The 72,089-nt window shown below is 34.8% G+C and overlaps 1 protein-coding gene across 2 annotated transcripts; it reads right to left on the bottom strand.

The window, feature by feature from the left end:
* Nucleotides 1–31,286: 31,286 nt before the first annotated feature.
* MED13L (Mediator of RNA polymerase II transcription subunit 13-like) lies at nt 31,287–61,336 on the bottom strand (the record flags this gene model as incomplete). Of its 2 annotated transcripts, XM_012938255.3 has the most annotated exons (21): nt 31,287–32,791; nt 33,685–34,161; nt 35,652–36,172; nt 38,603–39,008; nt 42,296–42,583; nt 43,983–44,440; nt 45,148–45,445; nt 45,866–46,078; nt 47,412–47,623; nt 48,799–49,804; nt 50,385–50,747; nt 51,794–51,966; nt 52,040–52,167; nt 53,254–53,612; nt 54,812–55,187; nt 55,718–56,270; nt 58,199–58,495; nt 60,006–60,151; nt 60,187–60,264; nt 60,299–60,648; nt 60,728–60,802. In XM_012938255.3, 21 exons carry the CDS (start codon nt 60,800–60,802, stop codon nt 32,369–32,371), a joined length of 7,200 nt encoding a protein of 2,399 aa, XP_012793709.2. In that variant the 3' UTR covers nt 31,287–32,368. The 2 variants fall into 2 exon arrangements, with proteins under 2 accessions (XP_012793709.2, XP_051068255.1); XM_051215071.1 differs by having other exon boundaries at nt 33,685–36,172; nt 38,603–42,583; nt 51,794–53,612; nt 55,718–58,495; nt 60,728–61,336.
* Between the last annotated feature and the right edge of the window lie 10,753 nt (nt 61,337–72,089).

Here is a 72,089-nt window from a genome sequence, read left to right as displayed (position 1 = left end):
TCTCGCCGCCTTGTAGAATTATGAATTTCACTCATTATTTAAAAACGTACCAAGTTATGAAATACGATGGGACCAATAAAAGATATGTAATATGTAAATTTACAAACTACACTGGAGCATTACTTCGAATTTGGGTGTTTATTTTGAGTAATATGGGACAATACAAAGGAATTCACAACACAAAATATTCAAAGTAGTGTTTTGCTTATTAGAAAAAAGGCTGTAATGTCATTGAGAGCATTTTTAGCTATACACTCTCAAACACAGAAATTGACTGAATAGATTTATGAAGATATATTTTTAAAGTATGATACATCATTCACTGTAAGATAAAATACGTGACTTTTTAGCCATACCAAGTGATTATATCTCTCCTAAATATATTGAAATGACCAGATTCTTTGGTGTTAATTATTGAAACAATCATGTTACAACAAATTATGACCTTTAAGTTCTTCTAAACCAATTTAAGACTACTAATTAGTGAATAGTGAAATACATTTAATATTTTCCTGACTAAGTAACAAATGACCTTGAGGTAATTAACACCGAAATAAGATATTTATGTATTCGGAGATCAACAAGAATCCCTTTTAAATATTCATCCTGTTTTAGTAAAACAGTTTGTTTCACCACGCTTCAATCTAGGATGACCATCAACAGTTGCTTACTTCGATCAACTATATTTGTACTTTTATTCCAACTTTCCTATACCAATGTGGTTCGGAAGAAATGTATACAATTCATTTTGTTTTGAAAAATTTCACGAGATAGTAAGTTTTCAATGTAGTTACAAATCTACATATTTCTAAAAGAAATAAAGATCGCAGACATGCAAGATTCCTATATGTCTAGTAAGCTACTAATTTTGATAAATAAGTAGTATAAATCTAATTTGTAAAATATGTTTCGTGCAGTGAGAAGTTTATCAAATTATGTGATTTACAAGAGTAACACACTGAGAACAGTCGGACTAAAAATGAAGGCGCTTAGATATACTTATTAAGAACGAAAACTTCATACACATAGCCCCATTTATCATTGTCCGCTTTTCAAAAATAAAGACGTCAAATTAAATAAATAGGGGAATAGGAAAAGGAATTACAGTGATACTAAGAAAAAGCATCAATAATTTTCCCCTTGAAATTAAAACTAGAAAATAATATTTAAGAGTAGGCTTCGTATAAATAAAATCCATTTTGGATAAACGAAGATATCTGTCTACGTTTGGTCAGTGTTGCATGAGATATAATTTCCTTTTCTAGACCTCGTTCATGTGACTAAAAAAAGTATTTTTTTAAAGACCAATCCTAGGTTCGCTTTCAATACTGTTTAGCAATGAATATGTGTAAACTTGTTTTCATAATCATGTAAATACATTCCTGATCTCTCTTAATAGGGTTAAACAATCATTTACTTGCTACTTGTGTTCTTTAATGAGACATAAACTTTGTTTTGTCAAGAATTATCGCCACATTTACCCAATAAGTTCTTTGTTTTCATACATGACTATCCAACTCAAATTTCAATGCCAGAGTGATATATACACATGTTTTGTCTCCAAAACATGCTCTAGTTAGATATCTTTTAGCGAAGTTCTTCTTTGCTATGTAAGGTTGCTAATGGTACACCCAATTCTTTTTCTTTATCTCGGGTTTGAACCTGTGATAGACATAGGGAGGTTGGATAAACGGAAGGTACAAAAATATTGTTTGTTTCAATGCACTACATCCTTAAGTATTCTAGCATACATTCATTCTATATCAGTATCAGGTTTAACACCTTCATTACATATTTAGTAGCATTTCTTGTTCAAATACTAATGGATAGCCTCTTTATGAAACATAACACAACTGTTAAAAATGAGACACGGTTTTTTCCACGTGGTAGATAAGCAGTTTAATCGAATCATCTTCACTTAAACTAATAAAAGTATCTTCAAAAAAATCCGGTTATTATATTTCGTTTCATGTTGTGAAGCGTTTTACATCTCTCTCTCTCTAGTAGGCAATTGACATCACATGTTACTGATAAACATTATTTTCTTATGACACTACTTAAATTTATTAAACAAATGAATGTTTCAAATTTCTTTCAGATAATTTCCTACTTTATCGAATTTATCTAAGATAATTAGCTAATTACAGGACATAACAGCATGGCTATATTCTCTCCTTCCCCCCCCCCGCAAAAAGAACACATACCTATTGACAATATGTACAATGAATAATTATCTGTACTAAAGTTCCCGCCTAGAATTACACGATTACCCATGAAAATTAACAGAATAAATAATTAGTTATATTGGGTGGAAAGAGATACAACTGATTTTGGTGCCTCATATTCATAGGTAGACAAGTTTGTGTTTTTTTAATTGTAAATAAATACAAATAATAAGAAAATTGTCTATAAATAGACTAATATTTTAACCAAAAATTTAGTTTAAAGGTTTTACTTAAATGATAAGCAATTATTATATGATATAAGTTTGTTGAGTATTGAGTACTCAGATATTATTACCACTTTAATATTTATTTCTATGTTGATTAGAATACGTAAGAAAAGTTGATGTGTTTTAAATGTACAAAGTATTATTGAACAGCTTCCAAAAATTTCATTATTAAATAGACATTTATATATTCTTTCAAACAGAAGGAAGTATAAGCAGATTTGAAAATATTCATCATCACGAATCAATAAAAGTATAAGGTTGTGAAGATTATTAAGTTTTTGATTGAGATCACGAACCGATTTATCTTAGTCCATCATTAAAAACCTGGAAGCACTGGATAGCAGTTTAGTCCTATTGTGGGACTCGTCAGCAGTGCTCATCCACGATCCCGTTCGCGAGATTCTAACCCAGGGCTTCCCGTCTCGCGCGCGAATGCTCAACCTCTAGACCACTGAGCCAGAATCCAATCATCGGTTCATGATCTCAATCAAAAACCTAGTAGTCTCCACAACCCTATACTGATAATTACCACATGCTCACTAGTGACTAGCTTCGTGAGGGAATTCTCAGAGTTCTAGTGAGAAGCCATGACCAGTGGAGCTAATCCGTGTCAGGTGGAGACAGGTATCTACCTCAGTACAATGAAAAACTGTCGCACAATTTCGTGGATTGGTTGAGGTTAGACATTAATAGCGTTGGATGCCGGCCCAGTGATCTAGAGGTCAAGAGTTCGTGCGCGAGAGTGAAAACCATGGGTTCGAATCCCGCCAGCAAGATCATGAATGAGCACTGCTGGCGAGTCTCACAATAGGAAAAAATGGCCGTCCAGTGCTTCCAGGTTTTCAATGGTGATCTAACATCAATCGGTTCATGATTTCAATGAAGAATCAATAAAAGGTCTCTTTTTTTAGCTCTCTTGATTTCTTGATAGAATCCTTTAGCTAGTTAAATATTTGCTCTACACTACAAAATATCAAAAAGCAACAAAAGATGAAATCATTAAGATAGTTTTTAAAGTTAAATTATATGAAATCGAAATGCCAGAACTTTTGACTTTTTAGTTTATTTATCATTTCTACAACAATCTGAAGAATTCTAAGGTTGTCATGGAAGTGGGCAATTCAAAATCATTTTTCTTTCAATCTAAAAGTATCTTTTACACTGTAATAACAACGAGGAAAATTAAATTATGATTTCTTTACTACATTCACCCTGTCAATAAATACTGAGTTTTGTAAAATTTTAAATTCCATAGTTTTTTTGTCAAAGACTGATTTTAGTTTGAGAACAACTGAAAACCAAGAAGTCTTAGGTCATTAAGCTTAAGATGAGTTGCTTACCTTAAGATGTGAATGTTGTGTATTCGATCTCTGGTGAGCTAGTGAATGGGCATTGCTAAAGAGTTACTGAACCATAACGAAACAGCTACCTAGCGTTTCCTGGTTTTCACTCTTTGTCTAATTAAGATAAGTCAGTGATGCAAACCATAAAAAACTAAGTTTACTCAATATTCTAGTCTTATTCGATCAGCATTTACATTTAGTCTTTTTTTCCATTTTCATCATAAACTGACGGGATAATTTTAGATACTTACTTCTAAATAACAAAGGTGTGAAATGGAGTCATGGTTTATAATAGAGTTGTCAAATGGAGCACTTAGCCCCTTTTATAAATTTCGATAGAACAATGAGAAGACGGAGTTTATCTGACAAATGTGAGATATTTGCACTACACATTTCGAACAATCTGGTCACACATATACTTGTCGAGGCATTTTTATATGAAAATTAATTAAGGTCAATTAAATAAAAGTTCAAGTAAAATAACAAAGGGGGGAGAAAGAATAAGAAATTGTATCGTTATCCTAGGCCATAGAATGACTTAAGGATTACCAAGGTAAATTCAAGGTTACGACAAATTGTTTTTGTACACAAAAGAGGGGTTTAAAATTACGAATAGCCAAGGCTTCAATAAACTTAAGAATTCGTCCTTGACAATTTCTATACAACGTTCTAAAAGCTGTATTAATGTCAATTTTGTGCCCCGTTTCAATTATATGTTTCGCTATCGATGAACCTGGTTTTCTACCTCCCACATTGATCGGATCATTTGACACACATTGATGTTGAAGCCATCTAGGCACATGTTCATTGACCCTTGATTGTATTGTTCGATTACTCCTCCCTATGTATGTGTGTCCACACAAACATGTAAATTGGTAAATACAATGGGATGTGACGTAATAATTAGTGCATTGTTTGGGTCTATTAGGAATCATGGGCTTAGACTTTTCAATCACAACCAACTGAGCAGCATAATAGGTATTCTCGATGGCTGCTTTCAATATTTGTCTTAAAACTATGCTGTTGGTTAATTGATATAAACTTTTTTCTTTGCAGCTAAATAAACAAGAGGTCTTGGCATTAACTGACTTTTGCACCTATTAATAAACTTTATTGGATAACCATTTGGTATTAATGTGTCAGTCAGTATCTTTTCATCTTTTCCTAACGTGTCAAATGTACAAATTCTTTGAGTCCTCTTAAAGATACACTTAACCAGGCCTCGCTTGTATTGCAATGCACAAAAACTATGGTAATTTAAGTATTGTCCCGTCCAAGCTGGTTTCTTATTCTTTCTTCCCCCTTTGTTATTTTACTTGAACTTTTATTTAAATTGACCTTTCTTAATTTTCATATAAAAATGCCTTGACATGTATATGTGTGACCAGATTGTTCGAAATGTATAGCTCAAATACATCACATTTGTCAGATAAACTCCGTCTTCTCATTGTTCTATCGTAAATACTTTTGTTTGAAATAAAATTCTGTTGATTAGGTGATAAGTTCTAGAAGATAAAAGTATAAGAGTATGTTGTAAGTAGCTGACGAGAACCAACGAAATAAAAATGAATTCATGCTATTCTGCTAGAATGTTTTTTCTTGCTCTTTTCAAAATGATAAAGGGAACTATGTGTATGAAATTTCTTAAGGGTTTTTCTAGCTAAGTTTTCTTCTGAGGGATGCGGTAGCTAACTGCATATAAGAGTAAGAGTTGGTTGACAGTTTAATAAATAATCAGAATGCACTTGTATTATACTACTACTACTACTACTACTACTACTACTACTACTACTACTACTACTACTACTACTACTACTACTACTACTACTACTACTACTACTACTACTACTACTACTACTACTACTACTACTACTACTACTACTACTACTACTACTACTACTACTACTACTACTACTACTACTACTACTACTACTACTACTACTACTACTACTACTACTACTACTACTACTACTACTACTACTACTAATAATAATAATAATAATAATAATAATAATAATAATAATATACTTATCAGTTAAATAACCTAAAATAATAATCCTGGGGTAATTTAGTTTCATGGTATCAGCCAAATGAAATAAATGAATTTGTCTATCTCTTGTATAAGTTGGTTGTAAAGATTTCATGTTAGTTGAGATGATTGATGTTCATTCTGGGATTCAAACACCTGTACCTTGATGTTGTAATCAGAGACGTTCTCATTGGACTATTCAAGTTACAAATAATCTGTTGAAGAACTGAAGCATTTTAATTGGCTAATCATTGAATAAAGACAAATATCATACATTCTAGTCATTTATATTTATTACGTCCTTTCCATAAAGTTATCATGTAACTATAAGCATTAAAAACTCGATATTGTGGTTGACTTTGTTTGTGAAGTAAGTAATTTGTGACAAAATATTTAATAAGTCACTTCAGATTAGAAAAATCTAAAAAGTCAGTTTCCTTTCAAGCCTACAATCGATAACCATACTATGTAAAGTTTTAGAAGTTTGTCTTCCTGAATATTTCTGCATTTGAATACTGTGTAACTAGGCAACATTTAATTACTTGTCATAAGTATAAAACTTGTATATTTTTAGGTCATCGAGAATGAGGAAGTTAAGATAAATTTCCCATGACATTGCTTATTGTTGCATTAATGAAAGTAGTCATCATATCAAGGCATTGGGCTTTGTTTATTAATCCTTCATATCATGAACACTGTCGTGGTAGTAAGACATAGTGATCCATCAAGGATGGATTTCAAATAAGAAATACCTTGGTTATTGACATTCGACAAAATGTATCAACTTGTACGTATTGTTAGCCTACATGATCTTTGTTACCAGTTTATATTACCGGTAGTACATAGTAGTTTCATCAAGTGGAATTATGACTATATAAAAAGAAGTCAAGTATTTTTAAATATCGGATATCATATAAGTTCAATATTCAATAGTAACTATCATTTGATAGTTAAATTACATCGATAATCATCATAACTCCATGATAAAAATTAGGTACCGATGTCGCATATTCATTCATTATACTATAATTAACTTAAGATTTTATTTATCTAATCTCTTAGTTTCATTATATTTTATTTCTAATCAGTATTTCACCACTGAAAAACTTTTCTGAAACTGAAAAAAATACATAATTGACGGCTAATATCACAAGGTCTCTCTCTCTCCATATATATATATATACGGATTAACTTGATAATACCAGTTCGTGTGTCATTTCTAAGGGTTTAATGTAAGTGAAATCTAAAAGTAAATTACACCATGAATTGAATTTAACTAGATAACTATTAAAATCCAAAAAGTGCTTGACGATGTCTTTTTTTATGCGGTAAAAATATGTAATGTATATCTACAACTTCTTTAGTGATAAAACTTCGAACCTTGAAATTATGTGGGATACGCTTAACCTTTAAAGAGTTGAGTTGGCTTCGAAAGGTTTACATTTCTATATATTGTATGATTACTATCCATTGTTATAAGTAGTAACTTCTCTTTTACGACATGTTTGAGCTTCACTAGTCATGACTCCTTACTAGGACTTCGGGAATGCTTCTTGAGATTAATCAATAGAAAGGATAAAATTACTGTTTATTCAGTTGTTCATGTAGACCATTTCAACACTCATGTCATAAGTATGCATCGATGACTCCTCTTAAACTATAACAAAGAAAGTGTAAAGTTCACTCTATTACTATGGTCAGTTTGTGCTGTAAACTACCTCTAAATTTAATATTCATTATACATTTGTCATCTTAAAATTAGATCGAGTCGTTTCTTAATGTTACTCAACACTGACTAGTTAATGAGTAATAAACAATTTCATTTTACTTAGCCTATATCATTGATTGTAACCAGCTGTTAAAATTGTTAACATTGTTAGTTATGAAGGGTTGTATAATCAAATAGTGCCATTTTAGTTTGTTAAAACACAGTGCGATTATCCAAGCTGTGAATATGAATGATTGAAATCGCTTATAAAAAACTCTAATTAACATCATTTTGGTGGTCGTTCGAACATGGAAGCTTACTTGTCCATGAAGTTATTCATCAGATTTTGCCTGTTTAAAACTGTTAAACTGTTAAAGCAATTCACTTGTTATATTTTACTTGAATCTTCCCATTGATGTTCAGGACTGTGTTCAAGTCCCAGAGTGAAAATCAACTCTGAGATGCAAATGTATCTAGCCGACGGGTCCTCTGCTAGCCACTATCCATCTTTGGTTATAGTGTTAAAACAATATTTCTTAGAAGGTGATCAGTATTATGAATTGAACTATTTGGATGTTAATTCAGTTCTTTACAATGCATGAAGCTGCTACGTTCTATCACTGACTATTTCATGAATGCACATTGCTAAGACGTTCTATATCAGGATAAAATAACTATCTTCAAGAATCAGTGTATCTTTGCTTCTGAATGTTAGATATTTTAGGCAACAAATTTGTATGAAAACATTTTATCAGTTTACTAAAACGTTATTTCCAGTTTGAATAATGGGATTGAAATAAACTGATGTAAGTCAGAAATAGATGTTTATTTTATGAAACAATTGTGGAGAAGATTTATAGCTCAGGTGAATGATTTTGGTGGAGTTTTGTTCTCTGAGCTGGATGGTTTGATCGTGGAGCTTTCATCGTTCTTCTGAACGACATCATCGGCACAAACTTCAGATAGAAGTGAAGTGTTCGAATTTCTCCGTATGCATTTCACAGCTTGTTCTATACATAACTGTGAAATGCATATGGAGAAATTCGAACACTTCACTTCTATCTGAAGTTTGTGCCGATGATGTCGTTCAGAAGAACTATGAAAGCTCCACGATCAAACTATCCAACTCAGAGGACAAAACTCCATCAAAATGAAATAATTGTATTTTGTTTATCATTAAATGATAAAAACGACCTCTACCCCTTACCATCAGTTAATGTTTTACGTTTACACTGAAAGAATAAGATGAGATAGAACTCTTTATAATAAATTGTATACTATTTATTTAAATTATTCACGGTTTTAAAATTATTATTAGTAATAATCGATTCAATTCCTCTCTTTACACTAAAAATATATTTGAGTGTACAAAATGATTTAAAGTTTTGTAAGACTCCAAAAGGAATCAAATAGTTTATTTATTTATTTATTTATTTATTTATTTATTTATTTATTTTTCATTACCAATTACATAATAATAATAAAAATCTAGAGATATGGGAAAGAGATGAAATTGAACATTGACTTCAAATTAGATCAATTATTGCCAAGTTAATTATCATGCACGAAATATGTGCGCATATACACTATGTGAGATAATGATAATAATAATAATGATTATTATTATCATATGATATGATTGCCTTAAATGCCTGATAGAATGAATTTCCATTTATCTATTATAGTTCAAATGAGTAATTAGTTAATAGATATTGACTAAGTATATCACAATACTATTTACCATTAGATTGCGTTATTAATGTAAGGAATTTGAGATAATAGTTTAAGTTAAAATCAATCCGTTATAAAAAGTTAACTTCAAGTGTATTAGCCTCGAAAAAAAACAGTTTAACTTAAAGCTAATTCCGTGAAAAAATTTTTTCTCTTAGACGATATTATTTATTTAAGTTGTACAATTGTATTTCTAGTTATGTTGCTAAGATATGCAGTCTTGTACAGACGTTCTATTGTTCGTGGATATGTCAAAGATAACTTGTCGCACTAGATTACATCAACATGTATTTATAAGTTTACTTTCTCATGTTGAGCAGGTTACATTGTAGGCGCAAAGTGAAGGCTTTCTATACTCATTTCTGAACACTATCTTCCTAGGCTTTCGAAAAGCGTATGTAAAACGACCGACAGCTCACTACTGGAATGTCTTGTTAATCCTAGTCACACAGTCACATCACATGTATACTTGAAAACCAACCATACAGTCTGACGATTCAGTTTGACAGGAACATAAATCAATGTTTAGTGCACTGCATAGGAATTGACTAAGGAGGTTCGTTATGAATACAGTGGTCTTGAGTGCTGTTAGAAGTATGAGGGCGATTATCACTTCCCGGTTGCCCACACCACGGAAGGGTTCTTCTGGAGGTACCTCAAAAGAAAATAGATTAGGGGTGGTCTTAGTGACCTGAGAGCGTGACCGCAGTGCCCATTGGACAACTGCTTGAGGTCGGTCACACACGAACTTTTTGTGAGTAATTTTCGTGTTAGCTCCATACTTGTTGAGACTTTACCGCCAGAGACGGATATCCATGGAATAAGGCGAGGTGTGCATTTTTAGGGTCGACCTTTTCCAGCCCCACCCCTCCTTATGGGCAGACAGCATCGCTGTTATGCTGATTGTTTGAAGGAAACACCTTACTGCTGTCACATTTCTGTACAGTCAGCCGTTCGAATTCACCCTCAGACCTTGGGTTTGCTGCTTTTAGTTTTACTGTTCTTCAACTGACCTGTCTGACATGGTAGAACCTTGAGGCACGATTGTTCCAGCCAGTATGGCTCGTCTGTTACATCACGATAGGCAAGCCTGACCACCACGTCAAGGTAGCAACAAAGGTCGGGACTATTGAAGTAGGCCTCCTGACTCTATCTGAAGTTCAAAAGGCTATAGTTAATCTGAAACGAGGAAGAGCAGCTGGTCCAGATAGATTGGCTCTAGAGGTCTTCAAGGATGGTGGTTCAATTTTAGCGATTAGGTTGACCAATATTTTAGCTAAAATATAAGAGTTGGACAAAACCCCATCTGACTGGTCACAATCACTGACCGTCTCAATATATAAGTGAGAGTCAAAATCATCTTGTGACAACCATAGAGGGACTAGTTTGACCAACATAGCATCTAAAATACTACCCTCAATAATTATAGGGCACCTAACTAAGACTCGTGATCTGAAAACATGAGAAAATCAGGCTGGCTTCAGACCTGGTCGTGGATGCGTTGACCACATATCCACCATTCGTCAGGTTCTAAATCACAGGCATATCTATCGACATCCTACAATGGTAGTCTTTCTTGACTTAGAGGCAGCATTTGACTCTGTAGACCGCGAGATTCTGCGGCAGTGTCGTCATTGAAAGGCGTGCCTCAGAAGTACATAAACCCTGTGAGGGCTCTTTACTCGAACACTACCAGTCGAGTGAGAGGTTATGGCGAACTGTCATCTGCTTTTGCAACTTCAAATGCTGTCCATCAAGGCTGTCCACTTTCTCCATTTTTGTTTAACTTCATCATAGACCTACTGATGGAAATAACGTTCTAGTCGACTGAATTCTCGGGTATTGAGCTCCTTCCAGGGGGTCCACTTATCGACTTAGAATACGCACACGACATAGTCCTGTTTGATGAAGACGCTGATAAAATGCAGAGTCTTTTGGTAGCAGTGAGCAATAATGCCAGAATGTTTGGAATGCAGTTCTCTCCTTCTAAATGCAAGTTATTGCTCCAGGACTGGCCTGAACCAAGGACAGGGAGTAAAGTAGTCGAACGCGTTGACTTCATTTATCGTGGAAGTCTGATCAACCCTAATGGGTTGGTGTCTGACGAAATCTCAACACGGATTCGGAAAGTTCGTTCGGCTTTTACCAACTTGCGTCACCTATGGCGCAGGCGATATATCCGTCTATCAATTAGGGGACGAGAATACTGCGCAGCAGTTCGTTCTGTCCTAATTGAAGGCTGCGAAACGTGGCCATTAAGAGTAGAAGATACTCGTAAATTGCTAGTATTTGACCACAGATGTCTTAGAAATATTGCTCGCATCTGCTGGGATCACCGGGCAACTAATAGCGAGGTTAGACGTAGGGTACTGGGGAATGATGGTAAATCAGTTGATGAGGTCGTGAATCTTCATCGACTGAGATGCCTGAACACCGATTACACAACGCACGGTGCTGATTAGTGTTGGGAACGGTTGGAAGAAAGTTAGGGGAGGCCAAACCAAAACGTGGTATCAGTACTTGAAGACATTAGCTTCTAGTCTGAGCCATGTTGGGAGATGCAGACTACTTGGCTGGGGTCCTCGTGACTATCGTAACCAATGGTTGGAGACTCTGAGTGACATGGCTCAGAATCGATCACAACGGCGTCAGTGTATACACTCTCTGTCTTCCCTTAAACTAAGAGATTAAACTTGCTTCATATCTTTATTTCTACGAACTAATTTCTTCTTCCTGTAATTTATATTGTAAACTTTTATCAAGTACTAATCATTCAGTATTTGGTGCCACTATGTTTTGTCTGTTTACTGAATAATGGTCAACAAACATTTCTCCAAATAACATTATACATTGAGATTAATGTGTAAAGAGATACTTTTCCAAACTTTGAGTACTAGTCCACCTGAAAAATATATAAAAACCTAATAAAAGACAAGAATAAATATGGCCTAAATCACAGATTAGTATTTTCTGAAGGATTAGTTTAGTACTTCTCAGTAATCCATACCCAAAACCTCAACAAGATTCGAGTTCAGGAGTTCAGGCCTCATAGCAAAATAAGTTACATTGACAACATTAAGTTGACATCCAATGATCCTTATTTCTGAACTCAACCAGTTTTCTTTCATACAAACGTCCCAACTTATTGATCTATATAATTTTTTAATTCTATTAAAAAACAGAAAAAAATTGGTAAATGCCAACTTAGTAATCTGATAACCATGCAAAGCTGTGTGGTCTGAAAATTCTGGGATGGATCATCAGGGAATTTTTGATTACACATAGACGAAGCTGTATAGTGCTTCTTGGTTTGCAATGGTTCTTTATCTGAAGTTGTTCTATGAGATGAATAAAAAAGAAACGAATAGTCATTATGAAATGATAAAGAGAAACATATCACAAATATATTGGATATACACATTTCTATCAGCAACTTTTAAATTAATAACCAAATAGTCTGTAAAGAAAACATGAAATCAATAGTCAGAATTAGTTGTCATAAGTCATTCTGTATTGTCTAATCAACAATCTTAAAAATTAAAAATATTTCTTCAACTGGTACATGGTTCAGTGTTTGTAAGTGTGTGTGTGTGTGTCTCTATATATATGATACATACCACTTTCTGTGTAAGTTTTGAAAAGGTAATATATTTGTCCACTGATAAATTACACAAGTAAAGTATAAATATAAGATGCATATACAAATATAAATACCAGTTCTTGTAATGAGAACATCAACAATGTTAATAAAAGCACGACATAAAGTCACTGTCTGGCAATCATATGATTAATGTAATTGATACATATTTGTTCTTCATATTATTATTATTATTATTACTATTACTTTGATGGAATAATTATTAATTTCATTATATACACATATATATATTCATATACACGTATTAATATCTATGTTTTCTTTTTCCAACAAACAGCTTTGTCTAGACTATTAAACTATTAGAAACTATAAGCTATTTACAATGTTTAATGACAGAAGATGGATACTAACGAGGAAGAATGTAGCTGTAAAGTCTCAGTGAATGAATTTTGAAGTAAATCCAACGTTTCGCCTAGCAATCCAGTCCAAGCATTTTCAATGAAACTATTCGATCAAATTTAGACGAAAGAAGATAGATATACTTATCAATGTATATATATATATATATATATATATATATATATATATATATATATATCAATTAACTTTAGAGAATTTGCCAGTTATATAATATTTGAATTGTTGGATTCAGTATTACCATTTCTAATATTGTTATTATTGAATCTATTTAATAATATTTATAGATTATTTCCAAATATTTTTAAGCAAAAATAGTTAGCACCTAACAGTGAAATCCAGGACGCGTGTTTCGTCCTATTTGAGACTCGTCAGCTGGATGTACCTGCATCCCAGAGTTGATGTTCACTCCGGGACTCGAACCCAATACCGTTCGCTTCAAACTCTATCTCGTTCCTTACGAAACGCGCATCCTGGATTCCCCTGCTAACCCCTAATCAACTTTGCTTAAAACGTTTGTGACTTAAGGCTATATTGAGGCAATCCGCACAGGATGCACATATGCCAACATGAGACCGATCAATTATAGTTCTAAATAACAATGGGAAGATACAAGTAAAACAATACCAAGTGAATTTATTTCCAAATACATATTCAATTTTAGTACTGATCAAAATCCATTGGACTAATGTGTTGTCAATGATAATATATAGTATTGATTTGAAGGATGAAATAGCTTCTTAACAGTTGAATTTTAGGAGTTGATCTAATCTGAAGAGTTGCTCATGATCATGGATCGATTGAAGTTAAACAGTTGGATACTGGCTCAATGGACTAGAGGTAAAGCACTTGAAGGTCCTGGGTTCCAATCATGCGAATGTAATTGTAGATGCGCACAGACAAGGAATTCTATACTAGGAATAAATGGCCGTCCAGTGCTTCTAGCTTCTCAATAGTAGTCTAGCTTAGATCGACTAATGAATTCAGTTTATCAAAATTACCAAATTCCTATTCTGAAAATAACTTTTGTTTTGTTTCTTTGTTGAAAATGTAAAGCTTTTCAGAAATAGATCTTGGAACCAAACAATATTTTTAAAAAATAACTTGTTATTTAAAATTGAAACACGAAGTTTAGCGAAGGGATCTCTTTTCAACGAATTTATTATCAAGCTGTACAATCGTATATATATGAAACTTTTTTGTTTTTTGTAAATGTACTAATTCCGTGAGGACATATCTATCACCCCCTACCAACTTAGATGAAAAGAACTTATCTAAATTCTTAATTAAAATTTAAATGTATGACTAGGTAACACATCTGTATGAAATATGTTTTAAAGCCATTATCAAAATGACAAACTCTTATTTTAAATTACAATTTACATATGATTAAATTGTGTGCTACTGGTGTCGATAGACATAAGTAGTATGTATCATTAGTCGAAAGTGAAATACCTGACGGCAGAAAATTGAAGAAAAGGAGAACGAGAACAGAAAATAATTGATGTGGAAACAAAAAAAACATTCAACTTTGAGACGATCGATCGACATTTTACAAACGAAGTACTTACTGTGTAATTCTCAGATTTTATTAAGATGTTCTGTAATTTTGTGTTCAATTACATTCGATTGTCCCTACTTGTATTCTTGTTCACTACACTATCATTAATGATCCAATTCATTTCATATTGTTATATTGATAATTTTTGAATTAGAAAATATGACGATATATAAACAGTACAAGCGACCTTTAAACAAATTACTATAAACATAGTTTATGTGAATTTATTTTCGTACAGAAAAATGATCTGTGCAGAAAAAGATGATTAAATATATATCATGATTATAATTATTGACAGCTAATTTAATAGCTGTATCCATGATTCGATTAAAGCTAGACTCGCATGGAAAACCTGGAAGTACTGGACGGTCGTTACGTTCTAGTATGAGATTTTAAACAGTGTTTCCAGGTTGTTCATGGTGGTCTACCTTCAATTGACTCATGATCCGAACTATTAGAAAAAAAAGAGATAAAACATTTTCAGATAATCATTTAAAATTGAAATATCTTTGATTTTAACACGATAAGATATTATTTAAAAATAATTGCTATGTAAAACAGAGACTAGTCACTAGCTGTGATTATCTGCATTCATATCTCATCAACAGATGTCATAATAACTTTGAAAACTTTCAGGATTGATGATAAGAAAACAATCACTGGAACAATGGTTTATAAAGAAATAGACTCAATTTCTTAAACTTTCATCAATACAGTAAAATTTTACTTCAGCGTTAAAAGTTAATATTTCTCATAATGTTCCATTAAAGCCCAAAAACATTCATATTTTCAGGGTCTGATGACAAGTTAGTGGATATATATTCAGTTTGTTAATGTCTATTAACCAATTTAATTGACTAACAATTTTGCAGTGAAAACTGGGCCAGGAATATCCAGAGATCTATAAATAACTAAGTACCCTAATTCATAGTGTTGAACTACTCAGATCTTGATAATTTTGTTTTCCTTAGCTCATATTTATGGAAATTATCTTCAAAATTTAGTAGCTAAAATCTAAAGTGTTTTGGATATGGAAAATTTCAGTTGATCTCAATATTTTTCTTATTACAAGCTAGGATCGATTCCGAGATTACTATGACAACAACACAGGATGGAATTTTGTCACGAATCATTTTAACGTTTTTAAATCCTTGACCTAAAGATGTATCGATCCAAAGACCGTTAAACTTTTCATTGATGAATTAATCATCTAATCACTAGGTCACATAGATTAAACTTCTGTCATAAAAAAAAAGATTTACATCATTTCGTGAGGCAAGAACTCATGAAAACAAAACGGTTCAATAAATTGTAACACTGTACTTATTAACGAATTGATTCATATTCAATGATGAGGTCCCATACTAGGAAACTAGATGAAGATTATTTAAATCCCTCAGAGAATATCAGTCTCTTCAAAATTCCAGGTATGAGTTTCTAATGAATATCTGTTATCACACAACATAAATCTAATGTCCTACCTACAACCTTCAAACAATTAACAATGAATGAAACTAAATGGCTACTATTGACTATCTAAGTTAGTTGCTCACTACCACAAGTTGATTTTAAGCAAATAATGTTAATCACTGAGATTAGATTTAAATACAATTTAACATTTCAGAAATGTAGAACTAAAACGATATCCCAGTCAAGTTTTTCCTATGTTTTATTAGTTCTCTAACTGATGTCAGACCTTGATGGAAAGAATCATATATATATCATTGTATCATCATCTAATCACTTATTCACATTACCATACTAAATTATTTGTCTCTTATGCTTAATATATAAATATAAACAAACACAAATTAAAACATATTCTGATTTGATATTACTATTATTTATCGATAATTTTACAACATTAACCAAACTGACTTTATAGTAATACGACGCCATTCCTGTTGATTCCCTATTGGTCATTTTCTAGGTCAATAATATATATACCTTACAATTACATGGAACACATTGTGACCAAAGGCATAAAGGCAATACTAGTTATTAGGATAAATTTCAGGGTTTTTTTTAGAGCGATAACTTAGTAAATAACTCATTACTGAAACTTATTGTTAAAGTTGATGACGTTGGAAGTAAACTAAATAGTAAGTGAAAATGAATGTAGGTAAAAAAGATAAAAGGTTTGGGAATAATAAATAATTTGAATTATGTCCTTTGATAGAAATCCAATACTTAATGAAAAATGTAAAAGAAATAATAAGTAACATTTAGATAATCGACATTTCAGTTGCATAGATAATGTAGAACATTGATTGAAATAAACTGCGATCCTATATAAAGCATCAATCCGATTAAGATTGTAGATGTCTTGCTGACATGTGACACATAGAAAAACGCTTGAGTCTAGGGTTCCTTCTGACCACTTCCAACCAACTAATATTAATTGAAATCTTCATTTTCATACTTCTAATCACATTCAATGAATCCGGTTATGTAGTTTGTTATTTCATAACATGATAATTACTGCTCATATTCAAACATGGTGAAATACAGAATAGTTAACATACGCTATTGTTATTAATGTTGTAACGGGTGTGACTGCAGGTTTTAGATAAGCAGCGCATTTTATCGATCGATTACAGTGGACAGTGACACGAAAACATGTACGGACGACCCAGTGCCCTGATTGGCCCTGCTTCGCTGTCTGTCCTAGCCAGTTGAGTCAAGAACACAAATCACAGCCTCTGAGTTATGAATCATTATATTTCAAACATACTTTGTTTATATACCAATCAAGCATACCACATCGTACCATAAAAATAGAAAAACAACATTTTGTACAATATTCAACAAGTGAACAGATATCGACCAATAGGAAATGTCCATTTAAAGTCCAAGGACACCATTGGACTTAACATCATAATTATTGGTCTATTTTTCCGACTACCTAACAATTAACAAAAGCAAGGTTTAGTTCGGATCAAATTGATTAGAAAAATTGGGCGATTTAAGATAATTTATATGATTTTCTAATATCTATTATCTATTGCATATTAAAAAATATGTACAATATGAAATGTTGAGTGGTCGTAATTGCCTTGTAAAAAAACTTTGAAATGATTCGTCTCAAACTTTACCATCAATATGTATTGATCTATGCTACTGTGATATTTTAGAAATAATGTGAAGTAATTATTTACTTTGTAAATAGCTAATGTATAATACACTTCCTTGTCATGAGGGAACATCAAGATATTTATGTATATGAACCGACGTCCTTTAGGGGACATTATCTCTAATGATGTATGTTACTGCTACATGTACTCAGCTGTTAAATACATAACATCCTCTACGCCTTTTTCTTTCATACAAGTAATCATCATCAATCATTATCGAACCGCTTTTATTATCCAAAGGATCATTTGGAATGTTGTTTAAAACTTATGAATTCATATTATCATGTTTAGATACTGACGAAAATGTTATGTATAAATTGCAATTCTGATGTTAAACATTCTTCAATAACTGTGAAAATCAAATATTTAAATTAGTTTAGATACAGCTATGTGGATAGGCGTTTTGATACTATTTAGAATTATAAAAGAAACAATTCTGCATAACGACACGAGGAACGATAAATACGCAACGGTAACTAAATGATGATGATGATGACAAAGCTTCAGATCACCACCTGATTATGGCCAACATGAAATCGGAGCTAAAGAAGCACTGGACAACTGGGAAAACAGCAGTACAAAGGTTCAATACAACCTGTCTACGAAATACTAACAAACTCAACGAATTCAAGATAATTCTCAACAACAAGTTCCAAGCCCTGCAAGATCTACTAAAATATGAAGAAGCTACTATGAAGGACAATTGGATAGGGATCAATTAAGCACTGACTTCAACATGTCAGGAGGTTCTGGGCCGCAAGAAGCATCATCATAAGGAATATATCTCTATGGAGACTGTGGACAATATTCAAGAAAAAAGAATAAGAAGACAGCAATTAACAACAGCCGAACAAGAGCAAAGAAAGTCAAGGCACAAACCGAATACACCAAAGCAAACAAGCAAGTGAAGAGGATCATGAGAGCCGATAAGCAGAAATACATGGAAGACTAAGTAACGACAGCGGAAAAAGCTGCAAGAGAAGGAAATATGAGACAACTTTATGACAACAAATAAACTGTTAGGTAAATATAGTAAACCAGGCAGACCAGTCAAGGACAAAGTAGGCGAGACAATCACCAAGGTTCAAGAACAGAGGAACAGATGGGTGGGATACTTCGAGGAACTCTTGAATAGATCCACACCATTAAATCCACCGGACATCAAAGCAGCACACACAGACATTCCTATAGATGTTACTCCATCAAAGATCGAAGAAATCAGGGCAGCCAACAGACAACTCAAGAGTGGGAAATCAACAGGATCTGACAATATTAGAGCTGAAGCACCGAAGTCGGACATAGAAGCAACTGCAAACACGCTCCATGCCCTATACAGGAAATGTTGGGAGGAGGAACAAGTGTCAACAGACCAAAAGGAAGGATATCTCATCACGATACCATAGAAAGGAGATCTGAGCAAGTGTGAGAACTATAGAAGAATCACAGTATTATCGGTATCAGGGAAAATCGTCAACAGAGTGTTGCTGAACCAAATGAACGATTCAGTAGACGTCTAGCCTCGAGATTAACAGGCTGGATCACGTAGAGATCCGTCGTGCACAGACCAAACCGCGAAAATATGGATCATCGTTGAACAATCAATTGAATGGAATTTGTCACTATACACCAACTTCCTTGACTATGAGAAAGCGTTTAACAGTGTGGATAGGAGAATATCACGGAAACGTCTTCGACACTATGGAGGACCTGAGCAATAGATTGATTGAGTGCAACTAGACGATTTAGAATTTGCAGATGACCTAACTCTTCTATACCATGCACAGCAACTAATACAGGTGAAAACAGTCAGTATAACAGCAGCCTTTGCAGGAGTATGCCTCAAGATCCTGAAATAAGACACAGAACACCAACCAAATCACAATTGATGTAGAAGGTTTAGAAGAGGTAGAGAGTTCTACGTACCCAGGAAGCATCATTGATAAACAAAAAGAATCTGATGCAGATGTGAATGAACGGATTAGCAAGGCAAGGACATCATTCCTAAAATTAAAGAACATATGCAATTCCAAACAACTGCCAGCCAACATTCAAGTCAGAATGCTCAATACGAACGTTGAGACAGTGCTACTGTACAAAGCTGAAACTTGGATAACGAATAAAATATCATCAAAAAGTCGCAGATATGTAAAATCAATCGTTTACGCAAGATACTCAATATTCTTTGGCCAGAGACCATCAGCAACAATTTACTGTGGCACAGAACAAAATAACTTCCATATGAAGAGAAAATTAGGAAAAGATGCTAGAGGTGGATAAGACACACATTGCGAAAATCATCAAACTGCATCATAAAGCAAGCGCTTAGTTGAAATCCTGAAGGGGAGAAGAAAAGAAGAAGACCAAAAAGAACATTGCTCATTGAATAACAACTGGAAACAACTAGAAGATAGAGCACAGATTAGAGTTGGATGGACAATGCTAGTGGGCGGTCCATGCCTCATCACAAGTTGTAACAATTAATGTAACATTTTTTCATGGAAAAAAGTGACCTTAATAAGTTCAATAAAATCTTCAGTATTGAAATAACATTCAGTTAATTATTTATATTTTAAATCCATATGTAAAAATTGCTTTCACTATTGAAATATGAATTATATTTAAAAAATTCTTAAGAACTCTTACGCATCGCATTTTAATTTTTCAATGAATGTAATTTACTAAAGTTCAACTTCATTAATATGGTATGTAAGTATTTTGACTCGTTTATTCTACTACTACTACTACTACTACTACTACTACTACTACTACTACTACTACTAATAATAATAATAATAATAATAATAATAATAATAATAATAGTGGGGACAATCTAATGTACTTGACACAAAATTACAGGACTTGTTAATAAAATTTAACAGTCAGAAAATAAATGCTTAATTTGCAAAATGTCCATCAGTTGTCTCATAATGACTCAGACTTCATTGTTCTTGCATTTTCATACAAATTGCATTCTGGTCCCATTCTTTACTGTTCGACCCTCTTGTCTCGTTGCTGGCAGACATTCTGTTTACGACTAACATCATCTACTACTTATGTCGATATAATTAGCACACACCACCCTACTACTACTACTACTACTAATAATAATAATAATAATAGTAATAATAATAAAATACCATAATCAATTACAAAAACATTCCTTTTTATTCTACAATAGATCATTTTATCAATAGTTGATAACAGTTGAAAACTTGAACAAAAAATTAAAATTTCATTCAATTCACAAATTGACTAATCATTCCATATTAAAACAAAAAAAATTTTTTTTTCTTTTTTTCTTGTACCAAAATAGTCATTAAATATTCATTTAATAATTTTTGTTCTTATTTTTTTCTTTTTCATTAAATCACAATTTTCCTGTGTTTCATTGTAAAACCAAAAAATAAAAAAAACTAAAAAAAAATATTTACACGTGACTAAATTCTTTCAAATAATTACTGAGTCTGTTAGATACAAAACAAACAAACAAAAAAATGTTATTTTTTTTCAAAAATTTTATTTAGAAAACTAATTCATTATTTATATAGACAGTTTAATCAATAAACTGTCAATTTCAATATATTACTTTATGTAATTTATCTTAAAACGTTTAATATATCAATTCCCTTTTTTAGATGATCAAATGGTTAAAAGATCATGATGCTGAATTGGTAATCATTATTGATTAATTTCATTCATAAATCTAAATATATTTTATATAATTAATAAATTATCAAAATAATAAATAAGAACTTGTTATCTACATTCGATCCAATAGTTTCACAGTATTTGGGCATCGAGTTCATGTGAGACATTAAAGAGGAAGAATGTATGTTTATAAAATCTTAGCGAATGAATTTAAAGTAAATCCAATGTTTCACCTGACAATCTGATTCAAGCTTTGTCAACAAAAAGATGTATTTGCTTGAATCTACTTCAAATTCTTTTGCTAAGGTTTTACAAATATTTTCTTCCTCTTTAATGTAAATAAATTATTATCAGAAGGGGTTTTGTGGAGATTGTAGTAATTTAAACAGTTGAGATCATGAGTCAATTGAAGTTAGACCACTATGGAAAACCTGGAAGCACTGGACAGCCATTTCGTCCTATTTTGTGACTCCTCAGCAGTGCGCATCCACAGCTCTGCCCCGCGGGACTCGAATCCAGAAACTATCAGTCTCACGGCAAGCGCTTAACCTCTAGGTCACTGAGCCGGTATCCAACGGTGTTAATGTCTAACTTCAACTAATCCACGAAATTGAGCGACACATCCACTATTGTCATCAGTGAGTTACTACCTCACAACTAACCCGGTTGAACTCTACTGGCGTGAGACTAATAGGTCCTGGGTTCGAATCCCGCGAGGCGGGGTCGTGGCTATGCACTGCTGAGGAGTCCCATACTAGGACGGCACGGCCGTCCAGTGCTTCCAGGTTTTCCATGGTGGTCTAGCTTCAATTGACTGAACTGTTGAAATAAATTATTAGCTTATTCCTTTTCTTTATTTTACTTTATTTCAAATATTCATACACATAAACATCTTGTTCCATATTTCTTAGAATGATCATCTTACTTTAAAGCTAAACACAAACATAACAGTTACTAAATAAGAAAAAGTGAATTCAACGAAAAAATTTTTCTTTTCGATGAAATCATTTACTTAAGTTATATATGTAGGAGGATAGAAACGATTGCATCATTAAATTGATTCGACACTAAATATCAATCAAATGTACAGCTTGAATAAATGATTTCATAGAAAAGATAATCTTCTTCGTTGTATTCTTATTCAATTTCTTATTCAATGACACTATGGGTTGTTTTAATTACTAAATGTTTTATTATCATGAACATCACTCCATGATGAATTATCGACCACAGTTTTTTTATTATTTTAATTGTCATCTATTTGTAAAACAAATTTATTACAACATTAGAAATCACAATTGAAAAAAGGTTAAAATTAGTAACTATAGGGAAGTTTATACTGAATTTTTTCTATAGTTGTAGTAAAATAAATTACAAATATGACAATTTTGATAACGAAATTTTTATATATAAGCAAATTTCCCGTTAAACGATGCATTATAGTGAAAGTGAAATCAATATTCTCCACTTTACTTCCATAGTTACTACTTTTAGAATTGATTTATCTTAGAATAATGAAAACTCTTACTAATAGAAATGATTGATTTAGGAAATAATCAAAAGACAAAAAAATTACTTCTTTATCACCTTTGATCGTTTTCTGGTAAGAATATATAAAACACAAATAATTTGACAATATCTTTATCATTCTAAACAACTATAGATTCATGTGATCGATGAGAATTTTTCGTTAATTTGTCTATACCAATGACCTCCGATAATGATTGAGCATTTTGATTGAACAAATTAAAATTGATGACAAATGAAATCTTGTTGGTTGTTTTAATGACCTAATCTTATTTCATGTGATTATATTGTCAACTTTCTCATTGGTTCATTGGGTTAGTCTAAAATCTTTTTCCAATTTCCATCTCAAATAAAATTATATCTAAAGTTCAGATAGGTATTGATATAAGAAGCATTATCTTGTAAAGCTTAACCAATAAATAATATTTATTTTTAGGAAAGTATTTTTTCGGTTATGCTTAATTACCTACTTACGTCTGTTAATCCCAATGGAACATAGGCCGCTAACTAGTATTCTCTAACCCATTCTGTCCTGAGCCTTCCTTTCCACTTCTATCCAATTTTTTTTCATTCTTCTCATATCTGTCTCCATTTCTCAGCGTACTGTGTTTTTTGGTCTTCCTCTTCTCCTTTGGATTCAAAGTGAGGACTTACTATATGATGCAGTTGAGTGCTTTCCTCAATGTGTGTCCTATACATTTCGACCGCCTTTTTCCTGATTTCCTCCGCCGCAGCTATAGTTTATTTGTACCTGACGTTATCCTTGATTGTTTAGACCGACATAATTTTCAAAAGAGAGACATCCTATGAAAAACAGTTTTATTTTAAATCATTCTATGTATAAAATAGAAGAACTAGTTCCCAAGATAGGAGTTTATAATTACGTCCTGAATTAAATCAGTTTATTTTTAAAAAAAACCTATTTGAACCTTTCAGCTGTAGGTTCTGACGTATTGAAATGAACTATAAATAGATAGATAAACAATATATTGTATAATAATCAAACATAATAATTAGTAAATGAATTTAAATATAATATAATAAAGTTATTGTACCTCGAAGTTGAATCAATAATAAAACTAGTACGAAATCGATTATTTGTACTTTAAAGGGATCCAGTATCATTTATTTATTCAAAACATATCTTAACAGTTTAATTGTTAAATAAATTAAGCAATGATGGATAGTGGCTAGCAGTGGAATCTAGGACGCGCGTTTCGTCCTATTTGGGACACGTCAGCTGGATGTACCTGCATCTCAGAGTTGATGTTCACTCCGGGACTCGAACCCGTTACCATTAGCTTCAAACGCCATCGCATGAATCAAGGCAATATCGAGGCATACGCACAGTATGCACATATGCTAATAACACACTGATCAATTGCAGTCTTAAACCTCAATGGGAAGATACAAGCCAAACAATACGAAGTTACATAAGTTAGTTTAAAATAATAAACTATTTTCAAGTTGATTAGAATAAAACTTAAGAAAAACGATATATCAGAAGGGGTTTGTGGAGATTTTAGAAATTTTACAGATTAAAATCATGAGTCAATTGAAGCTAGACCACCATGGAAAACCTGGAAGCACTGGACGGCCGTTTCATCCTAGTATGGGACTCCTCAGCAGAGATACCCCTGGAGTTCTAGTGAGAAGCCGTGACCAGTGGAGTTCAACCAGGTGTGTTGTGCGATATCAGCTCACTGAAGACAATGGTATACGGTAGCACAACTTCGTGGGTTGGTTGAAGTTAGACATTAACACCATTCGATGCCGGCTCAGTGGTCTAGTTGGATAAGCGCCTGACGCGACACTGATAGGTCCTGGGTTAGAATCTCGCGGGGTGCGGGATCGTGGATGCGCACTGATGAGGAGTCGGCTAGTGCTTCCAGGTTTTCTATGGTGGTCTAGCTTCAATTGACTCACGATTTCAATCTGTGAAAAATGACATCATTCCAATGATCCATTAAATTAAAAAAAATATTAAAATATCAACTAAAACTCATCAAAACACTTGAATGTAAAACTTGAACCATTTATTCATTAATAGAAATTGATCATGTGTATTGAAAAAATTCATTTCAGTTTACTTGTTTACCCTTTAATTAATCAAGCAATGAATTGAAGAAAAAAAATTGTTTATTTTTTATGATGAATTCATTCATTGGAATAATCAAAGTTAAAAAAAAAAACAAATAATGATCTGGTTTAATTTAGTTAAATTATTCTGACTAAGATAAGTTCATTGTAGTTGAACTCTAAATATACTTTATGATAAGCACAAATAAGAAGGTTAATTTTAATAATAATCATTTAATAAGGTATCATTTACAAGTTCAAATTCATAGTTACTGACTCACTTACTTACGCCTGTTACTCCTCGTGAAGTAGCATAGGCCTCTCACCAGCATTCGCCATCCAACCCTGTCCTGGGCAATCCTTTCCAGCTCCTTCCAGTTCCTACTGATCCTTTTCATATCTGCTTCTATTTCTCGACGTAATGTGTTCTTAAGCCTTCCTCTTTTCCGCTTCCCTTCAGGATTCCAAGTTAGGGCTTTGCGTAATGTTGTATGTCCTATCCATTTCCATCGTCTTTTTCTAATTTCCTCTTCATCTGGAAGCTGGTTTGTACTTTCTTACAAAAGGCTGTTGCTGATGGTATCCGGCCAATGGATGTTGAGTATCTTGCGTAGACAGCTATTTATAAATACTTGTACCTTCTTGATGATGGTTGTTGTAGTTCTCCAAGTTTCAGCTCCATACAGTAGAACTGCCTTGATGTTGGTATTGAAGATTCTGACTTTGATATTGGTTGAAAGTTGTTTTGAGTTCCATATGTTCTTTAATTGTAGGAATGCGACCCTTGCTTTGCCAATCCTTGCCTTTACTTCTGCATCTGAACCTCCTTGTTCATCGATGATGCTTATAGTTACTGACTTGAAGAATGATATTTGTTTTCCAAATTAATTAATCCTTAAATTGAAAACGTTGGATAAAGCATTTAATGAACCCTGATGTATATTGATGACATATTCTGTGTTATATAAGTAAAAACATCAGTTTGTTTTCAGATCAATAAGATCTGAATTATATTAATTTTATTTCTAATTATTTGGTGAAACTGATATCTGTTGTAAATTACGTAATTTATATCAAACTGTAATAACATTTTAATGAAGTACAATTGTAAAATTAAAACATATTAGTTCATAAGCATAAATGGTTAGTGGCTAGCAGTGAAATCCAGGACGCATGTTTCGTTTTATTTTGCACTCGGCAGCTGGATGTACCTAAATCTCAGAGTTGATGTCCACTCTGGTACATCCAGCCGACGAGTTTCAAATAGGATGAAACGCTCGACCTGGATTCCCCTGCTAACCCCTAATCAACTTTGCTTAAAACGTTTGTGACTTAAGGCTATATTGAGGCAATCCGCACAGGATGCACATATGCCAACATGAGACCGATCAATTATAGTTCTAAATAACAATGGGAAGATACAAGTAAAACAACACCAATTGAATATTAGTTCATTATAAAAAAGTCACCTCTAAACTATGTGAACAATCATTACAAAATTCAACCATAAAACGATAATTATATGATTTTCTTAACGATTGGTTTCTGAAAAGATTTCACAAAGTTCTATTGAAAAGACAATTTATAGAGTCAATTCAATCTAGAATTAAACAATCACACATCGATAACAGCGAATGAGAATTGTATTGTTTGGCAAGTTGGTTGAGATTAAAAATTTTAAACCGTTAGTGATACTAACTCAATATTTTGACAGGAATTGTGTTTATCTCAAATTTGATCCTTTACAAGTTTATAGATGCATAATATTGAATAGGGGTCTTAAAGTGAAATCAAACAAACGCTTAATATTTTCTAATTCAAAATCGATATTAGTGTTTTATGAAAAAATTATCTTTCCATTGTACAAAATCATTCAAATAAATTTATCATGGTTTAATAAAGAAAAATTTATGTTAACTGTTGACTCAACAGTTTTGTGTAGATGAATATTGATAAAATTATTGAAGATAACAATGGATCTTTGCATAAAATAATCATTATGAAGTTATGATAATGAAAAAGACATTCAATATCCTAGAGTCTTGAACCAATAATTCATTCAGGTATAAAACATATTTGCTATACTATAATTTGTCAATCGACTGTTGGAAGATGTTTCATTGAGTTTTTAGTTATAATAATAATAATGAAAAGAAACCTGTGAGGACTTAAGACCTTGAGCTCGATTCCGCATGGTTTGCGATGAGTAACTAAAAATATTCTAAATCAGAGTACAAAAACTACCTAGTACCTTTTAGTTTTATATCATTTATCGGTTCATGCTATTTAAGCATGAAATTGAGAGCAAAGTTCGTCATTTGAAAAGTATACTGAAGTAAAAAATCAAATCCAACATGTAAATTAATGTGTTCGTAGTTAGATAAAAGAATAATTAGATGATTTAGTTAAATCACCTAATTTTCAATCACTGAAATAAGATTTTATTGTAAATCAACAGTTTCACGATTAGGTATTTCTTTTCTGTAATCTTCCTTATCTTGTTCCTATCCAAATAACAAATAGTTGTATCAACATTTATTAACGGCCTTTTAATATTTAACTGTTTGAAATAGATGATTAAACCGAATGACATTGAGTTTAGCTAAACAACTATTTAAAAACAGGAAGCCGTAAGCAGCCGTTTCATCTTAACATGATACTTCTCAGTAGTGCATGTTCACAATCCCACAACCAATGACTGAACTCAGGAGCATCGGTGATCTCGGAGTTTTAGTAAAAAGTTATGATCAGTAGGATTCAACGATGTTTAATGTCAGTCAATCACTAAATTCATTCAAATATTGTTGTGCGATATTAGCAATTAATTGAAGCTGAACATGTAATTAACTGAATTGCAGATCAGTGTATGAATGTTCAGCCTTTGTGCATCAGTCTGAAGGGCCTGAATCCGACCCTGATTGTGGGGTGGTGGAGGATAATTGCTGAGGAGTTTAATACTGGAACGAAATAGCTGATCAGTATTTTTCAGTTTGCCGTGATTGATTAACTAAGATCGGCTCATGTTCCTAAATATAGAACCGATTTTTCGAGACAACCCAAATAGTCAAATACCAAAATACATTTTTTGTAACAGAAGTAATCAGCATTCTTCAAGCTTCAGCATCCAATTATGAATACTCGTTCATGTTCTATGATTTAATCAGAACTTGCTTCACCAATGTGATAAAAGATTTTAATGAGTTATAACGCACCTCTTATGTAGACTAAGGTCTACACGTCTTGTGTCACTTTACTGGATATTTTGAAAAACATTAAAGAAATAATTTAGGTTTTCCATGGTGGTCTAGCTTCAACTGATTCATGATCTCAACTAGGAAAATAACTATAATATCCACAAGACTCCTTCTGATACTAATCAACATATGCACACTAGTGACTGGCTTTAAGAGGTATTTCCTGGAGTTCTAGTGAGAAGCAGTGACCAATGGAGTTCAACTGGGTCTGTTGTGAGATAGTAACTCACTGAAGATAATGGTGGACGTGTCGCCCAATTTTGTGGATTAGCTGAAGTTACACACTAACACGGTTGGATGCCGGCTCAGTAGTCTAGAGGTTAGGCGTTCGCGCGCGAGACCGAAAGGTCCTGAGTTCGAATCTCATGAGGCGGGATCGTGGATACGCACTGTTGAGGAGTCATAAAATAGGACGAAACGGCCGTCTAGTACTTCCAGGTTTTCCATGGTGGTCTAACTTCAATTGATTCATGATCTTAACTATTAAAATAATTTAAGTTTGAATATCTTGATTTTAAAACATGCTGAGTAATTAACCCATGTTATTTATCATCAGTACATACTACGAGATATTCTTGAAGCCAACAAAGGAAATGCTTCAACAAATTGTCTGCTTATCTTGCAATACAGAATAAGACAGCTACACATATATTTCAAATTATTACAATTTACTTGAATTTAAAGAAATTTGAAAATCACTGAATTTTACCGGTTCATTGAATTTACATAATGAATGTATTAACTATAAATTCATTAGACGTTTGAAACTGATCCTAGACAACACTAGTATACACTTATGAAGAGTATGAAACAGGAAAAAGTGTTCACTTGGCTTAGTGATTAAGTGCACACGAGCGAGACCAGTAGGTCCTGGGTTCGGATGCCGCAAGGCAGGGTGGCGGATGCGCACTGTTGAGGAGTCACACAATAGGACGAATCGGCCGTCCAGTGCTTCCAGGTTTTCCATAGTGGTCTAGCTTCAATTGACTCATAATCTCAGCAATAGAAATTATTAAAATCTTAACGAAACCCCTTCTGACATCTTATATTCACTAACTTGTCAAGATTTATTAATGAACATTAAAATAAATAAAATACTTTGCCAAGTAAACCCAATGAGATAGATTTTAGATTGATATTTTATGAAAAGAAAAAAAAACAAGATTTGAAATGCAGCTAGTTGACGTATTTATCAGTTAGGAACAAGATTTTTAAGTAAAATCCTATTGAATATCTTGTGATCTATTTCATCTTGTATCAGGTTAATAAGCATTAAATTACAATCATTCTATTTAAATTGATTATCATATTTATAAACGGTAGTTTAGTATTTTAAATGGGATTATTAATATTTTCATGTTTTAGATCGTCTCAGTCAAGTGATTAGTTTTAATTAAACAAAATTAATTTACTAGTCAGTTGTTATGTCATTACACAATCTTTGAGTTATTAAGTAAACATAATACATTTTTATGTTTATGTATTCAGTCTCCAAAACATAAATTATCGATTCTAATTGTGCATTATAAGTTTTTAGATCAGTATATAATTGTAGAGATTGCTGAGTTTTTATATGTTTATTGAAGGAGCCCTAAAACTAAATGTACAATTAATTTTGTTTCCACAGTCAGTAGTCATGTTATACTGATGGGAATGAATTTTATGCAGACAGTGAAACATAAATAGTAAATCGATGCACTAACTGCATCGGTTTTTTGATATTGATCTCTCCCTGTTGTAAAAGACCTGGAAAAACACAAAACAATATGAAGGATAACCAGTGAGAGGTGAAAATTTTACTTCATTACAGGTTAGTGTTTTTTATCAAGGGGTTGCTGACCCCATGCCCAACCCTACTTATTTACTCAGGCTTGGGACCAGCAATAAACCTAGAAGAGATACAGGCGGGATTCTCATTGCATGTAGCAGTACATAATCTCATGAAACTTTGGTAATATTATCAATCCTGAAAATTAAAAGAACGCATTTTCGAAGTATTTTCATCATCAAAAATTAACGTGACATCACTCTAAGACATATCTGGCTAGTAGTAACTTATGTCAATTCCAGATGAATCACTACACGAGTAATACCTGTTTACTTGTGACTGGATGGATTTAATACGACCACTTGGATTGATAAAATAAGAAGTGTATTTCCACTAATAAAATAGAAATCGACGACAAAAAATATTGGTACGCTTCTTATATCTCATTGATCGCCAAAACATCGGATAACCGGAGTAGAAGTGCAAGCACTTATTTAGTGCTAAATTGTTTAATATTATGGAGGAAAACTTGCTGAATGATCTGTACTAATTGATCCAAAACATGAGTTCGCCAATAAGATTATCCTGACGATGTACATCTAAGAACAGACATTAGAGATAGGATTCTTAATTCATAACTCAACAGCTCATGTTGATCTGTAACTTAATCAATGCGTAATGTATACAACATCACAGTTTCCTTGTATTTTATATTTCACCATTATTGTAGTTAATTCAGATTTAGATTTTTTTTAGCTACTACTACTGAATAGATTTTGACAGTATACTTCAATATCTAATCCTAAAGTACGACTTCCCAACTAAAATATGAATGTTAGTGTTAATGAAATTCCAGTTATTAAGAAGAATCGAATTTCTCAAATAGTCTCATATAATTTATATTATCGAAATAATTCTATACTAAGTTTATCCTAACTATCACAACTCGATTATTCTTTTAAAATGAGTTTAAAATAACAAGTCATAATTAAAGTTGATTCTCTTCTAATTATCATATGGTAGTGTCAAGAATATTACGAGTTCAATGAGGTTAGCATCTGTAAAATAATTTTCTTGTGTTTTTCTATCGCATAGAAAGGTTCTCAGAAACTACCACACAAAACGGTAGAATTTATCATTTTTACTAAATGCTGTTGTGAAATACATATTTCATTTACTAATTGATTTACTCTTCAGACTGCTACAAATCTAACCAATCTATTGGTTAGTTATAAAAGCTGAAAATGACACATACGCATACAAAATCATCTTAAGTGATATTTCAATTGAAGTAAAACCACTGCTTAGCAAAGCAAAGGCAAAGTTAATCCATTGTAACTGGCTCTAATATAATCGCTTTAGACTATGGAATGCATGACAATGATAAAAGACTTATGTTAAACAATAGTGATTTTTAAACAAATCAATTCGGAATTAATTATTTCTATGTAAAGAATAAAATGATCACTTTATATACATTTACAGTCAAAATTGACCAACAATGGAAATATTAATAAAATACGATTAGAATTCGAGCGTTGAGAGTTGATGTCAGTTTACGAGACTGAAATCAGGGGGGGGGGAAATGAAATGGACAAAGCGCACATACACATTCATTATTGACAAAAAAGTCCACGTTAAGAAAGAACAAGGCACACAAATAGACGACTAATCGAAAATCTAGCTCAACATATATATATATATATATATATATATATATATATATATATATATATATATATATATATATATATATATATATTGTCCAGGAAAGAAAAGCATAAACACTAAGTCTGTACAAAAAATTACAATAGGCTAACACATGAAATATCTGTAAGGTTAATCAATAAACATAATTAAATGGTTGGTAATACAATTATTATCATAAACATTATGATTAAGTAATATCTACCCTGATGGAAATAAACAATATCAATTTACAAACTGGCAAGAACAAATAAGTGAAAGGATAAAATGTAAATAATAAGGGATATGATAGAGAAATCATTAAATTTTCATGAAAGATTTACTGGCATATTACAAGCTGCCATCATTTCTTTTTTTAAAAAAAAAAGACATTACTTAATATCTACAAATAAATTACAGAGATGCAATAAAATCAAGTGAATGCTTCAAAAGCCTGGTATATTTGTGATAAGGAAAGAATGTGAATAGGTAAGCAAGTTCTACGATCGTTTGTTGTTGGATCAATGGTTAACCAAGATAAAGCATTATATGTTTCTAAAACGTATCTTAATACATCACATGTGCTGCTTGAATCTAGAAGATGTCCCGGACGATTTGACGACGGTCCAACTCCCGGACCGCTTGAACCCCCAGTCGGTGGAGGAGCTGCGGCTGCAGCATCATCAACACCAACCAGTGTAGTTTGCAAATGCAGAGCAGACTTCAAACAAACTGGATACTGAAATTTGGAATGCGGACAAGCAATCCAAAACCACGAGGGCAGTGGACCAGCAGAAGCTGTAGATATGTAATATCCCATGGCCAAGGGTTGTTGCATTAAACTTCCCACTTCATCCTAAGTAGTAAAAATGGTAGACTTAATAGTAAACAAAACGAAATACACAAAACAAATTAGATATTCGATCAAAAGTATACGTGTTAGACGGATTGCCGAAACATTTCCAACCAAATCAGTTACCAGTAGCATTTTATGAATACGTTTTAATCTTACTACAATCATTCAATACTGAGCATTATTATCATACAACTGAGAACTGCAGTTTGCCACCTTATTGTAAAACTACCCTGTATCTCAATACATTTAGATTATGACAAATTAAGTGAACGAAGCAAAATATCTCTACAATTATCAAATGACAATAACTAAGGTTAAAAAAGAAACCTTGGTCGAAACTAGATTTTGGGATTGTCGCCTTTCAAATCCAAATCCGATCTTTAACGTAGTATATTCAACTTGTTAGACCAAAGTTATCTAAGATTACAGTTTACTGTAAAAACATACTATGAAACGAATTAAGAGAACCAAGTAAAAACGTCTAATTATAAAGAAAAACGATAAACAGCATAGAAAAACAATATAAATGTTATAATTATGATGAATGTTACACAGAAATCATAAAACTACTAATAACGAATAAATACACGCGATTCATGAACAATGTCCTTTATCGTTCATGATGAAATTGCTTCATTTTGTAATTTATTTCTTAGTGACCAAAGTACAAGAAACCAAAACCACAACTTTAAGTTCATACACTAGTTTGGACAAATCAGAGACTATAAAACAGTTAAGAATTGATCAAGCAGTCGTTTGTTGTATAACTAACAGGTGTGACATGAGGAGACTACAATGTTTTAAATATGCTAATCCTGATGTTTACGTTAGACAACCTGATGTTAAATCAAAACAAAGAGAAATTCAAATGAATACACGAACAATTTACTTACTGTAGGATCATGTATTCCGAATGGCATTGTGTTGAGAGGATTTATAGCATGACTGAATGAATGTTCACTCAAATAACCTCCAACGTTACTTACATGATTTGGTCCCAAATCCAGTAGTCCAGAATCAAGTCCACGTAAACCCATAACATCAGAACACCCATGTCCCCGATTGTCATGAAGACCGACAGCGTACTCATTGTGTCCATGCAAAACATCACTACCATCGCCTAATCTACCATTAGATGACTTCCCCGTACCATCATTAACACCACTGACACAAACAGGTGGACCTAGGTCGGACAAGCCGAAATTTAATTCAGATGGATTACCGAAGTCAGCCAACATTTCTGCTGTTGATCCGTTTGGAGGAACGAGATCATCAAGGCCAGGATCGTTGGGAAGAAGCCAGTCAAATACATTCATATCATCGGACCCCATCCCATAGATGACTTCAGCTAATCCTGAAGGCTCATGTTCCTAAAAATTAAATAGGCTCAAAAATGTTGAAACCATTAAACCACAAATAATTGATAAATCAGATTTCTGGGAAATAACTAAGCAAGAAGAACATTTAATAAATTTAGTTACTCATCTATCAAATACAGACTTATGTTCATGTGAGTTTATAATACTATCTGCTTCAAAAATAATAATTAACTATCGTTAAAATACTGCATACATGCGTATACACATATTTACGGACGTTTTAACCGACTATTTAAAAGTAAAGAAATCTAGTTAAGACTTGTTCACTTGACTGTATACTTCATTCGTGATGTGGAAAATTAACTAAGTCGAGGTGGGTAGAGCGAGATTTGAACTAGTGACAGGGAAGTTGAAAATCGTAAGATCGTGGACAAACGGGTCAAAATAGTATATCATCTTTTGACAATTTAAAAAAAATGAGAGGAAGAGTAGGCAGATACAGATTGATATTGTATGTTATCTTGAACAAAATTATGTGTAAATACGTCTATGATGCGGCAGCTAACAAGAACACAAAGTTTTAATTCAATCGGCAAAAATGATTGACCGACAAAACTCTTACCCCTTTTATCGCTTATTTGATGTCAAATAAAGAGTTTATTTTCGCATCGAATATTTTGTATGGAAATATGTTATTTTTATGAAAAACAAAACTTATTCCGCTGGTTAGTTGTCTTGCTGTTCGACAAGAGTTCATACGAGGGATTGTGTCCGTAGTTCTATATCATGAGTAGTTATTTGACAGGCACATAGTATCAAAGAGCTTCACTCAATGATCAAGACTTTGTTCACTATTCTAACATTCACAAACTTCAATCGCAAAAATGCACTCAAAGCTATGCTCTACAACAGTCTATACCAATCATAATAATTTTTAATGTCACATAACACCTACGAGTACATAATTAGTGACTTTAAAACCCATTTTACACCATTGTTTATCGAGTCGATGTATGTATAGACTGGATAGAAATACTTGAAAACTCTAACCATCTGAATTGTTCTTTATGTGGGAAAAAACTATCACCTAAAATTGAGGACACTAGTAGAATATGAAGTGATAGGCAGCATTTACAGAAATAGATTCTGATGAGAAGCCAAGTGGCTAAAATTAGAAAAAACAACGCTTATAAAAGTCACTTATGAACTACACGTTCAACTGCGGCTATTATGGTAGCACGTGTCTGTAAAACTAGAACCATAGATACACTAATAGTTGTTTCCTAACAACAAAATTATGGATCATACACAAAGTATAGATGTAAGACACTACTTAAAAATTATTTAGAGAATGGAACAAGTGTCGATAAACGGGGTTTGAAATTGTGCATAATTTCCAGTAATTGAAATACTATAATTTTTATGGAAACCTGTTCAACTTCTCATTCAAATGACAGCAAATAATTTATAAAAGTACGATTTAAGTACAACAAACAAACTTGTATGCAAAAATCTTAATACTAAATGAAAAATCAACTTACAGACACACCACTTGCTGAAGTACTAGTAGGAAAGACAAGAATATGGGTTGCACTAGGTGTTTCTGTAGACGTTGTTGGAGTACCTAAAAGTGACATCATACGCATAGCTAATGGTGAAGCATTGGCTCCATAAAATGCACTGTTAGCGCCGTTACTCAGACCACCACTACCACCAGTGCTACCTGCACTTCCAGAGCCACCACCACCACCTGCGTTACTACCGCCTCCACCACCTCCGTACGTCCATGATTCATCTGAACACAAACCAAAACCAGGATATACACGAAATGTGCTTTGAGGTTCGAGAGAAACAAGACACGCGCTGATTAAACTTGGGAGTTCATGAGTACAACTACTGGCTCCAGTGAAACTATTGACTAGATTTAACATAGGCTTAGAACCATTATTAATGGATGACGAATGTGAAGGAACACAAGATGATATACTACATGCAGTACAGCGCTCTCGAAAAAATTTATTTACATCCTGAAGGCTTTTGCGTCCTAACAGTCCATTCCAACCTACAAAAAGTAACGAACGATTCAAAACAATTGATATTAAGTTTCATATTACTTATTCACAGCAACAGTGAATGAGTGAAATATTGTTAAGTATCGACAAGATATTCTTTTAAGCACTAATAAATATTAGCTTTGAAAGTTCTGAAAAATTAACTTAGAGATTTCCAAGGATTGTGGTTCACTTTTAGCAGTTATAATCACTAACATATTAGCTAGAATGTGGGGACTAGATGTAATCCCATTTGACTGGTCTTGATTGCTGAATGTTCCAGTTTACACGAATGGATAAAAATCCTCTTGTGACAATCACAGAGGAATCAGGTCAATTAATATAGTGTCCAAAATACTAGCCTCTATAGTCATCACACGCTTAGATACAGTCAATGAGAAGCGAATTTAGGTAAACGAGGTTAGTTTTAGACCTAGACGTGTGTTAGCGGGACATAGACTGGATTAAAGCATGCTCAATGCACGCTGACTGGCTAATTCTTATCCAATCAGCACTAGTCGATAGTTGGGGAATACTCTAGAATCTTCTCATGTAAAAACTATAAATATACTAACGTTTTCTCTATTGTGCTTCTGACTGGCTTCTTATTTCCATCCAACCTTGTTACCTGGAATATAATCTCTTTCCTGTTCAACCGTGTTCTGATTTGGGGACTTGTCGAGTGAATCGGTGTCCGAGAATACTAAGCAATAGGAATAGCTGGGTCATAACCGTAATAAAGAGATGATAACAACGTGGATGTGTAAAAATATACTCGTTGATCTTAAGTGTTCGATCCCGTTGGTCGAGAAGTTCTGTGAAGTTCCTGGGATCAAAGGGCATACATCAACCTTGTACAGGTTTTCGACTAGAACATTACTGGTTAGGTTAGAACTTATACCGAATTGTCGCAAGAACTGTGAACCTCAAGTGGTGTTTGTTAAGGCTGTCCAATTTCATCATTTTTATTCAACTTTATCATAGACACCGTTTTGGAGACAGCTCTCATCTTTTAGATTTTCAAGAGACATTCTCCTACTAGGTAATTCACTTGTTGCAGATGATGAGTTCTATTTGGTGAAGACCCTGACAAAGTGCTGTCATTATACCGCCTTAAGCAACAATGCAAGAGTCTGGGATGTGAGTCTCTATCTAAATGCGAAACGCTATTTCAAGATCAGTCTTTGTCAACACCTGAAGTAATGATAGAGGGTGATGCAGCTGAGCATGTTGATGTTTCATCACCCCCGCCCTGGTGGGCTAGTGTCTGGCGAAATCTCTACATGGATTTAGTAAATTCGGCTGGATTTTGTCAACTTGTATCATCTGTTGCGTACGCGAACGTCGAACTAACCTACTGAAAAGCAGTTCGCTCCCTTTTAATCTATGCAGGTGAACCATGGTCGTAAAGAATAGAGGCTGTTCGTAGGTTACTAGTATTTAATTATAAGTATCTTCGAAGCACCACTAAAGTATTTTGGGACTACCGAGTGACCAATGCTGAGGCTAGGCATAGGGTAACTAGTAAAGATGATTAGTCGGTCGGTGGACTAGTGAATCTTTATAAACTGAGGTGGTTGAGATGTTACCGGTGCTCTACTACGACCTATTTCGGTATGTGACATCATGTGTAGGTGTAGGTCAAAAGGAAGTTGCGGGAACCAAATGAGTCAATAATATCATTGACGACTGAACGGGGTCATGTTAATAAGTGTAGAGTACCCTGTAGGAGTCTACGACTATCGTAGCCACTGGTTAGAGGCTTCAAGTGAATCGTCCAGAATGACCCACATGCATTCTTCCTTTACCCTATCTTAGTACCTAAATCCTAAAATTTCCATATACTATTCTTTGTATACTTAAACTTTCTCACTACCACTGATACTGTTATTACTTCTATCACTTTGAGATTTGTCTTGATATTTTTATCATGTTTTGCTAATGTAGTGTGGCAGCTTGAACCGAGGCATATATATGTCAGGTTCTGTGTGGCATATGACAAGACTGATTGATAAAAAAGGGAGTAATAGTGTTTAAACGGGAACAGGTTTTTAATGAAGTCTTTTAGGAAAAGAATGAGGCATGAACTACAGTCTATTCGCATGATAATTTACTTTATCAGCAAGATTTTTAAAGGGATCACTGGAAACTCTTTATATGACCTTACATTTTAAGGTGCTGTTGACAATCAGGTTTTTGAAGGATATTTAACTAATATTCCCGAGGTTTTTGTAACCGATAACACAAATTCTGAGAAAAACGAGAAGATTAAGTAATTATCACACGATAAACTTGCGAAAACGAAATGTAATTTCTGGATAATATCTTCAAAAAACTAATATATTATTAAAAATAAAGGTTTCAGATATCTTCGGAAATGCAAATATTATGTAGTAATACCCATCAGAGTAAAATAGTTATTTCTAGAGAATGAAACTAACCTTTTAGTTCTCCTTGTCCCAACCTACCAATTCTTCCTACTACAAGTCGCCAAGCGTTGGCAGTTTGACTGATCAAATTAATAATATAATCCCAAAGTCGTGCAAGCCCAATACGACGAGGGCTTAATATATGTTTATTTGATTCTGTTGGCTGAAAACGTTGATTTTCTATTTCAGTAAAATATCTTGTTGGGACACGAATATTAATTAAAGTATGATCTAATAATCCACCTTGTTCATCTGTAAATGTAGCAAGAAGCCATTGTTGATCTTGTGAAAGACAATATGCAACAAATAAAACAGACGACCGGTCAATAGGTTCTGATGAAATATCTAGTTGACTGAGTACATCACGTGAGTTCATGAGCGTATATGGAGGCGCAAATATAGTTCGTTTATGGAAGCTCTAAATTGATATGGTTTAAAAGTGTAAAGGTAGATATATTTAAAAAATAACAGTGCGAAAATTCGACAATTAAACTTATACATACGACTAAGTACTAATATACAATTCAATAGTAAATAACCAAGAACAGCTAAACAGTTATAACCAACACATAGCTTGTTATAAGTGCGTATCACCTCAAGCTGTCAAATACCAGATTATCTATATGAAATTAATAAGATGAATAGTAAGTCTGTGTAAACAGCCTTGATCCATACTATAATATTGGTGAGGATGATGTAATTGGTTACACTTAAATATATGGAGACAATTGTGAGGTGGCAACCCGATAGTTGAAAGTCACATTTTAACCACTAAACATTTGCTTCACATCAATTCAAAACTTATTCATCGAGTATACGGGTAGCAAAAAGTTGGTAGGAACTAAGAACAATTAACTTTACAAAAATATTTCATGGGACTAAAAAGTGTAGGCTTTTCTCAGACTTCATAAAAGCATTCAGTGATACATAGTTCTTTTAATATTTCTTGAAATACAAAATAATTACAAACATATTGTTAACATCGGTGAGATGGAAAAATGTTCCAGGAAAAATACACCAGTAAAAATAAATGGATTACGATTAGCCACGGAATCCAAGAGTTGGGTTTCGTTCTGTCAAAAACTCGTCAGCTGAACTTATACGCAGTACGTAACCCTTTAAACACCAATACATTATTCATCAAGCTGTTACCAGACAGCCTCTAAATTGTTCAACAGATATGAAGTTAATTGTGTAAGTTTAACTGATCAATATCAGTCCTGAATATCAAAAAGGGGGAAATGCAAGTCTTCACAAATTGCCATATCAGCTTTTCATAAACAATTTCATCCCTTAACTTATTCAGTCTGCTGTGTTCACTGCCACTTTTTTCCACCTAATTATTTGATCTATTTATAAAGATTGTTAGATTTCAAATAGTTGGAACAAGCATTAGATATACATAGTAGTGTATTTGATCATAAGTGTCTTCGAAATATTGCTCGTATATCCTGGGACCATCGAGTAAGTAATGCAGTTGTTAGGAAACAGGTACTAGGTAAGGATGGCAAATCAATTGATGACGTAGTGAAACTTCATTAGTTGAGATGGCTAGGACATGTGTTACGTATGCCCAACCACCGACTGCCTCGATGTGCGATGCTTTGTTGTATAGGAGTAGATTGAAAGAAAACTAGGGGCGGTCAGACCAAAACATGGCACAAGTCCATGAAGTCACTGACAAGTAGACTGAGTCATGTTGGTAGGTGTAGACTACCTGGTTGGGGACCGCGATATGATAGCAACCGATGGTTAGAGACCCTGAATGACATGGCTCAAAATCGTTTGCAATGGCGCAGGTGCACCCACCTCTTTGTGTTCTCCCAGATTCTAATTTTCTGAATAATTCATGTCCCTTTTTTTATCTTTCCAAATTTATTTCACTGGATTATACTCCTTGAATAACATCTTCAAACCCTAATTTTTCTGATTACAGCATACAATCTAGTACTACGGGATTTGAATCGACCACTGCATCTCTGTGCTAATGTGGTGTGGCAACTCGAACTGATGTACGTACATACGAAGTTCTACGTTGTTACTGACTGACTGACATAGTAGCGTATTCCCACTGTTATAATCAGCAATAAATTAACCAAAATAATTAATCATACCACCTTAGGATACCAAACTACGAGCAATATTTAATAAATGGCTAACATTTCATTGCAATCTACAACACAGCTGCTATACAAAAAGAAAACAAATTTCTGCATAAAACAAGAAATTATCATTCTGAGTTTATTCTACTAAATATAACAAGCACATGTAAAAACTAAATAAATACTATATGAAGTTGTACCTGTAAGTACTGTGTGTATATGTGTGAATTACACTTAATAAAGTCACTTCGAGAAAATTCTTTCTCTAGTTTATAGACAAACATTGATTTTAGAGGAGAATAAAAGTAGTGTTAAAGTTGCGGCGAACTAATACAGTTCAATAGAAAAGTTTGTCGCTTCTAAATTTGTTCATTATGAATAATGACAATCATTAGGTGTGTTTTAAGTAAGCACGGTCAGTGACTAACAGATACACATATATATAATCTGTTATTTATGATACGTTGTGTAGACACGCGAAGAATTTAAAAACACAAAATGATACTTAATATTCATTATTTCTTATGAATAAGGAATACAAAATGATGATAACAACAAATTCAATTGTTTCTACCAGTTAATGAATAATTACAGGTCAGTAAATTCAACCTAGATAAAATATATCATTATTGAACAGATTTTTAATCATATAAGGTGCATTTCAATTATATTTAGATAGAGAGCTGGCTAGGTTAATTGACTAGTTCACAACTAACAAATAACTATTTTCTTTACATACAAAAGAAAAGAGAATTGAATTTAAAGTAAATCAATAGCATTCACCCTAATAAAATTAAATAAAAACAACAACAAAAAACAGACAATAACAAAGAATAAAAATATGCACGATGTTTGCAAAGTAGAGAGTTGAAAAGAAAACTGTAAATAAAATGAGCTTTCAACATTAATGGTGAGCAATTGATCTTCTTGGCAAAATCCGCAAACGATACAGTAATTGATTATGAGAGAGTTAAATGTTACTCAGTAACCCAAATACATATCTATGTATTTAGCTTCAAGCAATATTTCATGTATGAAATTTAATGGTCTAATCAAGTTGGTCGAACTGATGTTCATGACATCTGAATTGGAAATAAAACTCAACGGTTGCATGCCATATGGTCTAACCCCGAAACCACTTTTCCTCAAACATGCTACTCTGTTAACTACGTTTATCATTGAAAGGATAATAAAGCATCATTGCATTATAGCTGACGTTCATTCGTGACGAAAACCCTAATCGTTATTTATAACTTTAACCTAACTCCGAATACCTAGACCTAATCTCTCTCCGTTTACTATAATAAATAACGCAACGTGTAAAGGTTCATTAATAATATCAAATTTATTTATCCGCTATAATTTTGCTGCTTTTATTTTCTAGTTTGCTAATAATAAGCTCAAGGTCAACAGTATAGTATTTTTCTACAGAAACCACTAACACGGAATCATACACATAGAAAAAGAACAATTTGAAACTTGACCGAATGAAAGTTCTGCTTTTAGTAGGTGATGGGAAAGATGGCCAATGATTTTTTTTTAAAAGGGATTGTTAAACAACTACCCGAAGCATTAGGAAGTATTAAACTTTGGTTTAACTTACGTCTTTGTCATTTGAAATAATTTCCTTTTCAGCTGCTGGACCTATACCCGTTAATGTACGATTTGCATTTATTAAACTGGGCTCAATGAAACGATTCACAGATGTGTAAATTGCCAGTGCTAAAGGTCGTAAACGGGGCAAATAGTCAGACATGACATGATCAACTGATAAAATTTGTGTAGTGACACGTGCACGCCACGATTCAGGCAAAGAATTCAATATATGATTGGCAGAACCGACTAATGACTGCATAACAAGACGACCAAGCTCCATACTGATATCATACAACTAAAATAAAATAAAAGAACATAAATACTGAGATCAATGTGATGCAAACATTATAATACACACAGTGGGACTTATACAAAAATGAGATCCCTGAAGCGATGCTGATTAATATTATTCAAATAATAGATCCTACAATCATTTATGTTCATGGCCCGATGATTGTAAATAAGGATAAAGTGATCGGTGAAATTTGTCGTTTGAAAACATTACGGGAAATTTATTGGATTATCAACATACTATGATGTTTGTGTATACTTTCACAAACTATAATATTAAACCAAAATAATTATTTAGTCAGTAATCTGTTTGTCACTTTTCTGCCTTTATTAAATATGACTGAATAAAAATTTGTAAAATATTTAAGCGGATAGACTCGGCAAGGAAAATGATGTAAGACCCTACAGTGATTGAATAAACCACAGTTATTCATAAAAATTAGTCCATGATCAGATTATTATATCAAGGTTTTGGATCTACAGGTGTTAATTAAAAATACACAGCTAATCAATACATTTTCTTGCTTTACAGTACAGCAACAATATCTAGACAGTAAAGCTATAACTGTTTGCTTTTAAAATTTACTCTATGTCAAATTACAAGGCTGTTAGCATCAAACCAGTTGGATTACAATATTTACATAGAATATGGAAGTGATTTCTACATATTGTACAAATTAATTTTAAAATGTAAAACACAATTAAGATAGGTAAGAAAATGTTGATTACGGTAATCTTCAGCCATATATTTCAAAATCAGTTAAATCTTTGATTGCCAAGTTGTAAATCAGCTTTATATAACGCACTTCGATTTAGTTATTTTACCTATACAACAGTTCAGACTAGGAGTGTACGTAGTCAATCATCCTACCCGTATATCTAATTTAACAGAAGGCAAAATATGCATCAAATGACTAGGAGATTGGCCAAAACAAGATTATATGATCTGAAAAAATACGAATGGTTTCATATGTAAAGTCATTCAGTTTAAATAGGGTGATAACTAACAGATATGTCTCAATTGTGACAAAACATGTAAGAATATTTTTCTTGAACAAATACGCAGATGAAGTTTAAGCAATTGGGTAAAAAAATACTAGAAAAAAAAAGTTCCAATATTGAAAAAGTTCCCAATAAATATATAGAATAATCTTAAATACCATTTGGTTCAAAGTTAGATGGAATACAGAAAAAGTGTTCTGTGAAATATGACCAAAATTATTGAGTGTAAAAATGATGATCAATCGACTAAAATCAACAAGGAGCAACTTTCATCAACCGGTGAGGCTAGTATCCAGAAGATATTTTGTTTGACTCCCGAAACTTAGAATAGGAATAGTGTACTTTTAAAGTTGATAAAGTATTGATAGAAGCGGGTATTTGTTACGTAATCAATTACTTACGTAGCAGAAAGGATTTAGAATGTATATTACTAAATAAACATCACTCCCCGCTCCCCAAGAGGATGTATCCAAGGATGTGGTGAAGGAACCATCACCATTACTGTAGCGTACAGAGCAGCTACTATCCATTCTACTTGGAACTGAAAGTCGGTTTACAATATTCAATTTTATATCATCTTGACTGATTTTTACAGGGACGTTAGGCTTCTCTGACTTTATTGATTCAAAAGGTGGGAACAAGGCAGAGCGAAGATTCGTATCAGAACTAAACTCCACAGCAACACCATGTTTCTTCAATGCAGCTATGGCGGAGTTCACTGAAGAGCAGGCGTAGTTTTGAATAATTCGTAGTATTGATTCTCCATATAGTGAATGATTACCTAGTTGTTCTGTAAGAGTTTTCAGAAGATCCGGATGAATACTTACGAAGTTATCAGATTCTGATATTGAAAGACGTTCTGAAATGCAGGTGTTAAAAAACAAATCGATTATAACATCGGAATTTCTACGATAGATGTATCAATGAAATATTCAATTAACATACTGAGATTAAACGTCATATCATATGTACTTATCATATGTAATGATATCGAAAATTAATATCCCAACTACTTTCACAACCTACTGATTACTAAATAAGTCAAGTAAACGAAATTGACGAACTAGTTTACAATATGACTCCCAAGTTAACCAAACCAAAACTGCTGTACACTGTAACTTGTATCAGATCACTGGAGTCTGTAAGCAAGAAAACTTGCTTGTTAGTTTTTATTGGCGGTGTGTTTGTAACCTCATAGACAGAAACATTTTTACGGAATGCTGTTGTAGGTAGAAGGAAATTATGAAAGTCTTGATATTTTTAACTTAGAAACGACACTATCAAAAATATAGGTGACAAACATTTATTAGATTTCATCACAAATCTATGTACATAACTTTAATAACAATGATAATCGAGACTGTTACTTAACAAGCAAGAAACGCCAGACTGCTATTCTACGGACAGTTAACTAAAGACATCTTAAAGGAAAGTTGTGTCCTTAACACACTATTCGACAAATTAAACTGTCATTCGAAGGAATGATTAGATGTGGAGTTAGTCTTATAAATAATTTATTCGTTTTGAATTATAAAAACCAAAAACTAAATGTAATAAACAGCTTACCTGGATTTGGAAAGACGGGTATAAACGCTGTATCAGGAGAACCTGCTTCTGGTTTGTAATACGGGAAATGCTGGCCAAGATGGCAAGCTTCATAGGTATGTGACAGTTCTTTCAGAAAATCAATAAGAGTACGTCTTAGTGAGTTTGAGGTCGATGAAGAATTTGCATCGGTGCCCTCAGACATCAGAACATTAGGAATACTATATGTCAAATCAGAGAGTATATGAGAGTCAGAAGGCAAGATCACAGCATAAGCAATACGTTTAGGTCGCGATAATGGAAATAGTGATAATCGGTCCTATAAAACCATAAAATAAAAGGGCTAATTATAAATAAATACAGACAAAACAACAAACTGTGTATAGACATGTATGAAATTAACTATAGCAGATAACCTTGACAAAATAGTTCAAAACAAACCTAAAGATCATAGAGATATTTACACTACAAATCATTAAAACCACCAAACTTACGAAACACAAACACAAGCTTAATTTCGATATGAAATGAAAGTAGATAATACTATAGGCTCAGAAGAGCCAAATTTAATCAAGTTTTTCACAAACACGATTATACACGTGCAATGCAACTGAGGGAGACACATTCGATCGCTAAGGTTTCGTAAAATAATTTTGAAAAAGGTTGATAAAAATATACGTGACTAGCAATAAGCAAAATAGGGAACATATTTGAAGGAAAATAAGACGGCAAACATTACCCAATCACGAAGAGCGAATGGAGAAATTAACAAGTTTTCTTGGTCGCAACTGCTAACGCGCAACTGAGGAATCGGTTGAGGTTTACAAGTTTCATCAGAGCCTCGACCAGCAAGTTGATGGAATGCTTTCCAAGTTAATGGTCCATCAACCGTATAGTTTGATTCTAACATACGAGTAGACGAAATGGCCTCCTGAAGCCAAGGACGCATTGTCTGGAAATAAAAAACGAATGCATATTTAGAGGTACATACTTCAATATCTAATCAAAGTATAACCCTTATTTAGCAATCAAAAAGTGAGTTTTACACCAAAGAGAAGAAAAATTTCAAGTAAACATAAGTAAATAAGTTACATGGAACCAATACAATCTAGCCGAACTAAACCCTATTTCTAAACACAATAACAGTTTTACATGGATTAATTGTGGGTTTGTACATAGACCAACAAGCATTTTGTTACTAAAAAGATTACCAGAGAATTATGTGAAATTTACACATTAAATGTCTTGAAAGGAAGATGCGTTCATTAGTTTAGCAACCGAGTAATTATGTAGCAAATTCTGAAAACAATGAAACGATAGATTTTCCATAGAAAAAGTGATTTACTGAGATCTATTATATCCATCATCATTGCTACAGTCATTCATCTTTCTTATAATTATATATGGTATATTGTAATTCAATACAAGAACAAACGACAGTCATAGACATTGACATAATCACAGAATAACAAACGAAAATATTCTAAAATACTGAAGGGTACTCGCAAACATAATAAATAAATAGGTGTGACGAACCTCATCTTCACACTTATAAACCAATTACATTTAGATTCGAATGACAAAAACAATGATGAACAAGGAAACCAAGAATGTTATAGTACTTAGGTAAAATTCAAAATACCTAGCGTCCAGAAATGACAAACATCAAACTTCAACAGTACAAGCAAGTATCTAAAATAAACGGAAACAACTACACACTACTTTTTTTCCTTTTACGAGACATGCATATATCGCTCTCTATTAACGTTCGAGTATATGCATTGGCCTCAACAGTTATGATAACAGAGACTACTTGCATGAGAGGAAATAAGTACAGTAAGTGTTGAAATATGCTTAAAAATTTCAAAAAGGATAAGCTTATCTGAATCGTTAAGCTTGACGAACTAAAATAAATCAATTACATAGTAAATCATACAGAAATTGTTCACGATTCTACGGAAACAAACTGATTGTTTTCTGCAGAAATTAATATTGGGAAAAATAATACCCGTTGGGCATTACTAGACAAGTGGAATACTTTGACTTAGCCTGATTATCGCTTTGGATATTTCTTGTTGTTACTGAAATGCATTTTTCATGCCGACCCATCAACCGAGAACTCAGCAAAAAAGAAATAATATTATGTTCTCAAAGTATAAGTCTATTAATTACATTAAGTTCACATATGAAATGCAGTAGCCGCCGACGTTAACGGCAAATAAACTTTTAATAATCACAGCAGAAACACTGAATAAAACTATAAAGACGGACACATAACTACTTACTGTCAATAAGCGAATCTGGTCGTTTTGATTTTGAGGCATCTTAGAATGAGCTTTTAGAAAAAAAGATGGGTGAATATACGCACCAGTTTCGGAAGCCGGATGAGGTGTACCATTGGTAATGGAATCAATATTGTCAACATGGCCAACTACTCTGCGTGGACGCACTGTTTCAACGGAATTGCGAATAGCCGACGAAATTAGAGCACAAGCATCTGAATAAGTTAGATCAATAAAAATAATTACTTTAAATAGAAACGTAAAGTAAAATAAATTTTGCAATTAGGATCGTCAAGAAACAGTACAAAAAAGGCAAAGATTCCGACTTTTGGAAAGGGACACGTGAAAGGAGAAAGCCTTAATAATCACAGCTAAAATATCATGAAACATTTAGACTAAATAATGATAGGACATTGAGATGAATTGTACTTCATGATTTTACAGTCAGTGGTGATCGGGACTAATGAATCAATTAATGAATACAATGCAACTAATAAGTTAATTAGTATGAAATTGTATTAGAGGGCTTATATTCGTAGATATCTCCCCAGTGATTAGTATGAAGCACAAAACCTATACCAAAAACTTCTGCTCAACAAAATTAAAGCTATCAAAATCCACAAATCATGTTGAGTAATAACCTGATATGTAACGTACATAAGCCCTATTTAAATCAAAACATTTTGTAACTTGTGATTTCCTGAAATAAATGAAAACCAGATGAATATTGATGAGAATAATACTATAGTAACAAATTGGTTCACATACATAACTCACTACACTTAATGAATGCGATAGTTTTGTAATTTCAATGCTGATATGACTCACGTGAATTCGGTTTTATTACGTGGATAAAAATAACGCAATTACGTTAACCCAGAAAATATGCAGTTGGATATTTTTGATGCCATTTTTCTTCCCCCTATATTATTTCAATGCTTTTCTTCCGGTTACCGGTTAATAATTGGTATTTTGGAATAAAGTACAGTACTGATCTACTTCAGTTCTAAATTGATGAACTTAATTTGATTGGCATCCACTGTGATGGGCACATGTGTTTATAATTTTTTCTAAAAAAGGCTGGCTAATATATAACTGATTAAAGGTATTGGTAAAGTCGGTTTGGGCACCCGGGCAGTGTCACAGCCCTCACACATATCGAATGAGATTTGTGTGGCGCATATGTATTTGGTGCCTCCTTGTACCAATATCTATGTGTTGAAATAAATAAATAAATAAGTCAACCAGAACTCCAAGTTTATGAATACTAAATCCAATAACTTTTGACTCCATAATTAATAAACAAACAGTCATGATGGAACATCTTTGAGGTGTTAACGGACAAGGCATAAACATGAAATTCTTATACTTTATGAACACTCAAACTTACCATCATATTCTAGTTTATTTTCTTTAATGACTTGGTCACACGACAACATATTCCATCTTAGTTGATCTGTTATCTGTCGTACACTAAATTCTTCAAATACGCTACTCATTATCCGTTGAAGTAAAAGCAAATGACTAACAGAAGGATGAGAACTGGTTACCCACCAACCTGGACGTGTCCGGTAGTTCGGTGGACGAGTATATGGATTTTCATTGTTCTGACTCAAAGAAGACCGAACAGACAATCGGGTTACTTCAATCTCATCTTCATAGAATAGATTTCCATTAACTACATATTTCTGGTTCATCACAGCACTGAAACCACATTTACATCCTCGTGTAAAATGGAACCCAGACCCGCCAACTAGATCATGACTTCCAAAAGTTGAAGTGTTTGTTCGTCCTGATCTACTACAAGGTGACGTTGTAGATATTGAATTGGATAAGTAAAGACCAATTTCAGAGCCAAGTATGGATGACGTGCATTCACAAATGTTACAGGAATCAAAATTATGGTCTTTGAATAAATTTAGCATAGAATCTGAAAGGATTAAATTTACTAAAAGTCCATTGGTTTCAAGTAGGCTGGCTAACCACTCTGTGAAATCCTCTACGTAATTGGTATTAGGATTCGTACAATCTGCTGACTTCACAAACCCTGTGATAGAATAGGTAGTCCCAGACTCATTCAGTTGTTGAGGTGAACAAGGTTTATTATCAGTGTTTGCAACATTTCGATGTAATGAAGTTAGAGGAAAAGAATTGGGAGACATTAGCCAAGACTTAGATGTCGCAGACTGATTCCCAGTGTTGACAATCAACCCATTAGGTGTAAAATGTGGATCTAAACAATCTGATGTGACAGATTTTTGGTTTGATGCACGATGGTCATATGACCATTTCAGCTGAGGTAGAGACTTTGCGAATAATGAAATTTCGTCATGAGGGATTTGATAGTTACTTGTCATACCGAGATAGGCAGCGCAAGGTTGAACGAAAGACCAGTCCTGAAACAGACATTTACGAATCAATTAGTCATAAACACACTCATGAAAATGGTGAGATATAACCATTTTTTATTTTTATTAAGGTTTTGCAGCTACATATATTTTGCCATGCTCAAATTATCGAAAATTATCAGATCACGGTACCAATGCCGATATTTATATCAGAACAGCATTAATAAGTCACAACAGACACTCGATCAGTAGCATAGATTCAACATTTAATAAAGCAGCAAAAAACATATTATTATAATCGATTCATTACTTAATACTCCAGCCAAACAATAAATGGAATCATATTGTCAATCAAGTTGTAAAAGAGATAGTTCAAACCATTATATCAAATTTGAATACCATTGTTCTTCTGATAAGAAAAAATTATTAGCATCACTAGGTCTCAAAGAAAAAGATTACTTTAAGCCTTAATATCAAAACTAAAGTGTAGTTATTAGTGAGTAATCTCATTGTGGCTCCACCAATTGATTACGGAGCTATGTCAAGACGTGCTGCATATTAATTTCGAGAAAATAACCAGTTTTTTGTAGAAATGTCTTCACACTATTCATCACCAAAAAGAGCCTACTTGAGATTCCATGCTGACGCTACTGAGGTTTTGAATGCATGGCAGTTTAGCAAGATGCCATAACTCTTGATTTTGACAAGACGGTGGCGAATTGGCAGACTGGAAGGGTACAGGAATCGAATGTGACGATGTGTCTGCTACATTGGAAGATAATGAGTCCTGGATTGTTTGAACAGACGGAGAGCCAGGCCCAGGGGTGCTTACTGAAGTTGTTGAAGGGTTCATACGGTTGGTGGACACTGAGACACCATCAACAGGACTAGGTTGAGGTGCGTCATGGGATGGTGGTGTGGGAAGCATTAAAGCTAGTTCTGCTGGTCCGATCGGTCCAGAACCTGTACTGCTAGCGAGACTGACTCCTCTCTGAGACAAAATGTAAAAATAATAGAGTATTAATTTGGTATGGAACGGTTGTAGAAGACGAGATCTCAAACTTCACACTAATAGTACGAACGACTACTGATTCAAGAAGACAATAACCCAAACAAATACATCTATCAGTCATATCAACAGAGGTCATAACAGAAAATGTAACATTCTTAGAGTACAGTTTTGTAAACTAATATGTTATATTTGGGAATAATAACTGATTCAGATACTATTTGAATGACTAAGTCAAGAAATGAAAGATATGTAATGAGTTGATGACACGAGGGTTTGTTAATCGACTTCCTGAATCACTGAAAGGATGATAAATCACAATGTAATAAAAAATTAATCAACATCAGTGGTTTAGAACCACTGAATAGTTTTGTTTGAATTACCTAGATAAATAATGTACTTTGAAATGTCGATTAAAAAGAAAAATGTTACCTGAAAGCAAGGGAATTTATCTGCAGTGATACACATTTACAAACTTTGTTTATAATATGCAAGATTAGGTAGGTGATAGAATCTACGAATTTAACCTGATCTGATTGACTAGATTATCCTCAATAAAAATATCTCCAGAAAGTTATTGACTTGAAATTAACCTTATTCGAAATTTGCATGCTTTGGTAAAGTGAAGGGCCAAACTGATTACGACTATGTCGTTTTACAAAGTATCAATAATTAATGTAAGTGATGTTAACAGACATGAAATATATTGTAGCCTACTTCCAAACACTTTAATTAACTTGCGTCAGAAGCAATTTATGACACCTTCCTAGAAGAACTGCTTCACGCACAGATCTAACAGCTTAGTCTGTCAAATGGAATATACAGCTCACCTTAGTCACCCACCTCGATTAACAATATACAAAAATATTGATTGTACAAACAGATAGATGGCTTGTCAGTGAATTAAAAAACTTAATGAGAAATATCAAAAGAATGTCAGCGTATTTATTCCATAAATATCCCCAAGCGAAATAAACATTTGACATATGCCCCTCGACTTGATTACACATAGATGTGAACAGACTTACGTGAGTGATTAGTCCAACGTTGCGACTGAAAGTGCCACTTGAATTATTTATGATGGAACCGTTAGAATGCATCAATCCAGAATGAGTATTTGTTTCCAATGCTCCTGGATTAATGTGTTGGTCATCGATTAAACCATTGCATTCTGTAACTCCGACCTTCATATCCGGGGAATCTAGAAATGAATAAGTGAGTTAGAGCGATAGCACAATAACATTAGAAAATGTTGATAAGGTATGATAACTTACATGAATTGGCAGAAGTGAAGTTGACATTTGTGATATCTGTTGTAATTCCTTGTGCGCCATCATTCAAACTGCATTCGTTGAAATCAGTGCGGCAGATAGCAGTACGAGGGCGTTTGTTTCTAAACGAACTGGAAATTTTATAAAGCTCCAGATAGTGATTTTTCACATAATACATATAAACTCTCAAACATGGTGAGATTACAAACTATGTGTCAAGTGACTACAGAAATCTATCTTTACACCACTAAGGTAGTGTAGTACCAAGGTAGATGGCAGTGCCAAGATTGACAGCAACACATCTGTTGGATCTTTACGATACCCTGGCTGGGATTTAAGAGACGATGCAACATAGTGGCTTGAGAAGTTATCAGACTAGGCTCAGAACAGATGCCAATGGCGGTCCTGCTGTAACTTTATTCATAAAAGTGTAACTTATTTAACTGAAAGAATTCTTTGTGGTTGCATTTTTCTTAACCGAACCGCTCCTCCTCCTATTACAATTATTATTATTTCACTCTCATACACTAACTTTTATCCACTTTTGTCATTTTTTTTATTATACTCACTTTCCTTTACCTAATTCATCACAGCTTCATTTTTAGTATGTGGCGCATAGATATACTGGCGCCCTTTTTTATTGATGTTTGCGTCAAAATAAATTAAAAAATAAGCGGCTTAGCTCGAGTGTGGGCAGAGTCCTTATACAACTGGATGTGTAAATCAATATTAGCGTTAACAACAACAGACCTGAAATAAAGGAAAGGATTGCGCTAAAAAAATGTGAAGAAATTCCGTTTAAAAACTGATCACTTAAAGTGACCGAAAAGTTTCATCATTTAATAATGTTTAGACATTTTATTAACCCGAATTAACAAGAACATATTTATTTCGAACTAATTAATATGTTTCGAAACATTTACAAGAGGAAAGTAAAATGTGTAATTCGAGAATGAGCCAGGTTAAACGGGATGATCAGTACTACGTATTTATGCAGTTTTACACGCAATAGTTCAGGAAAACTCCAAACAGAATGAGTGGCTACTTAGAGCATTTCAGTTGTAACGTTTAATTTTAGTCTTATCGAAATGCGAACATCATGATAGTTCATGCAGAAGAGTGAACATAGCCATTCACATAACTAATTAAAACACCCAAAACTGATTCTTTGATGACTTAACTATTTACAAAATAGCTTTGACAGTAATGCCACTTACTACTCGTCAGTAGTTACATTATTTTCTTTGTACGATGTATTGTCATCGATAATACTATAATTCGGGAAGGATGGGGATGATTGCTCAAGGGTAGATTGCAAAGTAATGCCTTCTGGGCATATATACTGTTCTCTTTCAATTCGATCTGGAATTCTGAGACATAAGCTTGGACGCTTTATGTCACTAGATGGTTCTTTCTGCAATTCCTGGGCTGCATGTCTGGCTAACCAAGTATTGAATAAATTCCTTTTCATTACAGATACAGAAGCGATCGGAATGTGTCGGGCTGACATTTTTGCATATTGTGTTTGGTGATCTGAAGAAACGGGTGAATCGGTGGTCACCAAACCGTTAGGTATCTAAGAAGTAACAAACAATATATTTTACAAAACCACTGACTTGTACAATAGAAAATAAATCCCAACAATAAATACAATTCTTAGAAAAATTGGTCATTTTGATTACGATTAGTAATAGAGTATCAACAAACCGCTTAGAAATGATTCACTTAGCGTGATTCTCGGAAATCTAGCAGCTCCTATCCCAACTTTTCCTCAGAACCTAAACGGCACCATTAATAGAGATAACTCAGGCAAGATTATTGTAAAGGAATGACAAAACCACAGCATCCATGGAACAACAACTAGTGCTAGCAAGAACGAAAAGTGGAGACACACAAAACGGTCAATGAGCGTTGTTCTTAGTTGTATATCCAAATTGAATTTATTAGGATTAGACAGCATATTCGAGAGATTAGGTTAGTTATACAATTAATCACACCCAGCACTTTTTATGTGTACCGCTACATTTTGCCAATTCGAGTGATGCTATTTTTCATTCTTACTGTTTTCCTTATATTTCTTTTTTATTTACAATTAAAATGAAACGTGCATTAGAAATAAGTGGAAAGAATTGTACTTCAATCTTACTGAAAATCTGTTAAAGCTTTTGTAGGATTTAATTTATCCTACAGATATTCTACCGGAACTGTAAACGCGATACTGGCGACTCCAGAGTCTATGTGAAAGCCATAGTCAGAACAAGGAAAACAGCTTTAAGCTTCATCTGTTTCTAAGCGTAAAAACAATTCAATTAGTACAGTAATTAAAGGGATTATAGTCATTAAATGGGACGCACAAATATACCGACCAGTATTGCGTGTCTTATCGAAATGAATAAAAAATCATGAGTCACACTAATATAATAGGATAATAATGTCTTTCAATTGGCAGGTTACATGCAACAGGGATAGTCTACAAACACATCGGACCATATTGATGTGGTGGGAGCCTAAGCGACGATTTGACTGGTTAGTTGTGGACATAACTAACAGCTCTGATTTACAATTACGATCATGTGTTTTTTCTCTTTCTCTATTAAAAAACTATACAATATCGAGCAAACAGTGAAGCTATGGCTTAATGATTAAAGCATCCGAGTTAGACTAAAGTAGTGAAGGTAAGAAATATAAAGAAACTTGGCACTTGGAATAACGTAAGAATACTATAATTTGATATATAAAAAAGTTTGAATTATACGATATTTGTGCACATATTACCTTTAAAACCGAAGATAAAGCCGAGTTACTTTCAGGTTTAGGAAGAAGTGATGGAGGTTGTGGCGCTGTTGAAAGGTGAGTGGATGAAGGTGTGGTCTGGGAAGTATTCTGATCACAAACGAAATCGTTATTTAATTCATTGAGGGTATTAGAACTAAGGTTTGAATTTTGGTTTGGAGCTGGTTGCTGAGGGCTCAGAGTAGGCATAGATGGGTCATGGGCTGCAGTTAAGTTGGTTGTAATGATTGGGAGCGGAGTCCTTGGACGATCACAGAGCGGGACATTGAAATGAATAGATGACTTCAAAGAATGTCGAATACAGGGGTCTTGCTGATGAAACGAGCCACCAACAGAAGTGCGACGAACCCGAGAAAACCTGAAAGGGTGGCCCAATAAACCATTTAGAAGAAACAACATACCCAGTAAAACCATTTTCACTGAATATTGTGCTCACTGAGTACACAAATTGTTAATAATGGTACTGCATTTATTTTAATAGTAAGTCTGTCGAGTGTCCCAAAGGTTTAATTAAATAAGTGGATTTCATAAGTCGCCTGATGCTGTTGGATCCAGTAATGGTAATTTTAAAAGACTGAGCAATCACAAACACAGATGTTTTTCGGGTGAATGCAAATTTGTATTTGACATTATTTACGAGTGAATAATAGTTTCTGAGTACTTAATATGAAAATCTTAGTAAATACTTATTTTCTTATCTTACTATGCTTCATACTAAAATATGAGATTTTACACTGATAAATGTATCCAATAACCGAAAAAATATGAATGATAGCCATTTGCAGTTAACTGGTTATTAAAATGTATAACAATTTATCTTAAATATTTGCTGAACGTTACTCTTTAAAAACCATGTGGATGTGAACATTAAATTAGTAAGAAAATTACCTGTTGCAGCAGCACTGCAAGATAGTACATGGAGCTTGTATGTACAATGAGCACATTTCGGGTGATACTGAAGTTATGAGCCCATCAGTACTACAACCCATATCACTTTTGTCAGTAGAATGTGACCGTTTTGATTGCCACTCTGGTTTCACAGAAGGAAGACGATTATGTTGCGATGCACACTGGAGAGTTCTTCCAGCTAGGTAGATATGACGAACATCTACTAAAAAATCAGACTGCAAAGAACTACTAGGAATAACTGCTTTCAGCAAAGACGTCCCAGGTGTGTTCATTTTTATAGACGGGAGTTTCCTCTGTTTGTTTACTCGCCAGAAGCGTGATGTTTTTATCTTATTAGGAATATGGGCATTATACACAGAACATTTGTTCGACATATGGGGCGCTGATACGTTCGTAGATAAATTATGACCGGAAACGTCTGATAAATGAATTGCTTCACCGTAAGGTGTTGGGTTATATTCCGGTTGACTAGGTGAATCGTTTACAGTGGTTATTAGAACAAAGCACATCGGGTATCTCATACGAAAACCATCTGTGAAGAAATACGAACCAATTACAAATAACGCATTTAAAATACATGAACCGACAAAGAAAAAATATTTGTGCTATGGTAAATATACACATGACAGAACATTTAGTGTTGTTCACTACCCTAAAGATAATTAAGTACATACTGTGCATGAATTAGAATCTAAACATTCGCATCTTACTTCATCCATGTAACCACACCAAGAATTATTTGGCCAAAAGCTTAAAGGTTAAAAATGATAAAACTTGAATAAAACACTGCATTCGACCAAGACATGCTTATTGAAAATCTCATCTCACTTTGCAAATCCATTTAATCAGCGGGAAGCAGTTTGGGACAGCATAGTAGTGAAGACATTTAACTTGACGATTAGGTTGTACGTTCGGACTATGCTGTATTTACTTTGATTTGAGCAGAAAAATCTATTGTTAATCCTCAAAAAACTGAGTACACGACCCTATAATTGAGTGATGGGCTGTTATCTAAGCATAAAGACAGAGTGCACTATTTATTTATTAGCGGTATTTCAGCTGCCTAAACCTGCATTCACTAAAAACACAAAAAACAAACCAACTCATTCACCACATACTTTACTATGAGCCAAACTTTTAGTGTGACAGTTAATGAGATTACTAGGTTGCCCAAACCTAGGTTGGTAATCTGGGGTTCAAATTCGGGACTTAGTGGTCAATTTTTGGATACTTTTACTACTAAGCCACTATATTCACTACACTGAAACATGAAGATGACTGTACAGAAAAAAGTTCAGGACTGGTATTCTTCAAAACACCGAAGAAGTAATCACCTCTGTTCATCAAACCATTTGACATTTTAGAGGCACACGTGACAAACTTTTGTCCTAGAGAAATACCTTACGAAACACCTAAAAAAGAACACGATTATTTATTTAACACAGATATTGGTACAAGGAGGCACCAAATACCTATGCGCCACACAAATCTCATTCGATATCTGTGAGGGCTGTGATACTGCCCGGGTGCCCAAACCGAAGCAGGTAGTTTTCTTAGGGGGCCACTCCCTGAGCCTTCGACCTGAAGATCTAATCCATAAGGCAGTGAAGCATCGTAAGGAGATGCAGTCCCATGGAAGCCGGTGACCAACGACTGGTTCATACGCCATTTGTTCCCACAGCATACTGGAGCCCATGTGCATCATTGGTTTGGGATCCGGTTAAGGCGCCGGACATTCGCTTTTCGTAAACAACACCCCCGCCACGAGAAGGCAGTGAGTAGGACTTCCCTGGCAGAGGCTATATACGCGTGGCCATGTGAGAGCATTTCGAGAGGGAGAGCGGACTCTCCTCACTCTCGGCCGTACATGTAGTGTACTAAATAATGTTATTTTCCATCGAAAGCACCTTGGAAATTATATGGACCATTACGTGGTAACTGTATGTATACCACCTACTAGTAACAAACTCCGCATTAGTATGCCGTCAGGCTGTTGTACACGTAAAACCTACGCATGAATCTCTGAAGTAAAATCACGTAGATTTTGTCAACTAATTCCAAATCTAATGACTGAAAAAACTACCGAATAAACGCACATATGAAATATACTTACTGAGTAATCTTTTAAATCGTAAATACCATTCCGAAGTCTAAATGTCCAATACTTCTGAGTTGCACGCCTGGTGTCCTTTAGAGAGAGCAATTTATAATTACTTGATAACCAATAACAATTTTGGGGCATCTAATAGTCTTAAACCACTTACAACCATTGCATTACACAAATAGCGGATATTTGCTAGACGTGATAACCCATAACTATCCTATCTTGGTCAGTCTCGTGTCTCAATTACATGTCCACGTACACTAAGAGTGAATTAAGGGTCATATTGTTTGAGTGGGTTGTCTACATAGCTTGGGGATGATTGGAAATCGATATCACAGATTTTAGCGCTAACTTACCAACGATCACCTCAACAAATTTGGGTGGGGTATCTAGACACCGTCGATTGATTTCTTCTACTGTCCGCTTCTTGTCACTACTAAATCTATTCTGCTGACGTGGATTCTGATGTGTAGGAGTAGCCATAGCAAAAAACGGCAGACCAGTTACACCACTCATAGAAGGGTCACATTCGTGACTAGGCCTGAGGGGGTAAAAAGTCGACCATGCTTCTGATTCAACCATCAGATCTCCGTCCTTCTTTTCAAAACCGAAACCCGTCAGCTCTGCAGAAATTCCATAAGGTGCCAGGATAACTGTAATTAAATTAAAATTCACGGGGAAATATGTTGTTTGTTTGAATATGAAAGTGCAAAACAACACGATTCTGAACGGACATTTATACTTTTTACTATATTTATTCCGTAATCTAACCTGTACTTGCTTTCATGAGTTAAGCCATCTAAAGAATTGTTTAAAAATGACCGGATAAAAACCAAAGGAAAGTGAGATTGAAGTTGACCTCTGAACTAGACAAAATATGAGTAAATACGGCAGAATTATGTTCAGTCTGATCGTACACTACCATGTTCGTTCTTAAGAAGTGCCTTTTGATACCAACTTCTGAGGATCACTAGCGAACGAATTCACCGATAGGATGTAAAAAAGCAATAAGCTCGTAACGCAGAACTGTGAAATGAATTTGGTTTTAGATTATATCATTGGGAAAGCATTACTTGTGAACCTAACATCGTGAAAAAGCCTAAAACTAATATCGAATACATGTGATTGACACTTCAAGACACCAAAAATAATAAACAGCAATTTGACTAACGTACCTTCTACTCAATAATCACAACCGAACTAGTTAACTGTAAATTAATGACGGTAGAACCCATATTGTATTAGCACAACCCATATAAATCGTGACTCTAAATAAATGTTTTGCATATAAAACAATATATTCGTCACAATAGTTGGTGGGTTTATTTCACATTCAAAAATCTATTTAAACGGTCATGGTGGTTAAGCAGATGAAACATGTGTCAACTACGTTGAAAGTTGAGACCCCTTCATACTTGCTTCAACCCGGCAGTCGGACAGTATCTGTGATTTTTAAATCTAACAATCGTGATACAAGATCGAATGCATGAACGTGTACTTAGTTGTCAAGATAGTGGCTTTTGGTCAGTCAAAAGTAAAATAAGAAACTCATGCGAATGTGTATTGTCTCAAGTCACTGCAGCGCTTGATAAAATTACAAAAATGAATACCGGAGTAGTCTAGGTATTACCAAAATATTAAATGAGATCCAGGCAACAAATTTGCAGAATGAAGACTAAAAATAATTTCGGAACCCGGGATACGAAGGTGCACAAAAAGTGAATGCATCCGCGCAGCTGTGATCTGTTCGTGACCGTATTACGATGACTTTAGAATGCAGGAAACTCTGGGTATTGAAAAGTTCGATGCTTATAACTACAGATATAAAAGTAACCTTACTAGTAAGTAGATTATAGCATGTGGAAAAAACTATGCACTTGACATCATTGATTAAATAAGATAGCGGGAACAATATCTGTAAGATAATTACAGTTACGCAGCACTCCACATTTATTCGGCAAATCATTGGTAAAATAGGTAGTAGTGGATACTAATACAGCTGAGCTACTGAAGGATGACACTGGGCCTATACCATTATCTGACCACACATAATACGGTGAATACTATTTATCATCAGCACAAAAACTGACATATAAATACGATAAACCCTTAATATGGAAGCGAATTTTAGGTAGCATATTAGATACCTTAAGGAAGACCTACCAGGTATGGTTGACTGACTTGTGACACAACTCTGGATGTGTTCAACTCCAACTCTTTGGACAGCAGCGTGTTGACGAATGTCAAGACTGGCACACACCGTACTCTCACCGTGTAGGAAGAACGAAAAACTGACACTGTACTGTACGCTAGGAAGAATTAAACATATGTCATTTGATCTTACTTGTCATCATTGCAACCGCATTTACGAGGCTGTACAAACCATTTTCCTAAGCGGACAAACCCTTTAGTAAGCAGACATCTTTAAATATTAGATCAAAGACCTGTGTACAAACCTTTCAACAACGTTGTGCAAGGCCCGAAACAAGACAGTTCTTGTTTCATATGATAAACCTTGTCGCCAGTTTCCATGGTCCTCCCTACGGAGTTCTGGCAGTATACAGATATCAGCATTTGGAAAGTCATCGTTTCCATACCAAAACACCCAGAGCTCTTTAGCAAACTTCGAAAAAGCGCAAGGATTTGATAAGTCAGATGACTCTGGCTTTGAGCGCACCCAGGCTGAAAGAACGCCATACTTTTGGCACAGTGTGTACGACTTAATAATTGGATCGTTTAGCGGGTCATGATATTCTTTGGGAGTATGAAGGATGTATTTTCTGTACTGTATACCACTGAAATCAGTCTATAGGAAAACAGTAATTGGTTAGTTAAACTTCAAACAGTATTTTATTGAAAAACAACATTATATACTAAGCACTTACCAAGGCGAAAATATTAGTGAAGCAATGCTCAAGTGAAGCGTCATTAGGCCCTGTCAACTGGCTCATACTAGACATATTACGTGGAGCTCACTCCATTGCTACATTACTATTTCTAACTAACCACCTAAACTAAACGCGAAATATTCCGCCATGCAGACAGGTATCGCATTACTTCCTGAGGCACTCAAACAATCAGTAGGCTAATATGTGGACTGTTGTTGAATCATGGTTAGGCTAATAGGAAAGTATTGTCGGTTATGACGTCAAGAGCCATACATCAGTTAAATCATTATGTGTAAGACTGTATATTGGTATTATGTCAAACAATAGGGTAGGAAATGATCTATTCTCAATGTCCACAGGGGATCAGACTTTCTGCACTGATAACAGGAATTTATATAGAGTTAATATATATTTCTCGCATTCCTCTTAGAAAACTATGGTTTTTCACTTGTCCAAAAAAGCAATTTAATCGACATGAAACAAAATGTGAATCAACTTTGGCAAAAGGTGCAAGGAAAAAACAAGCCAACTGTAAAATGTGTAAAAGTCACCCATTGTACCAATAATTGCCAATCATAACCACATTATTTTAATTAAGTTCTGCAGCTTAAAATTCCTTTGCGTGATCCCATGCAAACGTCATAGCAATTGGAAAGTGAGACCGTTTTTCCGAGATTTGTTGTACAGATCTCACTTTTCAATGACGATTAAAATTTTCTATCACATTCGAGTTATATCACCAATATAGTGGTAAAAAACCCAAAACAAATAGTTCTGTAAGTCCCTGACACTCGGTGCTGACCTCATTAGTTTTACTGGACACACCTTAGCTGGACGCTTTCGATCACGCATCCGCACCAGATCATGTGTGGGTACTCCATGCTACACATCTCCTGCAACTACTAACCAGCATAGACCAAACGCTTCTCGACACACCGATAGCCTTTCAAATATATCTCCGAACTCCAACACTTCTAACTTTTGATTTAACTGGGTTAGTATACTTCGATTTTGAAGGTATTTCTTGTAAAGAGGTCAAATTCTGAATGCCTGTTTCATCTTTATATTTCTTATCTGTGTCTCTTTTGGAAGTTAGATTGACCACAATACATATATCCTGTCGTCTGGAATATTACTGAGAACCAGGAAGCACTGTAAAGCTATTTCTCACCACTGAGGAATCCTGTACTAGAACGAAACAGCTCTCCAGTGTTACGGTTCGTGATTTAGACTGTTGAAATTCCACCACCTCCACATATCCCTCCATACATTGACTCTTTCATCGTTTTTTTCTTTTTATCTTCCCAAAAATACCCTTACCAAGAATTTACTTTTAAACCCGAGACAAATTGAATTTTTATTGACTTTTTAAGTAACTAATGAAATGACCATTCACATGGTTAATGACCAGTTATATAATCGGAGTTAGTAATTTTGCGAATTCGGCTAAACTTGACATACTCGGCTCACTTTTACCTTCTTATGCTCATAACCTCAACATAAATTGAGGTTAACTGGAATAGTATGGCTGCCCAATCTACACGACATTACGTGAAACCTGCAATACCTAATAATATCCCTGTCTGGTCCACTATAGTCTGGTTAACAGGTCAGGTTACACATAAGACCTTGTCAAGTGGAGTTATATTTAAGTCCACGGAGAAAGAAAGTACAACGCTAAGTGTGACTGGTCTTCGTGACGCGCTGATTCTATTCAATCAGTTGACCAATCACAGTTACTCGTCATCGACTCTTAAGACTCATGATGGGTAGTTCGGTGTCCAGTGATTAGTCTTCCGATGAGGAGTTATGTTTTACATACATTTAGTGGGTTAATTCCCTCAGAATCTTTTTAACAACCTACTGTCCTAATGACCGGACTTGAAGACAAATTTGGTCATAATCTTGTAACGTTTCCGCGAAGAACCCATAACTTTAATTGCATATCCTGTGGTGTTCATATAAGTTGTGTCTCTAGAGCGCAATCATGGTGTTCAATTTTATCCCTGATGCCCACAGTGTGCTCCTGTAAGAAAAAAATTATCGAATATCAGTAGCCATCATACCCCTTGCGCTCAAATTCCTCACCATTTTGAGCACATTTGCCATGGAGCAAACTCCTTGGAAATCCAATAATCTTTATCGTAACGATGTATTGAAATCGGCATTATACAGTTTTTATTTGCACGACCGCCCTGTGTCTATTTTAATCCGTACGTTTCGTGACAAACCTGTGAAACAGTCCAAAAAATCTGATGGCTTTCGAAGATTTCAAATTAAAATGTGGGTGGCTGACTGTTGACTAGTAAGGGAAGTTTTCGAACTTCTGCAATATAGAGACAAAAGTTTTAAGCCCTTAAATCATTGATTCAATCACGAAGCTAACGCCAGTGAATCTTTCACAGTGTACGGTACCTTGAAACTTCCGTTTGACCTAAGTTTAAGTCCTCCAACCGGGAAAGGAATACTATCCACTATTTCATCCTTGTTCAGCACGTTGGGTATGATTTTTCCTATGTGCTCTCTTCTCAAGAGACTTTTGCAATCTTCAAGTTCTAGGTTGGTTGTATCAGCCCTTGAGTACTAGTGTTACGTCCTCGTGGAACAGCCGGGGTTATCAACTGGGAGGCTTGGCCGTAACCAGAGGCACTGAAAGAGGATGAAAGTGACGTTTAGGAAACCGAGTTATGTTTTTTCCTTCATACCCACAAAATAGGCTTTGAAGTGGTTGTCTTCTTACAGAACGTCTCTGGACACGATCCCTCGTACAGAGTATTTTTTCATTACAAAAAAATGGTAGCACCTGTAAAACCGTTAACTGTGGTAAGAATAAAGTAGGCCGGTTTATTTTCTCTCCTTTCTTTTCAGCACCACAAATCTGACACGCAAAGTTGGAATTGAAGCAGATGTGCCTTCATCAAAGTTATATTTTTCACGAGACCCATTTTTAAACAGTCTAAAACAGCCACGATCTAAACACAGTTCCAGCACACAGACCAATTTATGAACCTGTTGGTGTATTTGAATGAATATTCATGTATTTTCACTGACCTTGTCTGTTGAATAATTCTATTTGGTCAGTACTGTATCTGTAATCCAATTTTCTAAATTACTGATCATACCTTTAGAGATGGTGTGTACATGCTATGAAATATATATGTTATTATTCAGTGAGGATCTCCTGTATATGTTCGATAAGATCCACTTAATAATAATTGTATGTTCTCAAATAACAGTATGTTGCATGAAGATAGATTCCACGATTATTATGTACTACGCGAAAGCTGAAAATGACAGCCCATGACAAAGTAGGTTTGTTACTCTCGGCCTGCGCCTTATGATTTACGAGAGATAAGAAGCGTAAGTAATGTGAAGAACACCTAAAGCAGTTAAACGCCGAGTTGTTAATCATCGGCTAACGTCTTTAGACCATTGAAGACACGTTGAATCTGACAAACATCCTCCTGACCCGGCATTGAGAAGCACACTGAAGGAATTTCACTTAAGGCTCTGGCTTGACAGCCATTCATTCTTGTGGAGTAGAGTGATTTTAAAGCTAACGTGACCTTTCTAAGAACAATGTCATGCAACTAAATTAAGTACGCTATTTAGTAAAATTATTCGAGTTGTGAAGTTTCTCCTTTATTGTAAACGATGAGCATACTTACATGTGAATTTGAGAAAATGATACGTGATCTTTAATTCTTTGACACCTTTCTAGTGATGTTGTAGCGGTAAATAAATCCCCAAAATAAATAGCATTAAGTTTTCGACATTGGATGCTGACCATATGTTTTAGTGGACTCATCTAGCTGAAGGCGCTCGGTCAGGCATCCGCACCAGATCACGTGTGGTAACGCCGTGCTCAACATCAACCGCAATCGCTAGCCAGATTAGATCAGAGAATTCCGATATATTGGTCATCGCCAAATATACTCTTCCGATCTCCTCGACTCTGTCTTTTGATTTCTCTTGGTGGGAACGAAATATATTAGAAGGTGTTACTGGTAGAAGCGTTGTCAAACACTGAATACCTGTGACATCATCATTGGTGAACCCAACGTGATCTGGTACACCTAATTGCAACTGTGAGTCTGTTCTTTTTTGGGATTTTTATATATCATTGCCTTATTTTTTACTTTTTTTAAACATTGTGATTTTTTTTTCGTGTTTTTTCTTGGATATATATATATATTTTTTTTTTTCCCCTCGTTCATTATCGTACTTCATACTTCATCATGACTGAACAGACACCTAAAGTACTCAAGCTTAAGACTTTGTCCCCACCTTCGTTTCAACTGATGCCTTTCTGGCCCGACAACATCGAAGCCTGGTTTCGCTACGCAGAAGCCGACTTCTCCGAGCACGGCGTGATCGACACACGTGCACAATTCCTCGCAGTAGTCAAGGCACTACCGCGCGAATTCAACAGGTACGTAACACCTAGTATGTTTACTAGTGATGTTTCCGATCCTTACGAAATCTTAAAACGCTCGATTCTTAAACGAGGAGATCTAACCGATCGACAAAGGTTAGATCAACTCTTCAATAACATCGACCTGCAACACGGTTCTGCGACAGACATGTTGCAACGGATGAGAGAGGTTATAGGCCTAAGAACTTTCGACGAAGGTCTATTCAAACAACTCTTCTTGTCAAAACTTCCCCAACAGGTGCAAGCAGTTCTGGTCTCGTTCCAGAACAACGCCTTAGACGAGCTAGCTGCATCTGCCGACCGCATTCTAGAAATTACGAAACCTACTACCGAGGTATTTTCAGTCAAAGAAAGGCCTCACACGACTCAGAATGATATAACCGACTTATGTCACACACTCACGCGTTATCTTAGTCTTCGTACCGACCGTAAGAGATCGCGCACACCACGTAGAAGCATTTCTCGTAAGCGATCTGTCTCTAGACCACGAGAGACAGATAACCCCGACTGGTGCTGGTATCATAACCAGTATGGAAAGCTTTCCAGAAATTGCAGAAAACCCTGCAATTTTCCCAACACGAAACCGACTGATTCGAAAAACAATTCGGGAAACTTCCAAGCCGGCACGCGTTAACGGCAACCGTAGCCGGCGAACAAAGCCGTCTGTTATTCGTCACAGATGTGACAACGAGAGTTCGCTACCTCGTCGACACTGGCGCAGAAGTTAGCGTTCTCCCAGCAAATCCTAACGACCGGCTTCACGAATCGACCCTAAACTTACAGGCGGCAAACGGAAAACCGATCGCTACGTATGGCAAAAGGTACGTTTACCTTAACGTGGGTTTACGCAAACCCATACACTGGATTTTCGTTGTTGCAGATGTTTCTATACCAATCATTGGTATAGACCTTCTACAACACCACAATCTGATCATCGATACGCGCAAATGGAGGCTAGTAGACGGGAACACTAATTTGTCCGTTTGCGTAACTTCTTTTACTGGTTGTAGAGTATCCCCAGTCACAGTTAAACATATGATAGACCCACTCTATCAACCACTACTCGATAAGTACCCTGGGATACAACAAACTCAACCGAAACTACCGTGTGTAACCAGCAACGTTACACATCACATCACGACTACAGGACCACCTGTATTCTCTAAAGCACGACGACTAGCTCCTGAAAGGCTAAGGTTAGCGAAAAACGAATTCGATCACATGATGGACTTAGGAATCATACGACCGTCAAGTAGCCCATATGCATCTCCGTTGCACATGGTCCCTAAAAAGGACAGCAACGATTGGCGTCCAACTGGTGACTATCGGCGATTGAATGCGAAAACCATTCCCGATCGTTACCCGTTGCCTCACATTCACGATTTGACAGCTACCTTGAAAGGTACAACTGTCTTTTCGAAAATCGACTTGGTTAAGGCGTATAACCAAATCCCTATAGCTACTGACGACATACCGAAAACAGCTATCATAACTCCTTTCGGACTCTATGAATTTTTGCGAATGCCTTTCGGTCTAAGGAATGCTGCTCAAACATTCCAAAGATTCATAGACGACGTTTTTCGAGGTCTCAACTTCGTACACGCGTATGTTGATGACTGTCTAATCGCAAGTCCGGACAGAGAAACACATCTCAAGCATCTGGATCTTGTTTTCGAACGACTTCAAAAACATGGCATTACTGTAAACGTTCAGAAATGCCAATTCGGAACCGACTCGTTAGACTTTCTGGGACACACTATCGATGCTCAAGGCATTCGACCTCTTAGGACCAAAGTGGCGGCCATTCTGGATTACCCAGAACCGACCACCGTCAAGCAATTACGCACGTTCAACGGCCTGGTAAGTTTCTATAGACGTTTCATACCCAAATGCGCATTACTTATGAAACCTCTGACCGACCAACTTCGTGGAAATGCGAAATCCATTAATTTGGACGACACCGCACGAAAAGCATTCTCCAAAGTTAAGGAACTGATTGCTAAAGCAACAATGCTCGCACATCAGGACACCCGAGCACCCATTAGCATCGCAGTAGACGCATCCGACTCAGCAATCGGAGGAGTCTTACAACAATGGGTTAACAACTCCTGGCAACCCTTGCCATTTTTCTCTAGAAGGTTGCTAGACACCGAATCGAGGTACAGCACATTCGGTAGGGAACTCCTAGCTATGTATTGTGCTGTACGGCATTTCCAACACTACATCGAAGGTCGTGAATTCACTCTTTTCACGGACCATAAACCGCTCACTTTCTCGTTAAGCTCTCCTTCTGACAAGTACTCTCCCCGTGAGTCTCGACAACTGGACTACATTTCGCAGTTTACTTCAGATATTCAACACATCTCTGGAGCAAACAATGTAGTTGCAGACGCTTTATCTCGTATAACTTCCTTGAACAGTTTCCAAGGAATCGACCTTCTTAAACTCGCCGAGCTTCAAAAAGAAGACAGTGATCTTCAGCACGAGTTATCGTCCACAACACTTAAACTACGCATCAAACAGATGGGAACAGGTAAAGAAACCTTACTTTGTGACACATCTACAGGTAGGGATCGCCCAATCGTGCCGAAACATTATCGACGCAATGTCTTCAACACATTGCACAAACTTTCGCATCCAGGTGTTCGTGCAACCATCAAGCTTATAGCAGAACGGTTTCGCTGGCCTGGAATGAATAAAGACGTGAGGGAGTGGGCACGCTCCTGTGTAAGCTGCCAAAAATCTAAGGTTATCAGACACAATAAATGTCCCTTAGGCTCGTTTAAAACTCCCGATGCCCGTTTCGACCATGTTCATCTGGATTTGGTAGGACCTTTACCAGATTCAAATGGATACTCTTATCTCTTAACCTGCGTTGACCGTTTCACTCGATGGCCAGAAGCAGTACCTATCAAGGACAGCACTGCTGAAACAGTGGCCCGCACATTCGTCGAACGATGGGTAGCAAACTTCGGTTGCCCTTCAACCATCACTACAGACCGCGGACGTCAGTTTGAATCTGATCTTTTCCGTCGTCTGACCACACTTTTAGGAATCACTCGCTTCCGAACGACCGCCTACCATCCACAAGCAAACGGGTTGGTAGAACGTTTTCACCGACAACTGAAAGCTTCGCTATCAGCAGCAAACGTTTCACAGTGGACCGACGCTCTTCCACTCGTCTTACTAGGTATCCGCAATGCAGTGAAAGCTGACATTGGATACACTGCGTCTCAACTCGTTTATGGAACGACACTTCGACTTCCAGGAGAATTCGTGGATCCTTCATCCTCTTCAATGAACATGGATCTAACCTCCTACACGAACAGGCTTACAAACGCAATGCGTTCAGTTAAACCTGCTTTCACTCGACCTCAATCAACTGATGTTTTCGTTCAACCTGACTTACGATATAGTACACACGTTTTCATTCGTCGAGACTCGCATCGACGACCATTCGAATCAGCATACGAAGGACCCTTCAAAGTTCTTCAACGTGAATCTAAGTACTATATAGTCGATAAGAACGGAACCAACGATAGCATCAGCATCGATCGCTTAAAAGCAGCGTATTTAGAAGGAAATCCTATCCACGTCGATTTTCCTTCGGTACAATCGAACGACACGACTCCGACACTTACAATACCTCATCCGACAACCAACACACACGATGATACTTCGACAGTATCCGAAAATAAACTTAAAACGACGCGTTCTGGAAGAAGGGTGAGATTTCCAGAACATTTAAACGACTATTGCACGTAAGGCACTTCTCGACATTGTATATTTTTTTTTAAAAAAAAACAATTTTAATATGCTTATATATTTTTATTTCTATTTAAAAAAAAACAAAACAAAAAAACAATTTTTTTTAACGCTATTACGTGTTCACGAGTTTATTTTCCATTTTTTTTCTCTGACATTGTGCTTTTACACACATACGAGTGTATTTCGACATGCACTTACATTTTATTTTTTCTTTTCCAGGACGGCTGGAAAAGAACGATGACGTTTATGAGGATCCGAAATTTTCATTGTGCATTTTCTTTTTTTACTATGTTGAACCTCCGTCCCATATAGTAAGGAAAGACGACCAGACGCTGCTAAATTTAGTAAGCTATCAGAAGAGTGTTTACCAACGACAAACTCGTTGGGTTTAAACTTCTGGCTGGCCACGTCTTAGGGTCGTCACTGCCCCACTAGGGGGGAGTGATCTGTAGCAGTAAATAAATCCCCAAAATAAATGGCACTAAGTTTTCGACATTGGATGCTGACCATATGTTTTAGTGGACTCATCTAGCTGAAGGCGCTCGGTCAGGCATCCGCACCAGATCACGTGTGGTAACGCCGTGCTCAACATCAACCGCAATCGCTAGCCAGATTAGATCAGAGAATTCCGATATATTGGTCATCGCCAAATATACTCTTCCGATCTCCTCGACTCTGTCTTTTGATTTCTCTTGGTGGGAACGAAATATATTAGAAGGTGTTACTGGTAGAAGCGTTGTCAAACACTGAATACCTGTGACATCATCAATGTTCCAGCTTTCAAACAACAAAGAAGAATTTTCAGATTATTCATTACTATATACTGAAATCAAAAATGCCTTGTGTTTATGTAGAGTTATTATATGATTTATTAAAAAACCGAGGTTTTCAGTAAACTATAGTTATTGTTTTCAGTGAATGTAGAATAGTACACCTCGATTTCAGCATCATTTATATACCAACTTATCATAAAGCTGATTTTGAATTAGTTCTAGTAGTCTTCTTACATATTTTTGACTAAAATGATTTCCCATTCTCCAATACCATACTTCATCGTATCAAGGAACATTTCTCTGCACGTATGGTATAATGCTTATAGTCGAAAAACTGTCATTTACTGTAGTAAATGTCCCCAGTTAAAAGTCTTCAAATATAAAGACATGAAAACTACTATCCAAAAAAGTTACAGTTTTTGTGTGTACGGAATCATCAAATGAACAATACCAGGATTTATGGTACCGCCTGCATATATGCTGTTTGTGTCAATATGTTCCTACGACGAAGGTTGCGGCGTAAGTAATAATAGGTCTACTTCTGTTTGTACGAACATGGTATTACTATGGGTTTAAGTGCCATACTAACTGATTTGCACGGACTGTCAATTGGCGGTCAAATTAGCATATTTTACATTACTGGCATGATATATCATGAGGAGGGTTAAAAGAGTGCTGTATGAAAGAAAAAGTATACTTGTTGAATATTGTTAAGTATGTCATTAGATGCCTAAAATTATAATAACCCTAATAAGAAATCGAACTTGAAGTGAGACAAATAAATAGCGACTGAAATCTCACCTGCACATACAATATGAACGGGGAAATTCCGGGTGATCTTATCCGCAACGCAACCATGTAAACTTAATGTATCGCACATGATCATCTGTGCGTTCAAGTAACCACAGATTTTGTCATTTCATAATGTATTTTTAATTAAATAACGGGATTATGTAGTTAATTTTGCTCTGTTTTTAATTTTTATTCGCCACGTCTGACTGCGTTACACTGTACGTCCATTGCACGCTGGGATGATATCTCAAGTCATAGTGAGTTTATTCACATAGTTGATTGTTTCCAGATAGACTGTCAGTGCATGATTTTACTGAAGAAAGGTTTGTTGTACTGTAAACTATGTTTCTATGAACAACTGCCTGTTGTCTTCAGTATGGAAGCAGTATATATGTATCCTTTTTTTCTTAGGTAAGTTCAACTGGCCTATATTTCGTGTTTTGGTTTTATCGGCTTAATTATGTCCATTTAACTACTTTGAGCAACATGTCTTTGCAAGTGAAACAATAACTATGACACTTGCTTAGTTTAGTGTTCTTGGTTGTCGTATAATTCAGTTTAGTTGAAAGAATTATGATATACTTAAGTATAGTGCTTGAAGCCTGCAACGAAACAGATCAGTTTAGTAAGTAGAGTTGCCTGTTTCTAATGTGTATACGGATTCAGATCAGTCTGATTAAAAATAGGAAAAAACGTGCCTTTGATGCTGTTGCTGTCATACATTATAAGATAGCGATAAGTATGTTTGGTGTTTATTTCTAAACTGTACATCTATCACTGACCATATTTCATGATCACTGTCATTAAACAATTCCCCCAGCAATAACATCGGTAGTAATAGCAGCATTGCAATACGGTACTAAGCCCATGTTATGCTTTGCGCAAGTAATAGTAGCTGACCTTATCTAATATTCATGAACTCAAGGTAAATCACAACTGCATAAATTCTTTGCTAAAAAACATGTGATTTGGTTATTTATATATTCCACATTTCTGACTAAATTCACCAATATTTTTTCATTTAGAATGCAACAGGAGTGAGCCTTCACAGACCCTAAAAACTGTTTCGCCCTTGGAACTACTATGGCCCTATGGAACTGTTTACGGGAGATCCAACTAACAGCAGATTATATAAAAGATGCTGGACGTACATTTTAGTCTCACAACCACTTCCGGTACTTTTTGACTTCTTTTACTCTTTCGTTTGGAAAAAAACAACAAAAACTGCAGCTTAACATTACCAATACAACTTTTAAACGGGAACTTGGTTTAAACCTTTGTTTGATATTCGATTCTTAATGAAAGTTCTTGAATAAATTTTTGAATCTAATGCTACTTTGTTTTATCTACTTAATCGTTGCAAGAAACTTGTGATAAGCGAGCCTCAGCACCTAGTTCATGTGTTCAAATGGTTGTGGACTGAATAGAAGCTTTCGCTTAACAGGCTTCCGTGTCTATTAGCAGGGGATCACCAATACCTCAAGGCAGGAAACTAGGTATGTTAACAATAAAAGAGGAAAAAGAAATTGATAATTCATAGTATGATACTATACTTAGTCCTTAAGAATAAATCCAGTTGCCTCTTAAAGGA

The sequence above is a fragment of the Schistosoma haematobium genome, chromosome 2, assembly GCF_000699445.3.
Source record: "Schistosoma haematobium chromosome 2, whole genome shotgun sequence".
Lineage (NCBI taxonomy): Eukaryota > Metazoa > Platyhelminthes > Trematoda > Strigeidida > Schistosomatidae > Schistosoma > Schistosoma haematobium.
The sequence above is the reverse complement of the archived record's forward strand: the minus strand, read 5'-3'. Positions and strand labels throughout refer to the sequence as shown.